Source organism: Anopheles arabiensis, chromosome 3, assembly GCF_016920715.1.
Source record: "Anopheles arabiensis isolate DONGOLA chromosome 3, AaraD3, whole genome shotgun sequence".
Classification (NCBI taxonomy): Eukaryota; Metazoa; Arthropoda; class Insecta; order Diptera; family Culicidae; genus Anopheles; species Anopheles arabiensis.
Genome location: NC_053518.1, coordinates 51,859,414 through 51,931,502, shown reverse-complemented (window position 1 = coordinate 51,931,502; position 72,089 = coordinate 51,859,414). Strand labels below are relative to the sequence as shown.

At 42.2% G+C, this 72,089-nt stretch overlaps 1 protein-coding gene and 1 pseudogene across 1 annotated transcript; one reads left to right on the top strand and one right to left on the bottom strand.

Moving 5' to 3' along the window:
- Positions 1-3,940: 3,940 nt before the first annotated feature.
- Positions 3,941-4,823, top strand: LOC120901046 (annotated as a pseudogene).
- A 31,743-nt stretch (positions 4,824-36,566) lies between these two features.
- LOC120901969 (putative uncharacterized protein DDB_G0277255) lies at positions 36,567-71,066 on the bottom strand. The gene is given in 5 exon segments (XM_040310364.1): positions 36,567-36,991; positions 50,492-53,308; positions 69,806-70,352; positions 70,431-70,499; positions 70,655-71,066. Coding segments are annotated over 5 exon segments (3,621 nt in total). The 5' UTR covers positions 70,761-71,066; the 3' UTR covers positions 36,567-36,909.
- Positions 71,067-72,089: the final 1,023 nt, after the last annotated feature.

Below are 72,089 nucleotides of genomic sequence, written 5' to 3'. Positions count from 1 at the left end.
AATTGTTACTGAGGTGTGGGATAGCGAATCGATGCCTTGTGATTGGAATCTCGGCATCATCTACCCCATATACAAGAAGGGAGATAGGTTGGACTGCAACAACTACAGGGGTATTACGGTGTTGAATACCGCCTATAAAATATTCTCCCTGATCCTTCAGGATCGCCTTGTCCCGCACGTCGAAGAGATAGTAGGAAACTATCAAAGAGGATTCCGAAACGGAAAATCAACCACTGATCAGATCTTCACCATGCGGCAGATCTTGGAGAAGATGGCTGAATACAAAAACGACACATACCATCTCTTCATAGACTTCAAAGCCGCATACGATAGCATAGCTTGGGTAAAACTGTACGACGCTATGAGCTCTTTTGGAATCCCGGCCAAACTGATAAGGCTAGTTAGAATGACTATGACCAACGTCACATGCCAGGTTAGGGTGGATGGAAAACACTCAGGACCTTTTGCTACCACCAAGGGTCTGCGCCAGGGGGACGGGCTTGCCTGTCTCCTATTCAACTTGGCGCTAGAGAGAGCCATCCGTGACTCGAGGGTGGAGACTACGGGAACCATCTTCTATAAGTCAACCCAGATCCTGGCATACGCTGATGATATAGACATCATTGGTCTGCGGCTCTCCTATGTAGCAGAAGCCTACCAAGGGATCGAGCAGGCGGCAGAGAACCTCGGATTGCAGATAAACGAGGCAAAGACCAAACTGATGGTGGCAACATCAGCGGGCCCGCCAACAAATAATCAGAATCTACGTAGGCGTGACGTGCAGATAGGTGAACGCACTTTTGAAGTCGTCCCACAATTCACCTATCTGGGATCAAAGGTCAGCAACGACAATAGCATGGAAGCTGAGTTGCGCGCAAGGATGCTGGCTGCCAACCGGTCATTCTACAGCCTGAAAAAGCAGTTCACCTCAAAGAACCTGTCGCGACGGACGAAGCTGGGACTATATAGTACCTATATAGTACCAGTGCTCACATACGCCTCTGAGACATGGACACTGTCCAAATCTGACGAAACCCTCTTAGCCGCGTTCGAGAGGAAGATGCTCAGAAGGATACTTGGCCCCGTATGTGTGGAAGGACAATGGAGGAGCCGCTATAATGACGAGCTATACGAGATGTACGGCGACCTCACTGTCGTACAGCGTATAAAGCTCGCCAGGCTCCGGTGGGCTGGCCATGTTATACGCATGGAAACGGACGACCCAGCCCGTAAAGTCTTTTTAGGCCGTCCACAAGGACAGAGGAGGCGTGGTAGGCCCAAATTGAGGTGGCAACGGACTGGCAGACGAAGGCGCAAGACCGTGAGCGGTTTCGGACACTCCTGAGGCAGGCCAAGACCGCAAAGCGGTTGTAGCGCCGGATAAGTAAGTAATTAAGTATAAACAAAATTGGTCCAAGAACACTTCCTTGCGGAACTCCAAGGGTATTTTCTATAGGCTCTGATATAGTTTCCAAAAACTGTTCTCTGAGTTCTGTCTTTTAAATAATTTTCGAACCAATTGAGCTCTTTCCCCACAATACCAAAACGCCTTAAGGTCTGCAGCAATAACGGTCTTGATATAGTCTCAAATGCTCGTTTTAGATCCAAGAAAACGGCAACTATCGATTCCTTTCGATCCATCAACACCTTCCACCTCGCCAGTACAAGATTTAAAGCAGTTTCACAAGAGTGTCCCTGTCGATATCCTGATTGTTCACTAATCAATAGGTCATTTCGAGTTAGAAACTGGACCAATTGCTCCTTAACCACCAATTCCAGCACCTTTTACATGCAACAGATTGATATTGATAGGTATTACCAATGATTCCTTCCAAGTCTCCGGAAAAATACCCTCCTCCAGCGACTGATTGATCACTATAAGAAGAGACTCTCCTACCACATAGAAGCAATCCTGAATAGTATTACAGTTAACATTCCCTATGCCCGCTGTTTTGGACAGGCTGAAACAAATAGTTTTTAATTTCTCTTTTGTGATTTTCTGAAATTTGAATTGGTTTCCTGGAGCATCATTACAAAACAAAGAATCAGGCGCTCTGGCATCAGCAATGTTTTGATTTATATCTAAAACACTGTTTACAAAAAACAAATTGAATTTCTGGCATATTATTGAATCTTCCGATTCTACCAACCCATCAAATTTTACAACAGAAACGCGTGATTCCTCTGGCCTTAGTAAACTTTTAAGCACTTTCCACAACTCCTTGCTATTTCCTTTATGCTTAGATATCTCCCCACTAAAGTAATTTCTACGAGTAGTTTTGAGATTCCTGCTGTATGTATTCCTTAGTCTAGTGTATTCAGTCCAATCGTAACCTGAGTTTGATCTAATAAAATGTTGGTGTGCTTCGTCTCTTTTCCGTTTCGCACGGCTAAGTTCCAAAGTATACCACCTACTAGTCTCTCTTGGCAAGATTGTCTTCTCTTCAACCAAGGTGCCCATAGCTTTTTTCAATGTGTTCCATAACAAGTCTGCAGCTTCGTTGAAGCTCGGTGCTTCTTGCCTTAATCCTTGTGACACATGATTGCAAAGAGCAAATTTCGAGTACCTATTCCAGCATTTAAATTTTCGTTGAATCGTTTAACCACGTTTCACGTTTATATTCAAAACAAGTGTTTCATGATCCGATATTTTTAATAACGGATCAGTAGTGACCTTGATTGAGTCTGTGTTACTGTAAACCTGATCGATCAATGTTCTGCTCTGCCTAGCAATTCGTGTGAATTCGTTAACTTTTTGTTTCATGTTTACTGAATCCATTAAGCTTTTCAACTTCGCAGATTTTTCAACATTTAACCAGTCAATATTGAAATCACCGACGATAATGTTAAGTTTGCTAAAATTCAAGAACTTATCTAACCATTCTTCCAAAATGTCTACAAACCTTGAGTCACTTGCACTTGGCGAATGATACAATATCAAGTAATTGCCTGCTGTCATTCCCTTAGAAACTGCAACACCAAGAAACCAATTACCCTCCAATGATTCATTAAAAATCACCTTTAGGACAATTTCGCTCCTAGCATAAACAGCTACACCTCCTGTATGACGTGAGTGGGACAAACACGACACAACCCTATAACCATTAATATGAAACTGCTGAAATGCTTCTTCCTCAATCACATGAGTTTCAGAGATTAAGACCAGCAACGGTTGAACTTTCTCTACTGTCTCACGAAACATGGCGTAGTTGGACGAAAGACCGGCTACATTGAAATATAAAATCTCTCTGAACCGTCCTAACTCCTCCCCTACCTGCTATTGAGAAAGTTGCATACGCCTTTCTATCTGTTTTTTAAACATCGGACAATTATAATCATTGGCCGCATGTCTTACATCTAGTTTAAGGTTTCTAACAGATTTTGCTAACACGCAATTCACACATTTCAAAGAAGATTAAGTACATTCAGACGTTTTGTGTTCATCACCACATTTTGAACAAGCTTGCTTATTGTTGCACTCGGTGCTCTTGTGATTAAATTGACCACAACCATAACACCTCATAACATGCACGGACTTCGAAATTTTACACCTATCAAATCCCACATTTATTTTTCCTAATTTTGCCAGACATAGGTCAGATTCATAATCAATTTCCAAGACCGCATTATATTTTTGGTACTTGTAAATTTTATTTTCAAACATTCCTATGACCTTGACCTGTTTCCAGGGTATTCCCTCATTTTGAGATTTTAAAAGATCTACTAAATGTGAGTCAGTGTATTTTTCGCTCATCCCAATTATCTTTACACGTGACAAAATCTCGCAAAGTTCATAAAAATGACCTAAAAATTAGATAACAACAACAAACAAATAACCATTAATAGACAGTTTAATAACAAAATTAAAGAGTTAGCTTTTAACACAGTCAAGACTATAGAGCAATCAAATTCATTAGAAACCCATTCAATTGTTATATATATGCACTTAGAAAAAATTATAGAATCTGTTCAAGAAATTATAGATAGTATAGTTTGGACAAAAGCGAATATTGTTAATGAAAAGATTTTGTCAGATTTGGAAATGAATTTGCTAGAAAAAAAAACTTACAATCTGAAAACATACCCTTCACAACGAAAGCTGAAGCTCTCACGTTCATCGAAACCTCAATCGCCACCAATAATCGCGAAATAGTTTTGCTACTAAAAACCCCTAAACTCGACCCCAGAATCTTCCGTAAAGTTAAAATCTATCCTGTGTTGTACCATCAAGGGCGAACCACACATCATACGTCATTAACGGAAACATTAGCTACATGGTAAACAGTCTCAATCAACACGTATGTTCCATGAGTGAAGTCAATCAGGATCGATCAGAATGTGTACCAAGGTTAATTGGAGGACAACAAGCTTCATGCAATTTTACAAAACAGCCACGTACATTTGAAGCGTTTCGAGTAGGCGACCAAGCCGTGTTGATCAACTCAATCCAAAATTTCTCGCTTTTCAACAATTGCGGAACCAGCAATAGAACGTTAAAGGGATCATTCGTCGTCAGAACGAACTCATGCGACGTATGGATAAATGATAAACAATTCTCATCGAAGGTGGTAGAAATGATAGGCGAGCTCTCGTTATATCAGTTGGACGCAATAGTCGTCAATAAGCAGCACGAAGTTATCAATATGTCTATCGAACACCTTCTAGACCTACACCTTAAAACAAGGAAAGAACTCGAGCACATTCGTTTAGAGAACCAATCGCTATCCATCACCTGGCCATCCATAAGCCTATTGGGAGGAACGTTTTGCTACACGGAATTTTGCTGGTATGTAGAAGAAAAGCAAAAGCTAGAGTTGATTTGACGATCGCACCTGCAAAACCTGCCTACTAAACGTTTCCACGCCGTAGCTATGTTCCGGGGACGTCAACAACAAAAGGAAGGGCGAGTTAGCACATCGGCATCAAACTGCTGATGCGGCGGGTTGAATAACTTGGGTATCGATATGCTGATCGATATATGCATATCGATACCGTTAGCCGACCGGTCACATTAAACGTTGGTAACAAATAATGGAAAATAAAGTCAGTTGGTTTCTAGCACTCGAAAGGTCCACTTCTTTCTAGCATCGAAGAAAGAAAAATAACTCGCGCAACATAAGCAATTCAAGCGTTACTGCGGCAAAGTGGACAAACAGAGAACGCATAGCAACTTATTGCTAAAAGCGCAGTGTAGGCAAATATCGACGAACGCACTCGTTCTTTGGCTAGAACAGTTGAAACTTTCCAGAACCTTTGTAAAAACACTAAAAACGCAGCATAGGCACACATTGACAGACACCTCACTCCAATACAATGTATGAATTGTACCTCATATCAATAACCTTTAATTAGGACAAAACACATTCCAAAACCAAATGTACGAGACCCATTGAGTATAAATAAAATCAATTCCGACCGTGGCAAGTCAGATTCGTTCGGACTGCCAAGATAGGACGTTACGCTTCCTAATACTTCGCATTCCAACTTATTTCAAGAGTTTAGTTATGTCCCCCTACCCAAGGTAAGGCTTCTAAACTCCAACGTTTCCAGTAAGGGAAACCTCCTAAAGGTTTCTATGATCGCCTGGACGATCAAGTGTTGAAAAGTCCACTTCGAATAAAGTGTTATTCTACCTCGGTTCATGTCAGTAAAAACTGACCTACCGCGACGGTATTTGAGGTACAGCTGTACGCTCATCACATGGCGACCGTAACTATCGCCAAACCCATTACACTGAATTTGTCGCCTTCGCTGACCCTTGTCCTGTGCCATGTACCATGTGCGCCCATCAACTCCAGCCACCGAGAACGTTGGATCCGTGCAAAAATATTTTGAAACAACGCGGTACAATTATTCCGTGCCGGAGTATCCGAACCCGCTTACGGTCTCTCGCCCTCGCCAGTCCATTATCCTGGCCTTAATGACTGAAGCCTCCAAGTCATCTGGCCACCTTAATTTAAACTTTCTTCGCCCTCTCCGCAATAGCGGAGGCCCCGTGGATATAAAGTTCATATACGATGTTCATCATCACTCTGATGGTGCCTGTGCATGTGCTTGTGCTTCGATCGTGCTCCGTTTGTTTTGTCTGTTTATCATTGCTTCTACGTTGTGCTCAGACAAAGTATTTTGCACTTCAGTTGGTGAATGGACCGTGGTGCTCTACGACCATTGGCGACATCTCATAACAGTCGGTGTCCTGTGTATTTTGTGTTTGCATCCGTTCTAAAGTTCGCCGCTGCTTGCCGATTTTGTTGCTGCTTATCGTCGGATCGAGTGAGCCTGTATTAGTGTGTTATCAACTATGTCGGAAGTGTGTCCATCCTGCTCTGCTCCTGTAAACGATATCGATGTATATAAGTGTGATGGTTACTGTAAGTCTTCATACCATCTTACGTGCCTGGATATTAGTGAAGCTGTGCCGTGGGAAAGGTGTCTTCTTGGAAGAGTTGTCAATTACACTGATGGATCTAAAATCGGAACTGCTAAGTGAATTTGATTGTCGTGTTTCTGCCGCTTTGGATACCATTCGCAAGGATGTATTATCCATGTTCGATACTCACACATCTATGAAAACGCAAAACACGTATGCAACCAACACTACTCTGAATATTCCGAGCATTGAAAATATCACCACTACCACCACTAAGCTCGCGCCCAGGCGATGTCGACTGGGCTTCCCGTAACGCACCCCAACGCAACGCGCCTAAACGTAGGCTTATAGGCTTTACGCCACCTGATGCGAACCCTGCTGCTGTTTTAAACACTGGTATAGCCCCCGTTACACCTTCGTCTCGTGTTGTGTTGACCGTTCCATGGAACGTCCCAAACGGCCAGATTCTGGCTATATATTACACGTATCGCCCCTTCGGTTACTGACGAGGAAATGCGTGAAATGGTAACTACTCAACTGGACACTGATGACGTCATCATCTATAAGCTGTTACCAAATGGCAGAGAGGCAAGCACATTGACTTTCATCTCATTTAAAGTCGGGATGTCGCTTGACCTTAAGAGCAAGGCTCTGTCCGCATCTACATGGCACAAAGGAATCATCTATCGCGAATTCATCGACCAACGCACCACTACAGCCCCAAATTTTTGGCGACCAGCACCTCGAGACCCACCTTCAACGACCCAAGAGCCTGCACCTCTCCTTCCTTTGAACACAACAACACACCATCCGTTGACACAAACAATAGCACCATCTACAATAGCACAATCACACAATACGCAAACAATAGCACCAGAACAAATGTAATCACCAGAGCAAATGTAAGCACCACAGCAGATTCAGCTTCCCTTTCGACAACCAAAACCGATCTGTTTTTCTATTACCAAAACGTCCGAGGTTTCCGCACAAAATTAAACGATCTCCGTCTCACTGTATCTACCTCTGATTTCGATGTATGGGTGCTCACCGAGACATGGTTAGACGACTCAATACCATCATCGCTCATCACCGACGATCGTGTTCGGTACTCACTCACACTAACGCTTCGCTCGAATCGCTTTGGGTATACATCAGACTCAGCCACCGTTCATTGCATATCGGGGTTATATATATTCCTCCGGACCGAAGCTCACCATCAACAGTATTTGACGCTATGCATGACGATATTAGCGCGATTTGCGAAAGAATGCGCGCTACCGACTTACTAATATTATTTGGTGATTTCAACACGCCATCACTCGCATGGGAATTCCCCCACCCTTCATCGAGACACCTATATCCTCGCCGTTCATCGTCGAGTAATGTCGCTCTCATAGATGGTATGGTGTTCAATGGGCTTCATCAACTATCCGATGTAAAAAACGGATTGGGTCGTCAACTTGATTTAGTTTTCGCCAACGCTGCAACTACCGATATTGTTTCCTGAATAAGCCCTTCCGTTGCACCTTTACTCCCATTGGATCGACACCACCCGGCACTTGAATTATCCATTCCTGTCTCTGCAAGTTCAACCATCACGCCGCCGTAACACCATTCCCATCGAACCACACCGGCATGCAGATTCAACTTTAAAATAATGAACCACGCCCACTTCATCGAGACATTATCAAATGTCGATTGGTCTTTCATCGAGGATGCGGGCAGCATCGACGATGCAGCTCCTGTGTTCAATACTGTTATTACACATTCCCTTTATGTTGTCCTCGTCTCAAACCCCCACCTTACCCCCTGTGGTCGAATAGGACGCTCAGATCGCTGAGAGCCGAGGCACGTCGTTCCCGCCGAATTTTTCACAATAACCGCAATCATTACACCTTACGTATCCATAATTACGCTACAAATGCATACCGCTCCTATAATCGATGGTGTTACTCATCATTTGTAGCACGGCTGCAAGTCCAATTTAGATCGAACCGGCGGTCTTTCTGGCGTTTCTGTAAATCGCGTCAGAAACAGAATGGCATCCCTTCCAACCTACCCCTTAATAATGAGTCCGCTTCTTCTCCCGAAGACTCGAGTAAACTTTTTGCCAAACATTTTTCTAGTGTTTTTGTGGACCCCAGCAGCAGTCCAGTTAATGTTTCTGATTGTCTTGTTCATACACCGTCGAATGTGATTTCGTGTAATAATGTCTCAATTTATGTTGATTCTGTGTTGGTTGCCCTATCCAAACTCAAACTCGGGAGTCTCGGGAAGCGAAGGCGGTCCTTGTCTCTGGGATGGCCAGCATCGCCCGAGGGCGGAGGGTTCTTGCAGGCACGTACAGCTGTATCGACGAGAGAAAAACCGGACAATCGATGCTACCATTTTTTTTTTTTTTTTTATTAAAACAATACAATAGAAGGTTCTTATCTACTAATTATCCTATCAAAGCTTTAAGTTCATGTTTATCCGATACCTCAAATATCTGTTTGTTTTCTATAAGTTCTATATAATTTACAAATAGACTCATAGCCTTTGCACGTTTTGTTGAATTCATATTTTTTAATTCCGGTCTTAACATTTCAACAAATGTAGGGAGCCTTATATTATAAAATACTACTATTTCTGAAAACATCCTCCAGTATTGTTCAATTTTTTTGCATGTTTTAAATTTGTGTTCATAATTGTCTTTGTTTCCACAAAAAGTACAATATGGGTCAGTTATTTCTTTATATTTTTGTTTGAATTTCAGTTCTTCGCAAATTATTTTTTCATTTACTAATAGATAATATGTACTTCTTTGATTAGAATTAAGCTTATTGCAGTTCAAATTTCGCCATACTTTTCTCCATTCCACTGATTGGCTGTTTTTTAGTTGTATAGGGGGAAGTGGAAGAAAGTCTAAAATAGTCGTATGAATTTGTCTAGCTGTGGGTTTTTGAATTATTGCATCTGTTAAATAAGCACATTCTTTTGTTATTACTTCCAAACATGGATAGAATTTGGGCACTGATTGAATGTTTGGAGGGTTTTCTATTTTTAGCAAGAATTTAGAGGTAAAAGGCATATTAGTTTTTTCTTTAAGATGTCTATTGATCAGTAATGATGGTAGCTTTATGCTTGGTAGGAGCAGATTTAGACCTCCTTTAGCTTTGGATAGCCCAAGTTGATTCATGCTGACCCTCAGTCCACCTTTAGGCCACATGAACTCACCCAGTAAGGATGTGAGCGTTGCTGTTTGTTTTTTGTTTGCTGATATTATTGATCCTATGTACCAAAGTTTAGCTGTTAGGAATGTGTTTGATAATATGGCTCTCTGTTGCAAGTTGATATCTCTATGTTTGTGATGTCTGATTAGTTGTGCAAATGTTTGTGTGGTTCTATCCCAATTTAACTTGATTGTTAATCTTAGCGAGTTGGTGAAAATTATTCCCAAAATTTTTAAGCGATACTCTGTGCTAATCCAAGGAACTTTTAATTTATTGCGCTCTGTGATATAACCAATATCCAGACCTTTTGTTTTTTCGGTGCTTAATTTAGCTCCTGATACTGATTGATATTCCATAAATATTTTCCTGATGTCATTAATTGTCTCTTGTTTAGTTGTTATGATAGAAATATCATCAGCATATGCGTTTATGATGTCGTCACATCCGTTACACACTGATTCTAATTTTTCCAGTAAGGGGTGTAAGTATAACACAAACAAATGCATCGCAAGTGGATCTCCTTGCCTCACTGACTTTTTGATCGGGATTTTTTTTGATAGGCTTCCGTTAATATAGAGTCTAGAATATGTGCATGCATTTATTTTCTTAATGAATGTAATCAAGCTTGGGTTAAATCCTATTGCTTGCATTGTTTTATACAAAAAGCTGTGATTTACTCTATCAAATGCCTTGGAAAGATCAAAGGCGATGAGTTTCCCAATTTTCTTTTTGTTGTTAATTTCTAGAATTTTATCTTTAATCGATAAGAGGGCTTGAAAAATATTATTGTCCTTATTACTACTTTTTTGAGAGTTTGTAAGTATGTTGTGTTCATCTATAACTTTTGTGATCCTTGTTTTCATTATTCTATTAAGTATTTTAAAGTCGGTGTTCAATAATGTTATAGGTCGAGAAGCTTCTATATCCTTCTTCTGTAGATTGTTTTTCCGAACAAGGACTACAATACCTTCCGTGAATTTATCCGGAATATTTTTACATAGAGCTTCATTGATTATCAAATTTAGTTCTTTATGTATTACATCAAAAAAAGTTATGTAAAATTCAGTTGTCAGTCCATCTATCCCAGGACTACGATTTTTTGATGATCTTAGTATTGTGTTGTAAATGTCCTTTGTAGTTATTTCTTTTGTTATAGTTCGGTTAATTTCACAGTTATCAGGTATCTTTGATAAACAAGAATATTGAGACTCTTGGATTGGATCTTCCATCGAGAGTAAATTTTCAAAGTGCATAACTATATAATCATGTACTTGCTTTGGCGTTTCTAGTAAAGTTCCATGATCATCGACTATATTATTGATTAATGTACGTTTTCTCCTTCGTTCATTCAAGTGAATTGTTGACAAACTTTCACCATAGATATAATAATTGCTTGGTTTTATGTATTGTTCTGTGATTTTTCTTTGCAAAGATATCATTTTTGCTTTTATTCTATTGATATTGCTACGTTCTTGTGGACTATCTAGATATTTTATATAGGATTGATCTAAATCTTTTTCTAGTTGGTTGTATGTTGCGTTAAATTCTTTGAAAAATAAGCTCCTTTTCCATAAAAAATATTTTTTGATTTTGGGTTTAGCGAATGTAACCCACCAATCTATCCATGTTGGGAAGTTTTTTTGTGCCTTGTCCAAAACATCCACTTTTCCTTGAATTCATTTTTTGTAGCATCATTAACAATATTTTTCTTGAAAGTCCATAACTTGTGTGAAGATAAAGGATAATTTTTGCTTTTAATTCTAATTCTAATTGCATATGCCTTGTGATCACTAAATGAGACACTGTGCATTTCTGCAGAGGCAAGTTCGGTTTTTAAATTACTAGATACATAAATTCGGTCTATACGGGATGCAGAGTTATGCGAAAAATACGTAAATTCCACGTTATTTTTTAAAAGGTTCCATGTATCATAAAGTTGCAGATGTTGTATAGCGTTTTTAAGTGCAGCACTATTATTCGAAACCCCTGTTGCGTCTTTTTCGTTAATTACACAATTGAAATCCCCTGCAATTATCAATTGCTCATGCGGCACTCGCAGATGATATGCTAAGGTGTGCCTAAAGAAGTGCTCTCTACTCTGTCTGTTTTGCGATCCAGAAGGCGCGTATACATTTACAATTTTAAGGTTGTTATTAATGCATACTGAGATAATCCTCCCGTCTACGCTCTTCTCTATGTGTGAGTGTTTCAAACAGAATCCGTTCCGTATGGCTATTGCTGTCCCTCTTTTTTTATAATCTACATTTGTATACGTTGTGAAGCCATTGATTTCAAGTTGATGATCAAAAACTTCTTGCATACATACAACATCTGCATCTAATTTTCTTATAGTCGAATGAAGACAGTCCAATTTAGTATTGCTTGATAAATTGTTTAAGTTTATCGATATAATACGAAGGCTTATATTTATATTATTCATAATGTTTGATTTTTCGTACCTTTTTATGTCTCTGATTGTTTGTGATTATACTTAATACGTCCTCTTTTCGATTCCTTGTTAAACACGTCCGTTATAATCTTATCGGCTACTCTCTTATACAAGACGCTCTTGTTGATCGAAACCGTGAGCGCGATCGTAATCCATGTGGAGAGGAGGATAAATGTCGTTTAGGTGAGAGATTTTCGTCGCTGGATATCAGCAATTCGCTCTCAGAGAGAGTTCTATTTTGCCCAGCTTTTACTCTCTTAACTGGCTTTTGTTCACTCTCTTTAGGTGGTGCACTGTTCGCCGAGGTCGACGGTATTGGTTCAGGCAGTTTTTTGTTGCTTGTTTTTTTCTCTTGCATGTGTGGATTTGTATCCTCAGCAGCTGCCACTTGCGCGTAAGTGGTAGTTAACCGCTCGCCGATGTCGTTTTTTTGGCTTACTAGCCGACGGTTTAGATTACACGTTATTCCGTAGTGTACGTGCTGCCCACAATATCGACATGTGGGTTTCTGACCTCTGTGTGTAGCCAGAGTTGTTTCTCCTCGTATTTCTACGTACGATGGGATTGGTTTTGCTGCCACTATTCTGACAAATCGGTACCCATTCGGGAGACCGGCAAACGGACTTTCTTGATTCCAACATCCTTCAAAGATGTGGATTACTTTCCCGTATTTTTGAAAGTGAAACTTTATTTCTTCATCCGCAATACGGGGAGAGAGATCGTGCAGTTTAACCAACACAGAGCCATCATCCATAGTGATGGGAATAAATACTTCAGTGCCTTGACATTGCAGGGCATGCTTGCCGTCGTGCTCTTCCACGATCTTCAGAGCTAAGCTCTGGTCTTTCACGTCAATAAAAGCGCATGTAGACGTTGTTCTTAGGTGAATTCGTGTCACCTGTTCATGTGCTAGGCACAGCTTGGTTGTGAGGAAATCCATTACTTCCTTTAATGTTGGTCTCACAGCCATCTTCGAGAAGTCCACTCTAAGCGAGGCTCCTCCTGACGCCATGATAGGGATAATTGTGCACTTTCACTCTCTCGAAATACGTGTGTTCTCTCGGAGCTCTAGAACCGAACTGGCCACCGATTTAAAAGCCGCCTTCGATAGGATATCTCACGTCATATTACTAGCAAAACTCGACACACTTAGCCTCCCAGATCCCCTAGTTGCTTGGCTGAGATCATACCTAATGGGCCGCACTTATTCCGTTAGGATGGGGCCCCATTTATCTAGATCCCTCCGCGCACAATAGGGTACAATAGGAATATAACATAAATAGTCACACGCTTTACAATAACACAATAATAACAACAATAACAATTACAAGGACGCTAAAGATTCTGGCGAGAGGCGCGAAGTAAATTAATGCTACTCAACACATTTGTCATCGTCATGCCGGGCTCATACGCATCAGATTCCGCATTCAGAGCAAGACATATACGCAAAAACGGGTCTCGGGAGGCGAAGGCGGTCCTTGTCTCTGGGATGGCCAGCATCGCCCGAGGGCGGAGGGTTCTTGCAGGCACGTACAGCTGTATCGACGAGAGCAAAACCGGACAATCGATGCTACCATTGAGAAGCCCAACGATAAAAGCCAGCCTAGCATTTCGTATTCGGTCGTCGAGTTGGGGTAACCCGAGCAACAAACACCTTGTTTTGTAGTCGTTGTTGCTGCCCCACGAACGGAGCGCGAAACGGGTAGCCCTACGCTGGATGGACTCCAAGCGCGCAACCCCCCGAGCAGAGGAGGGCCACCACACAACGCTGCCATACTCCAGCACTGATCGAATAAGAGCAAAATAAAGAGTTTTGGTGCAGATTGGGTCAGAGAGCTCACGAGTCATGTTAACGACTAAACCTAACAATTGACTGCATCTTGTCACACCGTGATCAAGGTGTTGCTCAAACGTGAGTTTCGCGTCGACGAAAACACCCAAGTCCTTGACACAATCGACTCTCTGCAAAGTTTGCCCGTTTAGCGTGTAGTCGAAATGCACTGGAGAGCGCGAACGGCTGATGGTGATGGTAACACACTTATCAACACAAATGGTTAAGGAGTTTCGCGTGCACCAGTTATCGAGTTCTTCTAGTGAAGCCTGGAGTATGCGATGGTCGTCTAGTCCCTGGATTTGCCGAAAGATTTTGGTGTCGTCCGCATAGAGCAGGTGATTATCCGCAGGAAGGATCGTGGAGACATCATTTATATAAAGGACAAATAGTAAAGGTCCCAGGTTGCTGCCTTGAGGGACGCCAGAAGAAGCGCGGAGGGATCTAGATAAATGGGGCCCCATCCTAACGGAATAAGTGCGGCCCATTAGGTATGATCTCAGCCAAGCAACTAGGGGATCTGGGAGGCTAAGTGTGTCGAGTTTTGCTAGTAATATGACGTGAGATATCCTATCGAAGGCGGCTTTTAAATCGGTGTAAATGACATCTACTTGAAGGCGAGCATCAATGGATTTATGGCAGCTACTGACGAATTGCATAAGGTTTGTGGTTGTTGATCTATTAGGGACAAATCCGTGCTGATTCGGGCTGATTTAATTGCGGGCAGAAGCCAGTAACGGTTCATAAACAAGCAGCCCAAGCACTTTTGCAATGGCCCCTAGCGATGTAATGCCGCGATAGTTAGAAGCCTCATTCTTGCAGCCTTTCTTATGGATTGGTGTTAACCACGAGACCTTCCAGGAGACAGGAAAGGTGCATGAACGTAGCGATTCCTCGAAGATTTTTACTAGTAACGGAGCAATCGACGCAGTGCACTTTTTCAGGATCACTGCCGGGATGCCATCAGGGCCGGCGGTGTAGGACATCTTTAGGCGGTCTATGGCGCGGGTAACTGACGAGATATTAATGACCGGAAGCATGGGACGAAGTGTATCTGCAACACACCCGCAGATGAAGGGCCTCGGGGTGCAGCATGAAGGGCAAGTAGTGCAGCATGAAGGGCCTCGGGGTGCATGTTTTCAGAAACAGAAGTGTCCTCAAAACGTGTAGGAAACAATTCGCACATATCTGGGAGTGTGCGAGCTCGGTTCCTATTGTAGCAGATCAAACCTGGGAAGCCGGAAGATTTGCGCTTATTGTTTGCGTAGGTCCAGAAGCGTTGAGGATGCACGCGCAGCTTTTTCTCTATATTACGTAGGTACCTGCGGTGGCAGATTCTGTTATAACGTCGATAAAGTGCGTGGACGCTATTGTAGTAAACCCGCAATACGGGACACCTTCGATCACGCGAGTTACGATATGCAGCACGTTTCGCTCTTTTCAATGTACGTAGTGTGCGGTCACCCTTTTGCGGCTTTTTGACGGGGACGCATTCGTTAAGTGCCGTTCGCATAAACTGAGAGAAATCATCGACAGCATGGTCAAGAGTTAAAAAGTTCAAGCAGTCAAAAGATTCGTCATATAGTGAGATCAATCTCTCGAGCTTAGGCAAATTAATACGACTAAAATCGAGCCGCCTTTCCGCAACATTAGATGGTAGTTGGGCAGTAGGAGTATCAATGTTGAGATTTAACTCCAATGGTGGATGGTGGTGATCGACCGGCAGTAGGGGGGTATCAGAGGTCCGTATGGACGGTGAGGCTGAAGCAGCTGGCCAATTTGCATAAATCAGATCAAGAGTTCTGTTCAGATAGTTGTTGTTGTTGTTGAGTTAATATAAAGCGTTCAGGTGCAATCCGTCAATTAATTGGCCATATCGTGCTGATTGAGTATGAGGCTCGAAAAAACTAAAAGCCGTATCTTGTTCGACAGGTGCAGGTGACCAAGAGAGAGTAGGCTGATTAAAGTCACCGATGAGTAAAAATCTATCATCCGGACATAAGGAGGCGCAAATTTCATTGACCCATTTTAGCAATTCATTTATTTTCGTCTCGTCTGTGCTGTGATTTAGTGGAAGATAGACTGCAGCAATATACAAACGATGGTTGCTTAGCTGAATGCAGATGCATGTTACCTCGAGTGTCTGGGACAGCACATGATTCGCGTACGACGAGAGGGAAACACTGCATGCAATTAGAACACCACCTCCGCGAGAGTGAGAGCTATTGGTGGTATCTCGGTCGCAACGGTAAATACGATACTCATCACCAAACAAGAGAGCGGTGCGATTAGAGGGATCAAGCCAGGTTTCAGTGAGTACCAATACATCGTATTCAGTCTCCATTACCGATAAACGGAACTCATCGGCTTTAAAGCGCAGACCACGCACATTTCGATAAAACACCCAAGGAAACATTTTGGACCTAGCTTGAACAAAAACTGGGCTGTCTTGCTCTATCTTCTATACCGCACCTGCTTGCACTCATTCGCGAGCGTTAAAATATACTCTCCCGATTTCATGTTCTCGCGAATTGCCTGCTGCTGCAAGAATGTATGAGTGAATGTGTAGCGTTTTTCTCTGTGCTTCCTCTTCTCCCCCCTCGTTCGTACTCCCTTCTTCCATCGATCCGATGCGCGATTCCTGATTCGACCGCGCAATAACATTTGTAAGGTTCCGCCGCAATGAGATACTGTACGGAAATATACAGAGCATTTCCATTAAGCATCCGTGGTTCACACGGAACGCCGATGAACCTAACACCACCGGTCAATTTCAAATTCTCGATATTGGCGGTGACTGGTGAATGCATGTCCCTCCCCTCCCTCATCAACTTTAATTCACTTTCTTCTCATCTCCTTCCCTTTCCCCTTCTCCTAGAACTCATACAAATGGAATTCTAGAGAGAAGTGGAGAAGAGGGGAGGGGGAATCAGCTTTTTCGCTCTCTCTCAAAAAATAAGTCCAAAATTTTCTGCCTTTGGGTACCAGTTTGGGTACTGAGATAGGGCCCCATCACAGGTCCATAGTTTTACCCATTCATCGCGTTTTGGACGTTTGGGCACGGTTATACGCGTCGCTTGATCGCTGGGTGCTTGATGTAATGAAATGTTAGTAGCTGGTATGTTGGAAATGACGGAGCTTATCGTATATGGTGAGTGTATGATGAGTGTCTGTGTTGTCGAAGGGTTTGCTCGGACCGTGTGAGTACCATATGAGTGTGCTGTTGTGGTGCGGTTACTTCGGAAAAAATTGAGCCATTGTAGTTTGACGCGTTTTTGCTCGTGATGCGGACGGAGGAGTAGGTGAAGTGAGAGTGCGATTCATATCGGTTGGTGAGTGTTCAGCTTGTGTCTGCGAAGGTTCACGGATAAGTGCAGGTGAGTAAGGATTGTTGTGTTGGATGCGAGACAGTTGTGGTAACGGTGAGAGCTGAGTGCAGGGCTGTGGCGCTACCGGAGAATGTGTTCGTATGATGTGTGCGTGATTGAAGAGATCGCGGCGGGAGCAAGATGAACTCACGCACACCGAGCCCGGCCGGCCAAGAGGCTGCGTTAAGCTACGAAGGACAGCGGGGATCCTGACCTTGAATGTTATCGCACTCAGGGAGTTAGGAACCGTTCCAGCTTTTAATAGGCGTAAATAGGCTATTACGTCTGGGGTGTCCAGCTGCGAACTCACCATCGAGATAACTTGTTCAGTGGTGACGTATGCAGCCAGTCTTGATAGGTGCAGCCACAAGTAATCAGTTTTTGGTATTTGTGACACAGTTGGTATTGGAGCTGAGGTAGTATTGGTGCCTGTTATTATAGGTGGTAGTGAAGGTCGATCGATCCGGTGAGTGTTGTTGGTATTTTTGATATTTGAGGTTGCTGCACTGTCAACAAACATGGTATCCGAGGATGCAACTACTTCGCGGAATAATCTCCGTCTTTTTCCGTTAGGAAATGCATCCGGGGGAAATTGGTTGCAGTGCTGGAAGGATGCTGAGTGGGACGCGGCGAATCCGGCAAAGCCATCCCGAATCTCTTGCACTACCGGTGGGACTAAGCTGGACTTCATCGCTTCAACGGCAGCTGTGAGGGCGGCTTGAAAGCCAACTTGCATACCCGTACCCTTAAACACTTTGCTTCGCGGATTACCAATCGCAAGTTTTGACGTTTGACGTTTAATTGTTCGGCCGCATTTCCGTCGCGCTCCGTGATTTTTCAATAATTCTCTTGTGTTTTCTGCGTCGCATCGCATTGTTGCCTTTTCTACGGACTATTAAACTGTTTAACATCATCGCTTCGTCTTGGCGAATTGTTTAGTCCTGCATCACAACTGTGGTTTCCTGCTGTTTTTTCCTGCTCGGCTTAGCAGTGTTGTGCTGTGATTACGCGTGATTTCGCGATGGCGGCTATTTGCTTCTCGTGTGCTGAACCGCTAGAGGCCACCGGCTGCATCATCAGTTGTGCATATTGTGACGCTACGTTCCACCGCGGCTGTTGCAAATTGCCCCCCGAGCTGATTGACGCAGTATTGTCCAATGTCAACCTGCACTGGAGCTGCATTGGCTGCACTAACATGCTTAAAAATCCGCGCTGCCGTTCCGTAAAAGAAATAGGCGCCCAGGTCGGTTTCCAAGCCGTCCTCAACTCAGCTGTAGCAGCTATTGGCAAGCTCGTTGAGCCTATTGTCGCCGAAGTTCGCAGTGGTTTTACCCTCCTTCAAACTGCATCCACGCCTCACAATCGGAACTCTGATCCTCGACCAGCTACTGGTAGAAAGCGGAGGCGTATAATCGAGGATTCGGCATCTCCTGGTGTAAACAAAATTGTAAACAGTCGCGGCAACACCCTTTGTGCCGCGTCATCGCCAAACGCATACACCAACACCACGATTGCCGTCCAGCCGGCACCTACACAACCGCATGAACTGGTGGGAACCGATCCGTTATCATCACCGCTTCAAGCTGCACCTCGTGAGCCATTCACAGATAGGATCTGGATCCGCCTATCCCGCTTATCAACGGCCGTCACTGTGGAACAAGTGGTCGCTTCTGTAAAGCGTCGCTTAGCCACCGATGACGTTATAGCGTATTGCCTGCTGAGAAGAGGGGTTAGTGTGGACAGCATGAATTGGCTTTCATTCAAAGTGAGGGTCCCGGCTATCCTTCGAGATGCGGCACTCACACCATCCACCTGGCCCGTCGGTATCGGTGTACGTGAGTTTTTTCAATCCCGTCAACACGACCACCAAACCTCATCTCCTATAGCCACCCGAAACCGCTTTACTACACGCACACCAGCTACTAGTACTGAACACCGCTACACCACACGCACACCAACAACGACTCACCGTTTAGCCGCACGCACATCTACTCCACCTGATCCTGAAACAACATCATCACAACAGTGTCACCCCCCGGTGAATGATACCTTGGAAGCACCCAACTCAACACTTGTTTCTGGACCGCCCCAAAACCACCGTGCTTCATCTCCGCACCTACACCAGTCTACAATCGATCGCTTTTTTCTCAACTAGACGAAGTTCCGCTCATTGCACGCAACAAACACGCCAAGCCTCATGCTCTGACAACGCAGCTCAATTGACTTACCGTTTACCCGCTTTATCCAACCGCCACAATGACAACGCTACCGCTGAGTATTTAAGCTGCTATTATCAAAACGTTAGAGGTTTGCGTACTAAAACAAAAGAATTTCACTTAGCTGTATCGGAGGCTGACTTCGATCTCATCGCACTCACGGAAACTTGGCTTGTTGACAACATTCCATCTGCTCTTCTCTTCAACAACAACTTCTCTGTTTACCGCTGTGATCGCTCTCTCAGCGGCTCTAGCTCTCGCGGTAGTGGTGTTTTGCTAGCCGTTTCTAACGCATACGAGTCGATAGAATTACCTTCCCGTGATCGTTCTCTCGAGTATATTTGTGTGCGCGTCGCCTGTAATAACGCACATCTGTACGTCATGGTAGTATACATTCCACCGCAGCTTAGCTCCGAGATATCGACTCTTCGCTCTCTACATGATTGTATCAGCAGCTTCACTCTCACACTGAAGCCTTCGGATCTGCTGTTTGTTATTGGCGATTTCAATCAGCCTAGCATAAGCTGGTCCACAGCTGATCCTTCGTCCTCGCCAGCATACTCATCAATCACGCACTATGAACCAACTGCGCGCTCACTGGCCAACAACACCTTTGTGGATGGATTTAAATTTAACGGATTAGTGCAACTTAATCACATCAATAATTCGCACGGACGCATGCTTGACCTGCTCTACGCTAACAATGCTGCAGCTAAATTGTGTTCGCCTGTCTTTCCAAGTGTTGTTCCGCTTGTACCTCTTGACTCCTACCATCCGGCGTTAGACTTCAATATACGTATTAACTCGTCGACCCGACGCAATTCGACGACTCGACAAAACTCGACGACAACCGCATTTTATCGTTATAACTTTGCTAAAGCTGACTATGTGAAACTGAACGACATGATATCAATGTTTAACAATAGCTTTCATTGTTCCAATTTTATTTCACTTGACGAAGCAGTATGTTCATTCTCGTCCTTCATGCTGCAAGCCTTTGTTGTATGCGTCCCAGTTCAGCGTCCTAAACCTAACCCCCCCTGGGCGGACCGCACACTCAAACGACTCAAACGTGTAAAAAGAGCTGCTTATCGTCACTACCAAACGCGCCGCTGCCAAAGATCTCGCTCGATCTACTTTGACACGCACTCTTTATACTGCAGCTATAACAGGTTTCGATATCGCAGATATTTGAGTAAAATTCAACGTAACCTCTGCAGGTGGCCTGACTCGTTTTGGCGCTTCTACAACAGCAAAACAAAATCCACGCATACACCGAAATCCATTACGTACAAAGGAGCAACAAGTACCAACACTAATGAAATGTGCAATCTCTTCGCGGATCGCTTCGCAGATTGCTTTTCACCGGCCATGAATGATACCGATACCATTGATGCTGCTCTCGTCAACACTCCGGCTGGAGCAATTAACATGAGCACTCCTTTCATCGACAGTGAGATCGTTTTATCTGCCCTAGCGCAACTAAAGCCTTCCTTCGCTCCTGGACCCGACGGAATTCCTTCTACCGTGCTGAAACGCTGTCAAACGACAGTAGCACCTATCCTTGCAAAATTGTTCAATGCATCGCTAGCCAATGGCTACTTTCCTAAAGCATGGAGGAAATCTTGGATGGTTCCTATTTACAAAAAAGGCGACAGGACAGATGCCATCAACTACCGGGGTATTACATCCTTGTGTGCCATTGCCAAGGTGTTCGAACTAGTGATATACAAAAATCTGCTACATGCATGCCGCAGCTACCTAAGTCCGTATCAACATGGATTCGTGCCAAAAAAGTCGACTACCACGAACCTGGTTGAATTTGTAACCTATTGCACTAGTCAAATTGATGCCGGAGCTCAAGTCGATGCAATTTATACCGATCTAAAAGCAGCATTCGACTCTCTTCCGCACGCAATTCTTCTCGCTAAACTCGATAAGCTAGGAGTTCCCAGCCCGCTCGTACAGTGGCTTAAGTCGTACCTAATTAATCGCACATACATCGTGAAAATTGATAAGCACATGTCCAAAGAAATAGTCAGCAGCTCGGGTGTGCCACAAGGAAGCAACATTGGCCCGCTTCTCTTCATATTGTTTATCAACGATGTTACCCTCGCTTTACCTCCCGACAGTATCAGTCTGTTTGCCGACGACGCAAAAATTTTTGCGCCTATTAACAACACAGGTGATTGTACATTCCTGCAAGACTGCATCGAAATTTTCTGTTCGTGGTGCAAGCGTAATGGACTGACTATCTGCATCGAGAAATGCTACTGTGTGTCTTTTAGTCGATGCAGGAGCCCAGTGACTGGGACCTACTTCATGGACGGCACTGCAGTTAATCGACAGAATCATGCCAAAGACCTGGGCGTTCTGCTTGACTCTAGTTTGAACTTTAAACAGCATATCGATGACGTTGTAGCCAGAGGAAATCAATTACTTGGCGTGGTTATCCGGACAACTAATGAATTCCGCAACCCCATGTGCATCAAAGCTGTGTACAACTGTATCGTTCGTTCGGTTCTGGAATATTCGTGCGTAGTCTGGAGCCCAACTACCGCTTCTTCAATTGCTCGAATTGAGGCGATTCAACGTAAGCTCACGAGATATGCCCTACGCCTACTTCCCTGGCAGGATCGCAATAATCTTCCTCAATACGCTGCGCGGTGCCGTCTTCTAGGCCTTGAACCTCTTTCGGTTAGAAGACGCAATGCACAGTGTTCTTTCATCGCTGGATTGCTAAATGGCTCTATCGACTCATCGCCATTGTTGCATCGAGTCGATATCTATGCACCATCCCGAACACTTAGGTCTAGAGAAACTCTACGGCTCGCTCAACCCCGTTCCAGTGCTGGTCGGTCAGACCCTATGTTCCGCATGTCGGCTGTCTTCAACACTGTCTCGGATTGCTTCGACTTCGACATCTCAACTCAGTGCTTCAAGGAACGTCTCCGGCTTTTGCCGTGGCCGCAGTGAATTGCGATGCAAATCTTGTTTTTGCTATGTATTTTTTTTTATTGAACTGTTACATCTTAATTAGGCCATACGGCCCGTTGAAGATTAATAAATAATAATAATAATTAGTACACGCAATGCAACTCCAGTGCAGCGAAATCATCCTTTTCACTTCGTCGATCACTGATATGGGCACTTTCGTGCACGCCAGATGGTAAGTATCCTCACAATACAGGCACGTAATTGAGTCTTCAACCGGGCCCAGTGCATCAGAACATGCATGACACACGTCCTCCATTTTAGATGCAAGCTGCGGATGAACGTCGAAGGAGCCACGAATAGAAGCCGAAAATATCGTGAACACAGTAGTTATCGTCAGGAAAGCAATACTAGGATCGCGGGAACTGCACTTATGGACTCAGCAAAACTAGAATCAGTTAGAACGAAAACCGATTACAAGGGTAAAATCGTGGATAAATTCGGAGCGTTAGCAGTAAACACACTAAGTTGGCAGCTGTCAGACTTGGACTTGGACAGCAAGTCATATTTCATTGCCTGCCTCCTTTCCAATGACTTGGATGTTCCCGCCCTCCTATCCTCGATTCCTATCTATGCCCCCTCACGTCGTCTTCGTGACCGACCCCCGCTTCTTATTCCTTCCCGCCAAACTCGTCATGGCCAGAATGACCCTTTCTTGCACGCTCTTTCTGCGTTCAACGATTCGTATCACCTATTTGACTTCAACGTCCCAGTTTCCCAATTCCGCTCCCGTCTTCGTGACTCCTTATCCCATATGGTTCCTTAGATTATAAGAAAACATTTGTAAAACCCTAGAGACCAACAAATTATTAAATAAATAATAATAATAATAATGTGTACAGTAGTCTCATCTTGGGCCTCCATGAACGATAGAGGTTCCATGGACGAAGGGACTCAAAGTCTGCATACAAACGGCGCTCACTGGCCTGCCCACGCCCGAATGCAGAGCCGAACGCATACGATTCTATCTTTACCATTAACATGAGAGTGACCCCAACCTACCATACCCTATCAAAGTTGCCTTTGGATTTTTATCTGAAAAACTAACTTTGGCGAGGAGCGGAAATCGTCACACGCACACATATGAAGACTATGTGCGATGAAAAAAATTCTCGCAATGTTTCTTTCTCTTTTTTTATCCCCACTTTTTTGAGGTTAGATATTTATTCCCGTCATTGACGTCATATGACGTCATTTTCATTTTGATATGACGTCATTCATCATTTTCTCAAAGCACGCTTCATGTTTCTGAGGTTACCTGAAGAAATGGAAAGTATATTGAAATTTATTAGTCTCTATACAGGTGTCCCCCGAGATACGACTGTATTTGGGACCGAAAAAATGTCCCAAAGCAAGGCGTAAGTCGAAATAGTCGTATGTCGAATACATGTGATTATAAAGTTTATAACTGAAATTGAAGAGTCGGAATCTAAGAAATCGTGTATTTTATTTAAAATAATGTACGATAATGTATGTCTTTTCACCAAAAGCGATATAGAAATTCAAGACCGGAGAGTAGTGGAATCTATGTAAATGTGTTTGTAACGGCTATAACCACAGCAATTCAAAAAATATACGAATTCCGTCTCAATGACAACTTTAAACTGTCAAAATCAAAATCGTCGTCCCGCTGTGCAAAGCGACGGAAGGCGTTATGGCGTTCTGAGAATTTTATCATGCCTTCCTTTTCTCTCCAACGGCAAATTTGTCGAGCAGCTCGTCGAGCTGCCCGTCCCTGACTCCGCCTCATACCCCTCGCCTGAGCGCGCTGCCGAAGGTTTGGATGTGTTGGTGCGTCACACGGCCAATCGCTGTCAGCCGTCGTCCGTGCTTTTTCCCTCCATAGCGCTATCTCTTTCTCGCGTGTGGTCAATGCTCGTGAGCTGTTGTGGCGCCAAAAATGCCGTTAACAAACATTGCGGCGATGAAGTTGCATTTTCACAAATCAAACCAAAAAATCGCAATGAGTTCAAACACTGCAATATAAAAATGACTAAGGAATCGCTAGTTTACGCTGGAGGGTTTGCTGTGCAAAGCGCTGAGCCCTAATTCGCATTGACACGATCAGCCCGGCGCTGATTTTCATCAACTTTCCGTTCCACCAGCACCTAGAACGCAGGCTGGAAAGTTCACTGGCAGTCCCTGGGGCCTGCCATCGATCTGAACGTGTAAAGCATTAAACATAACTTTTTTTTGCTTTTGCTTTTGCTAAGCTTTTGCTTTCGTATGTTGTAGATTACACAGATATGCTGTGCCGTCTGTGCAAGGGTATGAGCGTGCGTGTGTGTGCACAACTGTCGCCAAATGTGTTTTTTTTCCGGAATGTTATGATCCGTCGGTCAAAGAAAGGAAGGTGTTGATGAAAGGCGGAAACGCGAATTGAGGCCCCTGTCAACTGGTACTGAGACACAGCTCTTGGAAGATTGAACAGTATACTTAAATTGCCGTCGGATGGGGGGGGGGAGGTTGGCCATGGGACCCCTACGATCATTGGTCACAGGCCCTAAAATTGTAGTCGCCATGGGGGGAGGGGAGGTGCAAATGGTTCTCCAGCCACGGAGCCCTTGTCGCTAATAATCTGTCCACTTGTAGACATACGGCATACTACAGCCTAGAGATCTTCGGCGACCGCTTAGTCCGCCTACCGTTAGGTCCACCGCTGGTTCATGACGGTGTTTTTTTTATCGTGGAGGTGCATCCTTCCCCCTGCCTGCAGCGTATGCATCGAGCAGGAGACAGTGTGGCAGTATGCAAGTTGCACGCTGGATAGGAGCGGGCCCGCGACACCGCCATCATTCCGCACATCTGTATGCCCGTCGTGGGTTCTAACCGCGTATGAACCGTTCGCCGTAGCAAGAACTGACTATCCGGCTACGTGGTACTCAAGTCCTGAAAAGGCCGGCATGACCGCGTAGGCCATTACGCCAATAATAATAATAATACTAATAAAAAGAACTTAGCGTAGCAGTCCACACTCGGGGAAGGTTTATTTTGTATTTTGGTGCTGCCGGGCTACCGCTGTGGCGCGACAAATGCACGGAATGCACTCGACCAAAACATGAACCTACCGATCCGAACCCATTCCAAGGCATTGCCGGTCAATCGGCGTCATGATAACTACTCCAAACCAACAAGCCACCAGATTCTGGACGGACAGGTTCAGCACCATACGCGCACCGTAATAAACAAATCCAGAATCCTCTTTTGTATGAATTCAATTCAATATGTTGTTTCCACTTGCGTCAGCTAGCTGATTTAGAAATAAATGTGCAATATATCACACGCACGTTTGCTTAGATCGTGTGTCTTTTTAATACCCCCAACAGCAGAGCCGATCGCAAAGATGCCAATGCCAATGGTTGTGTTGTCTCCCAGGTAGCGAGATCGAAAATGCATGGACTTTGTAGCCGCAGCGGATGAAAATGTACGCATCAGAATCAAAAAGTTTAAGGGTTTCCAAACGCACGCACACACACAAACACGCGCGTGCAAACTCACACACACACACACACACACACACGCACACACACACACACACGCGCGCGCGCAAGCAATAAGGCACCTACAAACGCGCGCACGCGAGAACGCACCTACGAAAGCGCGCATGCAAGCACGCACCCCCCACCAAACCCCCTCCCCTTCCGCTATCATCAGCTATCATATAGTGCAGGGGCCTCCAAACTTTTCAGCTCGCGGGCCACATTGCTTCAAAAATAACTATATTGAGGGCCATTTGACGCTACCTTTAAATGATTAATGAACGCTTAAATCTCGTTTTTACAACAAAATACTAACGATACTAATACAGTTTCGTGTTACTAAAGCTTGATTTTTGTCTAAGAAAAGTAAAAAATACATTTTTATTTGAATAAGTCATAATAACGTAATATTTATATTAACTCTGGCAAAGTCATCGTGGGCCGCATTATAAGCTCTTGAGGGCCGCATGCGGCCCGCGGGCCGTAGTTTGGAGACCCCTGATATAGCGCATCATCATCCAAAGCGCCGGGCGGGGTGGGGGATCGCGGCATAATAGAGTGAATGGTCACTTTCCCCGCGCTGTGTGTGTGCGTGTGTGTATCGAGACCCGAAAACTCGAGACAGATTTTGGCACATTAAAAAAAAATTATTGCCACTATACACTGTGCTACATGATGCTTAGAAGGTCGTTGAAGCATCTAACATGTTCAAATTTAAAAAAAATATTAGATTAGTGTTAGACGTTCTCCTATGCTTGTTTTAAATAGGCTTCTTCACCCTCAACTGGCAGGGGCATCGAATGGTCTCATCAGCAGCGGCACGAAATAAAATAAACCATCAATACACCGATAACACTTTGAATCCCAATCCAGCTTCTCCCACAGCGTCTCAAGGTCACACACAAATTAATAAATGCTAACACCCACCAATAACAACACACAACAGCAATGCACATATACGATTCAACGCATACACCACAACACCCAATCAGCTGGCGGCGGAAGGCACGAGCAGAAGCACAAGTAAGACAAGGCAGGGCGAGGGAGGGAGAAGAAGCGGACGAAAAAATGGGCGCCAATATTTTTAAATTTTTTGACCGTTTTTTGCTCCGCTGCCATAAATAGTTCGTCCATTTCGCCAACAGATGGCGCTAAACTTGCTCGACCCAGCGCAGGAATCGCTGAAGTCCAGCGCGGGGAACGGGCCAAAATCTGCGCTGGCCAGCGCAGATTTTGGTACATTTTCTGCGCTGGCCAGCGAAGATTTTGGTACATTTTCTGCGCTGGAAACTGCTCGAATTTGCGCAGCGGGGTACGATTCGCACGTCGTAACTCGAGGGGGTCGTAACCAGAGTGGCCAGATTATTTTTGCGGTTTTCGGTAGGCGCATCAAAATTTAATCGGTAGTTTTCGGTAGGAGTTTAACATTTTTTCGGTAGTTTTCGGTAGGCTTTGAAGTGTTGAGCGGGCGGGGGGGGGGGGGGGGGGGTGTCGGAGATGGAAGCTAATCTGTCCCATGAAGAGCAGCACGAGAAAATAACATCTTTTATTTATTTAAAGGAGATAGTTTAGATTTAGTTCATAGCGGTCACGTGAGGCCTTTCTGAAGTGTCGATCTGAAAATTGTACTAGGGAATTTAATCCAACAAATCGTTGGGACGCTCTAGCAGCAATTGAACGCGACATCGCACATGAAAAATATATGGGATTTTACATGTTCGATGTGATAACCCACAAATCGAACATGCGAAGTCCTATACATTTTTCATGTTCGATGTCGTGTTCTATTGCTGCTAGAGCGCCGGGTTACATTATCTGTCAAATTGCATATAAAATTTTATCAGCGCGTTCGACTTCATGAAGTGCAGACAAGGGCCTTAGTTGTCTCTGTTGATCTTGTGGTTCTAGTTGCTAGTGATTTCCATATAGAGTTTTATACATTAAGTGATTTGGGAAATGGTTATATGACTTTTTGGTTAGTATTACGAAAAAATCTGTGATTTTCGGTAGGATAAATGAAAAATCGGTAGTTTTAGGGGGCTCATCTGTGAATCGGTAGGCATATCAAAAATCGGTAGGAATACAGATAAATCGGTATTTCTGGTCACTCTGGTCGTAACTCGGGGAACGCCTCCCGCTGCGCAAATTCGAGCAGTTTCCAGCGCAGAAAATGTACCAAAATCTGCGCTGGCCAGCGCAGATTTTGGCCCGTTCCCCGCGCTGGACTTCAGCGATTCCTGCGCTGGGTCGAGCAAGTTTAGCGCCATCTGTTGGCGAAATGGACGAACTATTTATGGCAGCGGAGCAAAAAAACGGTCAAAAAATTTAAAAATATTGGCGCCCATTTTTTCGTCCGCTTCTTCTCCCTCCCTCGCCCTGCCTTGTCTTACTTGTGCTTCTGCTCGTGCCTTCCGCCGCCAGCTGATTGGGTGTTGTGGTGTATGCGTTGAATCGTATATGTGCATTGCTGTTGTGTGTTGTTATTGGTGGGTTGTTACCCGCTGCGCAAAGCGACGGAAGGCGTTATGCCGTTCTGAGAATTTTATCATGCCCTCTTTTTCTCTCCAACGCCAAATTTGTCGAGCAGCTCGTCGAGCTGCCCGTCCCTGGCTCCGCCTCATTCCCCTCGCCTGAGCGCGCTGCCAAAGGTTTGAATGTGTTGGTGTGTCAGACGGCCAATCGCTGTCAGCCATCGTCCGTGCTCTTTCCCTTCCTAGCGCTATCTCATTCTCGCGTGTTGTCAATGCTCATGAGTTGCTGTGGCGCTTAAAAAACCGTTTATACACATTGCGGCGATGAAGTTGCATTTTCACATATCAAACCAAAAAAAAGCGCAATGAGTTCAATTGCTGCAATGTAAAAATGACTACGGAATCGCTAGCTCACGCTGGAGGGTTTGCTGTGTAACGCGCAGAACCTTAATTCGCATTTACACGTTCAGCCCGGCGCTGATTTTCATCAACTTTTCTTTCCGCCGGCATCAAGAACGCAAGCTGATTATGATAGCGGCATCCTGGAAAGTTCACTGGCAGTCCCTGGGGCCTGCCATCGAACTAAACATGTTAAGCATTAAGCATAAATTTGTTATCCTAAACTTCTGTTGGGGGTGTTGGGGGTGGGGGGGGGGGCAAATGGTTCTCCAGCCATGGTGCCCCAACGACCATCTTTCCGGGGGCCCTTGTCGCTAATACTCTGTCCACTTGTAGACATACGGCATACTACAGACTAGCGATCTTCGGCGACCGCCTAGTCCGGCTACGGTTAGATCCGCCGCTGGTTCTTGACGGTGTTTTTTTTACTGTAGAGTGCATCCTTCCCCCTGCCTTCAGCGTATGCATCGGGCAGGAGACAGTGTGGCAGTATGCAAGTTGCACACTGGATAGGAGCGGGCCCGCGGCACCGCCATCATTCCGCACATCTGCATGCCCGTCGTGGGTTCTAATCGCGTATGAACCGTCCGCCGTAGCAAGGGACTAGTCACCGGCTCAGGCTACGTGGTACTCAAGTCCTAAAACGGCCGGCATGATCGCGTTGGCTAGTACGCCATTAATAATTATTATTATTATTATTTATTATTATTATTATTTATTAATCTTCAACGGGCCGTATGGCCTAATTAAGATGTAACAGTTCAATAAAAAAAAAATACATAGCAAAAACAAGATTTGCATCGCAATTCACTGCGGCCACGGCAAAAGCCGGAGACGTTCCTTGAAGCACTGAGTTGAGATGTCGAAGTCGAAGCAATCCGAGACAGTGTTGAAGACAGCCGACATGCGGAACATAGGGTCTGACCGACCAGCACTGGAACGGGGTTGAGCGAGCCGTAGAGTTTCTCTAGACCTAAGTGTTCGGGATGGTGCATAGATATCGACTCGATGCAACAATGGCGATGAGTCGATAGAGCCATTTAGCAATCCAGCGATGAAAGAACACTGTGCATTGCGTCTTCTAACCGAAAGAGGTTCAAGGCCTAGAAGACGGCACCGCGCAGCATACGGAGGAAGATTATTGCGATCCTGCCAGGGAAGTAGGCGTAGGGCATATCTCGTGAGCTTACGTTGAATCGCCTCAATTCGAGCAATTGAAGAAGCGGTAGTTGGGCTCCAGACTACGCACGAATATTCCAGAACCGAACGAACGATACAGTTGTACACAGCTTTGATGCACATGGGGTTGCGGAATTCATTAGTTGTCCGGATAACCACGCCAAGTAATTGATTTCCTCTGGCTACAACGTCATCGATATGCTGTTTAAAGTTCAAACTAGAGTCAAGCAGAACGCCCAGGTCTTTGGCATGATTCTGTCGATTAACTGCAGTGCCATCCATGAAGTAGGTCCCAGTCACTGGGCTCCTGCATCGACTAAAAGACACACAGTAGCATTTCTCGATGCAGATAGTCAGTCCATTACGCTTGCACCACGAACAGAAAATTTCGATGCAGTCTTGCAGGAATGTACAATCACCTGTGTTGTTAATAGGCGCAAAAATTTTTGCGTCGTCGGCAAACAGACTGATACTGTCGGGAGGTAAAGCGAGGGTAACATCGTTGATAAACAATATGAAGAGAAGCGGGCCAATGTTGCTTCCTTGTGGCACACCCGAGCTGCTGACTATTTCTTTGGACATGTGCTTATCAATTTTCACGATGTATGTGCGATTAATTAGGTACGACTTAAGCCACTGTACGAGCGGGCTGGGAACTCCTAGCTTATCGAGTTTAGCGAGAAGAATTGCGTGCGGAAGAGAGTCGAATGCTGCTTTTAGATCGGTATAAATTGCATCGACTTGAGCTCCGGCATCAATTTGACTAGTGCAATAGGTTACAAATTCAACCAGGTTCGTGGTAGTCGACTTTTTGGCACGAATCCATGTTGATACGGACTTAGGTAGCTGCGGCATGCATGTAGCAGATTTTTGTATATCACTAGTTCGAACACCTTGGCAATGGCACACAAGGATGTAATACCCCGGTAGTTGATGGCATCTGTCCTGTCGCCCTTTTTGTAAATAGGAACCATCCAAGATTTCCTCCATGCTTTAGGAAAGTAGCCATTGGCTAGCGATGCATTGAACAATTTTGCAAGGATAGGTGCTACTGTCGTTTGACAGCGTTTCAGCACGGTAGAAGGAATTCCGTCGGGTCCAGGAGCGAAGGAAGGCTTTAGTTGCGCTAGGGCAGATAAAACGATCTCACTGTCGATGAAAGGAGTGCTCATGTTAATTGCTCCAGCCGGAGTGTTGACGAGAGCAGCATCAATGGTGTCGGTATCATTCATGGCCGGTGAAAAGCAATCTGCGAAGCGATCCGCGAAGAGATTGCACATTTCATTAGTGTTTGCACTTGTTGCTCCTTTGTACGTAATGGATTTCGGTGTATGCGTGGATTTTGTTTTGCTGTTGTAGAAGCGCCAAAACGAGTCAGGCCACCTGCAGAGGTTACGTTGAATTTTACTCAAATATCTGCGATATCGAAACCTGTTATAGCTGCAGTATAAAGAGTGCGTGTCAAAGTAGATCGAGCGAGATCTTTGGCAGCGGCGCGTTTGGTAGTGACGATAAGCAGCTCTTTTTACACGTTTGAGTCGTTTGAGTGTGCGGTCCGCCCAGGGGGGGTTAGGTTTAGGACGCTGAACTGGGACGCATACAACAAAGGCTTGCAGCATGAAGGACGAGAATGAACATACTGCTTCGTCAAGTGAAATAAAATTGGAACAATGAAAGCTATTGTTAAACATTGATATCATGTCGTTCAGTTTCACATAGTCAGCTTTAGCAAAGTTATAACGATAAAATGCGGTTGTCGTCGAGTTTTGTCGAGTCGTCGAATTGCGTCGGGTCGACGAGTTAATACGTATATTGAAGTCTAACGCCGGATGGTAGGAGTCAAGAGGTACAAGCGGAACAACACTTGGAAAGACAGGCGAACACAATTTAGCTGCAGCATTGTTAGCGTAGAGCAGGTCAAGCATGCGTCCGTGCGAATTATTGATGTGATTAAGTTGCACTAATCCGTTAAATTTAAATCCATCCACAAAGGTGTTGTTGGCCAGTGAGCGCGCAGTTGGTTCATAGTGCGTGATTGATGAGTATGCTGGCGAGGACGAAGGATCAGCTGTGGACCAGCTTATGCTAGGCTGATTGAAATCGCCAATAACAAACAGCAGATCCGAAGGCTTCAGTGTGAGAGTGAAGCTGCTGATACAATCATGTAGAGAGCGAAGAGTCGATATCTCGGAGCTAAGCTGCGGTGGAATGTATACTACCATGACGTACAGATGTGCGTTATTACAGGCGACGCGCACACAAATATACTCGAGAGAACGATCACGGGAAGGTAATTCTATCGACTCGTATGCGTTAGAAACGGCTAGCAAAACACCACCACCGCGAGAGCTAGAGCCGCTGAGAGAGCGATCACAGCGGTAAACAGAGAAGTTGTTGTTGAAGAGAAGAGCAGATGGAATGTTGTCAACAAGCCAAGTTTCCGTGAGTGCGATGAGATCGAAGTCAGCCTCCGATACAGCTAAGTGAAATTCTTTTGTTTTAGTACGCAAACCTCTAACGTTTTGATAATAGCAGCTTAAATACTCAGCGGTAGCGTTGTCATTGTGGCGGTTGGATAAAGCGGGTAAACGGTAAGTCAATTGAGCTGCGTTGTCAGAGCATGAGGCTTGGCGTGTTTGTTGCGTGCAATGAGCGGAACTTCGTCTAGTTGAGAAAAAAGCGATCGATTGTAGACTGGTGTAGGTGCGGAGATGAAGCACGGTGGTTTTGGGGCGGTCCAGAAACAAGTGTTGAGTTGGGTGCTTCCAAGGTATCATTCACCGGGGGGTGACACTGTTGTGATGATGTTGTTTCAGGATCAGGTGGAGTAGATGTGCGTGCGGCTAAACGGTGAGTCGTTGTTGGTGTGCGTGTGGTGTAGCGGTGTTCAGTACTAGTAGCTGGTGTGCGTGTAGTAAAGCGGTTTCGGGTGGCTATAGGAGATGAGGTTTGGTGGTCGTGTTGACGGGATTGAAAAAACTCACGTACACCGATACCGACGGGCCAGGTGGATGGTGTGAGTGCCGCATCTCGAAGGATAGCCGGGACCCTCACTTTGAATGAAAGCCAATTCATGCTGTCCACACTAACCCCTCTTCTCAGCAGGCAATACGCTATAACGTCATCGGTGGCTAAGCGACGCTTTACAGAAGCGACCACTTGTTCCACAGTGACGGCCGTTGATAAGCGGGATAGGCGGATCCAGATCCTATCTGTGAATGGCTCACGAGGTGCAGCTTGAAGCGGTGATGATAACGGATCGGTTCCCACCAGTTCATGCGGTTGTGTAGGTGCCGGCTGGACGGCAATCGTGGTGTTGGTGTATGCGTTTGGCGATGACGCGGCACAAAGGGTGTTGCCGCGACTGTTTACAATTTTGTTTACACCAGGAGATGCCGAATCCTCGATTATACGCCTCCGCTTTCTACCAGTAGCTGGTCGAGGATCAGAGTTCCGATTGTGAGGCGTGGATGCAGTTTGAAGGAGGGTAAAACCACTGCGAACTTCGGCGACAATAGGCTCAACGAGCTTGCCAATAGCTGCTACAGCTGAGTTGAGGGCGGCTTGGAAACCGACCTGGGCGCCTATTTCTTTTACGGAACGGCAGCGCGGATTTTTAAGCATGTTAGTGCAGCCAATGCAGCTCCAGTGCAGGTTGACATTGGACAATACTGCGTCAATCAACTCGGGGGGCAATTTGCAACAGCCGCGGTGGAACGTAGCGTCACAATATGCACAACTGATGATGCAGCCGGTGGCCTCTAGCGGTTCAGCACACGAGAAGCAAATAGCCGCCATCGCGAAATCACGCGTAATCACAGCACAACACTGCTAAGCCGAGCAGGAAAAAACAGCAGGAAACCACAGTTGTGATGCAACTAAACAATTCGCCAAGACGAAGCGATGATGTTAAACAGTTTAATAGTCCGTAGAAAAGGCAACAATGCGATGCGACGCAGAAAACACAAGAGAATTATTGAAAAATCACGGAGCGCGACGGAAATGCGGCCGAACAATTAAACGTCAAACGTCAAATTCTCGTAATAATAATAACAATAAAAAGAACTTAGCGTAGCAGTCCACACCCGGGTAAGAGTTTGTCTTGACTTTGTTGTAGCCGGGCTATCGCTGTGACGAGACAAATACACGGAATGCACTCGACCAAAACATGAACCTACCGATCCGAACCCATTCCAAGGCATTGCCGGTCAATCGTCGTCATGATAACTACTCCAAAGCCATCAGATTCTGGACGGACAGGTTCAGCACCATACGCGCACCGTAATAAACAAATCCAGAATCCTCTTTTGTATGAATTCAATTCAATATGTTGTTTCCACTTGCGTCAGCTAGCTGATTTAGAAATAAATGTGCAATATATCACACGCACGTTTGCTTAGATCGTGTGTCTTTTTAATACCCCCAACAGCAGAGCCGATCGCAAAGCTGCCAATGCCAATAGTTGTGTTGTCTCCCAGGTAGCGAGATCGAAAATGCATGGACTTTGTAGCCGCAGCGGATGAAAATGTACGCATCAGAATCAAAAAGTTTAAGGGTTTCCAAACGCACGCACACACACAAACACGCGCGTGCAAACTCACACACACACACACACACACACACACACACACGCACACACACACACACACGCGCGCGCGCAAGCAATAAGGCACCTACAAACGCGCGCACGCGAGAACGCACCTACGAAAGCGCGCATGCAAGCACGCACCCCCCACCAAACCCCCTCCCCTTCCGCTATCATCAGCTATCATATAGTGCAGGGGCCTCCAAACTTTTCAGCTCGCGGGCCACATTGCTTCAAAAATAACTATATTGAGGGCCATTTGACGCTACCTTTAAATGATTAATGAACGCTTAAATCTCGTTTTTACAACAAAATACTAACGATACTAATACAGTTTCGTGTTACTAAAGCTTGATTTTTGTCTAAGAAAAGTAAAAAATACATTTTTATTTGAATAAGTCATAATAACGTAATATTTATATTAACTCTGGCAAAGTCATCGTGGGCCGCATTATAAGCTCTTGAGGGCCGCATGCGGCCCGCGGGCCGTAGTTTGGAGACCCCTGATATAGCGCATCATCATCCAAAGCGCCGGGCGGGGTGGGGGATCGCGGCATAATAGAGTGAATGGTCACTTTCCCCGCGCTGTGTGTGTGCGTGTGTGTATCGAGACCCGAAAACTCGAGATAGATTTTGGCACATTAAAAAAAAATTATTGCCACTATACACTGTGCTACATGATGCTTAGAAGGTCGTTGAAGCATCTAACATGTTCAAATTAAAAAAAATATTATATTAGTGTTAGACGTTCTCCTATGCTTGTTTTAAATAGGCTTCTTCACCCTCAATTGGCAGGGGCATCGAATGGTCTCATCAGCAGCGGCACGAAATAAAATAAACCATCAATACACCGATAACACTTTGAATCCCAATCCAGCTTCTCCCACAGCGTCTCAAGGTCACACACAAATTAATAAATGCTAACACCCACCAATAACAACACACAACAGCAATGCACATATACGATTCAACGCATACACCGCAACAACCAATCAGCTGGCGGCGGAAGGCACGGGCAGAAGCACAAGTAAGACAAGGCAGGGCGAGGGAGGGAGAAGAAGCGGACGAAAAATGGGCGCCAATATTTTTAAATTTTTTGACCGTTTTTTTTTGCTCCGCTGCCATAAATAGTTCGTCCATTTCGCCAACAGATGGCGCTAAACTTGCTCGACCCAGCGCAGGAATCGCTGAAGTCCAGCGCGGGGATCGGGCCAAAATCTGCGCTGGCCAGCGCAGATTTTGGTACATTTTCTGCGCTGGAAACTGCTCGAATTTGCGCAGCGGGTAGCTTTGAGGCTAGAATAATCTAGACTGAAAATTAAAGGCTAGTTTTGTGTGTGACTTTGTATGGAGTGTTTACATGATTTCAGCCTCCAACTGTCAAACTCCATACAAAAAACTGACTAGAATCGTAAAGGGCCCCAATATTTAAAAAAAAAACCAAAAAAGCACAAAAAAAGATTAAATAAAATAATAACCACAAAAACAAAACCCCTATTTTCTTATACACAAGTACAAAAATGTTTTCACCATAAATATTATAAAAAAGAACTTAAATATTTAAAAAAAAAACTGAATTACAAAACAAAAACTCCACAGAACAATTAAAATGAATGCATCAATAAACGAACAAACAAATAAAATTTGTACATAAACCAAACCGAAACAAGGAAAAAATACAAATATAATTAACGGAAAAATCTAAAGGCACAAGAAATCAACCATAACCTGTAAACCAAAGAACAGAACACAGAAAAGGAGAATGGACCCTGAATCCCCCTCCTATAAACAGTTGGTTAAAACTCTGATTATGGCTCCGTATGACGGAAAACATAGGAGAATATATCCCATCAAACCTACTAAGAAGAAGAAGAAGAAGAAAGTTTGTCGGGCCAGCTAGTTTATGTATAGATTTATACATAGATGTAATGAAACATTTTTATTATTTCATGTTTGTGATATTATACACTGAAAGAGTGTTGTATATGACACAGAACAATCAAAAACAGTATATTTCAGATTTTCCGCAATTCCATTTATTTTCCGTTTTCATAAGTTAGAATTTTGACAAAAATAGATATACATCAACACGGTAGATTACAGTGAACTCTTACAAACATTGTTTGGATTTTATTGGAGCCCACTTCAATGCTTAAAATTAATACTGCTCTTATTCTTTTTGAATTTATGATTTAATGTGCTAAATTTTTCAACATATTTTTATCGATCATAAATACCATCTTTGCTCTAAGTTTTTGTGTTTATTTCAGTTTTTCTTAATAAAGATGCAGTTCATTTGCATCGTATTTAGTCGGATATTCTATCTTCCTTTAGACATAATCGTGTCTGTATATACTTACTCGCATGCTTCTTCATCATCCGACGACGAATTAGCCGGTATAGTGGAGAACCAGGCAACTCGATCCTTGTTGACGACCCTGAAGAATAGGAATATAAATTAGGATCAATTGTTTTCCTTTTATTAATAATTGGCTCGTGGTGTTTAATTGCCTAGTATTTTCAGTGAATCAACTGTAAAATACATGTTTTACATCTCATGCATCTCAGATCCTTAGCACGTTGGAGCGAACGACGACATTCGCCGCGACACCCTTTTTCCCTCATCGTGGTAAGCGAGATTTTCATCCTACTTGGGTTTGGGGAATATGTTTATAAAAGGGGGTTCATGGGGAAAATGAACGGTGCTACAAGACAACGTTCGTTCCCATTTCTGAGGAAAGAAATCCGCGAGGTTTTGAGCTGTGGATTTCTAGCGGATTGGTTTGTAGATGAAAATAAGTATATTGCCAAACGGGGGCGGTCCCGTGGTACAGTCATCGATTTGAACGACTCAATAACCCAAGCGCCACAGATTAAGCTCAAACGACTGAAAACTTGAATATCCATAGAAAAAAAATGAAAGCTCCACAGCTTCATTGGTTTGATCAATAGATGGCGTATTACAACTCATCATTATATTGCTATCCTTTTCTTGCAAAGTTTCATCTAATCATGACCTATAAAGCCTTCTAACTTTCCGAGCAAAAATCTATATATCTGGTCGTGTGGTCAGATACGTGGGTATCAACACCAACGACCAATACTCAATTCTCACTTGCTTCAGTGCTGGTGGTTTCCATTGGAGTTTAGTATTTAAACAATCGTATCGCCGTTCTAGTTCTAGCGATGCATAACTTCAATGCGAAACCATACAACAGTACAGAGGAAATGAGAAAGCTTTCCTCCAAGCAAGGAAGCTCAACTGGTTGGGTATCCCAAAAACAGATGGCGCCACCAGCTTTTTTGCTATTTTTAGAATGCATGGGTCGTTTGCCGTCTGCTAAACGAAGTCTTTCTATATTCCGTTTAGGTAGAGTGCTTGAGTCGTTTAGAAGCCGTTTAGTGGTCGTTTAGTGGATTTGTGGCACTTGGGATCATACCCGTCATGGCTTCAAGCCTAGAATGGACCGTCCCTCCGTAGCAAGGATTAACCTTACGGTTTATCATGTTTAGCCAAGTTTAGTATTTTAGCAGAGAACAGCTAAACTGTGGATCAGAAAACGCATTATTCTATCTTATAATAATAATAAGTAAAACGAATTTTATGTAACTACCCGCTAAACATTTCGAGGTTTTTCCTTGATCAAATTACTTTCAAGTATTGGTGAATTTCATCGCTCTCGTATTGATGGCATTGTTTCCTTTGTGTTTCCTCAACACGAGTACACATTAATTTTTTGTGGATTAACCTAGAAAACTATCAAATTTTAAATATTTAGCAACCTATAATTTGCGCCCGCTGCGCAAAATCGAGCAGTACTCTGCGCAGGAAATGGGGCAAAATCTGTCGGTCTCCTGCGCTGGGGTACATAGTTTTGGCGCCCTCTGTTGGCGAAATGAACGAACTTTTTAAGGCAGTGGAGCAAAAAAACGGTAAAAAAATCTAAAAATATTGACGCCCGCTGGGCAAAGCGACAAAAGAACTCATTACCTTTCTATTTTTGCAGGGGGTTTTTATACATTTTTCCCTGTAGAAAATTTAAAGGCATATAATTATCTAAAATACAAATCGGCAAAGCCAATAGAAAATTAGTAAAACCAATGAGGAGAGTATGCATATGGACCCATTGTAAAAATGCACAATGTAATAACATTTTCATGTACAAACCAAACAATAAAGCTACTACTACTACTACTACTACTACTCATTACCTTTCGAGCATTTTCGCAGGCCTTCTCCCTCCCCCCTTCGACAAATTTTACAAGCAGCTTGTCGAGCTACCCTTCCCCTATTCTTCTTCCTACCTTTCGCCTGAGCGCGCTGACACAAATTTAGATGTATTGGCACGCCAGATGGCAAATCGCTGTCAGCTGTCGTAACGGCATTCTATCACTTTTTCCTTCTTAGAACGATCTCTTTCTCGCGAGTGGTTAAGGGCGGTGGTAACGCTTTTTCGCATGCGATTTTATCGGACGGCCTGTCAAATTTTTATATGGGATTTGACAGATAACGTTGGACGACGAAATCGCACGTCCGACGTTATCTGTCAAATCCCAATAAATCTCGTCCGATAAAATCGCATCCGATCAGCGTTGCCACCGCCCTAATGCTCGCGAGCGGTTGTGGTGCTTAAAAAAGCCGTTTAAAAACATTGCGGCGATGAAGTTGAATCCAACCAAAAAAGCACAATGAGTTCAAACGCTACAATGTAATAAGGACCACGGAATCGCTATCTCACGCTGGAGGGTTTGTTGTGCAACGCGCAGAACCCTAATTCGCATTAACACGTTCAGCCCGTCGCTGATTTTCATCAACTTTCCGTTCTGCCGGCATCTAGCAAGCAGGCAGCTGATTGTGAAACCGGCATACTGGAAAGTTCACTGGTAGGTCCTGAGGCCAGCCATCAGGCTGAACGCGTTTATCATTAAGCATAACGTTGTTACACTAACCCCCAGGACAATCGCATGGCAATCGGATTGAACGCGCAACATTTTCCATACAATCCGTAGTGTTGCGTTCTTCCCATCTTCCCTGTTGCTGTTCTGGACTCAGACAAAATTTGTGTTTCTACACTTATGTTCAAAAAAGTAGTAGCTCTTAGGATCTAGTAGCTAAGAGTAGTAGCTCTTAGCAAACAAATATCAAAATGTTATGTTATGCTGCTAATGATATTGCACTAAATTTAATTGCACTACATTAAGTTTTTACATATCTTTCGTAAAAGTTCGTCAGAGTATGAAAATGTCGATACAATTTGTCATGAATAACTTAAATTTTAAGATTTTCGCGCATAAAATTATGACGCGCGCTGTGTGTGCGGCGGCGTAATTCGCTACTCGTATAGCCGTCTCGCTTCTTCTTGTATGTGCTTTACCGTTGCTCACCGCTTCAAGAACATTGCTGCTCACACACACGTCAGTCTGTGGCAAACAATTGGAGGGGGAGGATGTGTCGGTTTGCTCCAGAAATCGTGTGTGATTTTGTTGCTGGATTTGGTTCCATCGCTGTTTGTTTTGGTGAAATTGAAAAGGTAAGAATCATCAACCGATGTAAAAGTGTGAGAGTAAGATGATGCTGATGGTGACTGATGCTTTTCTTTGTTTTTTTTTCGGCTTTTATCCACTGATGGCGTCGAGCATCGCCGAGGATGTGATCGAATGCGGAATATCCTAAACGAGGAGCTTCATTCCGGATTTTGTTTGCAATAAGGCAAGTTATGATAACACACAAAGCATACGAAAAAAGAGTGAGTAATCTTATTCTTAACTTTCATTTCTTCAACAGCGCTGAACTAATCCTCCAGCTTACAACGAACGGTCAACGGATGAGGAAGGAGAGGAGGGACGGCAAAGGTACACGCACAAACGTGCACACATCAGCCTTGTCGGAGAACGAGAACACGGGAGGGGGAGACCGGCAACGTATAGAACCTTTAAGCTCCCTCGTGCGTTCGTGCGTGCGTGCGCGCGCGCGTCTATGTGTGTGTATGTGTGTGCATGCCTGCGTTCGTGGCTGTGTGTGTTTTTGCCTCTTCGCATAACGAGATCCTACGGGATCACCTTGCGAAAAACACCAAGAGAGGGGGAGGGGTAGGTGTATGTGTGTGTGTATGTGTGCTTGCATGCGTGCGTGGCTGTGTATGTGTGTATGTATGTGTGCTTGCATGCGTGCGTGGCTGTGTGCGTGTTTTTTGCTGTTTCGCGATCTCCTACGGAATCACCTTGCGAAAACACGAGGGGGGGGGGGAGAGTGGGGTGTGTGTGTGCTTGCCTGCGTGCTTTGTGTGTGTGTTTTTGCGTTCACGTTCTACGGGATCACTTTGCGAAAAACACCAAGGGGAGAAGGAGGTGTGTGTGTGTAGGGGAAGGTAGGTAAAGACGGACACGTTAAGGGAAATGGTAAAAATCTAGGGATATATAATAACGACCATGAAAATGTGCATATTTTATCTTACACTCATGTTTTATCAGCACATGTGTTGAAACTGTTAATTTTCTATCGATTTTTATATGGTTTTTGTTTTTGTCATGAAATAAAAACATGATTTTTTTCGTGCAGTTTTGAAATGTACGGGTAAGACAGACGGGAAAGATGATACGGGAAAGATGAACACTATGAAGGGTAAGATGGACACTTGTAGAAATCGTTGGAAAGTGGAGGGTTTTACAGTATTTTAATAAAATTCTATCGCTTTCCACGTCCTGGTACGTTTATAAACCAATTCTTGGCCTATTGCAACGGCGATTCATTCAGCCATTAATTTAGGAATTGTAAACGGCGCTTGTAATATATCGTAGAGTGCAGCATCTAAAGCATTATTGACATATCGCGCGGCTATCGTTGCTCCAGCTTACAGAACAACAGTCTAGAACTTCCTTTTAGGAAATTACTCCGCAAAATGTCCACGATCTCAGTATTTATCATAATAATAGTTTAATCCTTGTTAATAGTTTAATCCATTTTCCACCATGGTAAAATTCAACATTTGATTTTTGTAATTCCATAGAATTTCTCATCTATTCCTGAACAATGTCGTACCAATGCCTCTTCTTTTTATTGTTTAAAGTTGTCCAAGTTGTGACAAGATATTGGATTTCGTGAAGCGCCTCATCAGCGTCGAGCGAGTAATAGCATAACGAATGGCTACTATTTTGACCGGTGTTTCATTTCTCGCTTATTTCAATACTTTCTGTAGTTGCTGGTTGATTTATAGATTCGAAATATCCTTATTTAAGGTATTTGATGAAATTTATTCATAACCAATTGATAGAAGAAGTAAAATAAATCAATAAATTCAGTGTCCATCTTTCCCTACAACAAAGTGTCCGTCTTTCCCGCTTTGGTGTCAGGATGTTTAAACCACCAGAAAACAATATTTTGTATTGCTTTCATTCTCGTTCTTTCGCCAGTTTTTTGCTTTACCATCATGACAAATCGTTCATGTAATAAAACTTCCGAAAATATAAACAATGCAAGTTACAGAGCTTAAGATCTGCAGTAATCAAATTAGATCCACAAGGGTGCGCACGATTTGTTCGCGAATCTAACCAATTTTGCATATATTATGCCAAAAATGTTCTCAATGTGTTGTTTTACTTTCAGTTTTGATGCTGCATTGTTGAATTATTCGAAAATTACCTTTTTCATGCATTTATGAGAAGTCTCCATCTACCTTCCCCTATGTGTTTCTTTGCCGATTCGCACTCTCTCGCGGATCTAGTTGTGTGCGTTAGTTTTTTTTTAGTTTCTTCGAAAAATCTTCGAAAAATACCTGGGGGAGGATGTGTGTATGAAAGAATGTACTTCAGAAAAAAAAGTGAAAAATAAAAAAAACGAATATAAAATATGTTAAACGAAGTTTTAAGTGTGTATGAACTCATTGCAATCCGAAAGGAAGCGAAGGGGGCTCTTAAAATGTAGTACACATGTATGCAACATGTATCGTGTCGCCGCGACGGTGTATCTCGCTCAATCCGTTAAGCCTGAAAAGTGCTTCTATCGGATCGTCTAATCGGGCGCCATTTAATCAATCCGTTAGCGAAAAGTCGCATGGATTTTGGTACGGGGGAAGCTTTTGCTTTCGTATGGTGTAGATTACACAGATATATTGAGCCGTCTGCGCATGGGTGTTAGTGTGCGTGTGTGTGCAACACTTTCGCCAAATGTGTTTTCTTCCGGAATGTTATGATCCATCGGTCAAAGAAAGGAAGGTTTTAATGACAGTGGCGGAATAATGGTTCTCCAGCCACAGGGCCCCAACGACCATCTTTCCGGGGGCCCTTGTCGCTAATATTCTGTCCACTTGTAGACATACGGTATACTACAGACTAGCGATCTTCGGGGCCTCTAAATCGGCGGGGCCCCAGGCGACCGTCTAGTCCGCCTACCGTTAGATTCGCCGCTGGTATCAGGGAAACCACCGCGTCGCAACAACTAAACACAGACATCGTCAAAACATGGTCCTATACATCACTACCAAGCCTAATGGAAAGTGGCGTCTACGACTATGAAAATTTGAAGAAGATGAAGGAAATGGTGTACGAACAAGGGGACAGAAAAATAGAGCCTTCAGTATTATACAGAATGATAGTAAGCCAACATCCAAATCTTCAAGGGTTTAAATTCAAATCGCTCATACAGTATCGGACATTAAGATAGAACCCTGGTGTTTTCAACGCACCGTGCACTTGTTTTGCCACGTTACTTGTGTTTGTGTGTGTGTGTGTATGTGTGTGTGTGTGTGTGTGTGAGTGTGTGTGTGTGTGTGTGTGTGTGTGTATGTGTGTGTGTGTGTGTGTGTGTGTGTGCATGTGTGTGTGTGTGTGTGTGTACTAGTAGAAAGAGAGTGTGCTTTTTAATGTGTATTTGCAAGTGCGCGGGTTTGTGTCTGAAAAACGTAGCTTGCCATGATGTCATATTGCGTTGAAAGTATTCTGATAATGTGTGTTATCATGTGAATTATCGTGCGTTTACACTTGGATAAAAGCTAAAGTTTGCATCGACAGCAGCGCTTGTTCCTCGGACGAAAACGCAGGTGTGCTGTTTCATGAATGTGAATGCGACACCGGTGCGAAATGGACACGCGCTCAATAGCAATGAACTCGGCATTCCCTCACAGGTGTTTCTTCAGTCCACGCCATTGAAAGGCCTTCGTGCATCTCTGCGTTGAACGTTGTGTGCGCATGGAAAACTTGGTGCGTGCATTGAGCTGGTGCGCAGTTGTTTTTTTCAATGGGCGTTTTGTTTCATGAGCGCGGCAGTATCCTGTTCTCGATTTTGAAGGGAAGACGCTTACTCGCGTACTCGTTGATAGTTTTTATCCATGCGATGTTTTCGCTGCTGGACAACGATGTAATTCATCACGTATAGAAGTAGAACGCAGGCAGAGCACGGGATCAGCCGTGTCCAAGTTTTTAACCAGCCCGTTCTTGACGGTCCAAGCAAGCAATGTTAGTAACAATGGGTCGAGGTAAAAATTGTACCGATTATCAGCGCCATATGATAAAGCGAATGGCGGCTGCTGACATTAAGCGCAAAACGATCGAGTTCGAAATGGAACGATCGCGCACTTTTGCGGCAAACGCCCAAACGGCACACACACACACACACACACACACACACACACACACACACACACACACACACACACACACACACACACACACACACACACACACACACACACACACACACACACACACACACACACACACACACACACACACACACACACACACACACACACACACACACACAAACACACACACACACACACACACACACACACACACACACACACACACACACACACACACACACACACACACACACACACACACACACACACACACACACACACACACACACACACACACACACACACACACACACACACACGGGTGCATGGTGCGTTGAAAACACCAGGGTTCTATCTTTCTGTCCGATACTGTATCTGTAAAGGTCGTAAAAGAAGTATTCAACATATATTGGAAAATTTTCATAGATAGGTCTATGTGGCTTGGAAATGTCACCTCAACAGCGCTGGGTATTTACATAATAGGGAGAGCGCTAAAATGCGTTATGGACTCCATAATACACAGCAGACAATTCGAAATATATGGCTATGGCTGGCAGCTGCTAACAGCCTTCTGGGATTCATTAACCAACTTTCTATCAAACCGCAGCCACAGTAGGCAACAATCAATGAAGAAGGACAAAATAACTTAACCAGCGATCGTCAACAACACAACCAAGTTGCAACGGAGAATAAATCAATTTATGGTTGGCAAACCGCTTATCAAAACCAAATAGAACGTAGAAGCAATCAGACTGCATCCCGAGAAGAACTAACGCCCGAAGAACCAAACGCCGCAAATATCACGCAAACATCACACGTCACCGCGCAAAACATAGCACCAGCCCAACGAAGCCTCTTTGAACTCATGAAATTAAACTCTATGTAAGCGATAGAGCAGATTAGAATACACATTACGCGATTAACATTAATGTCTCCACGATATACTACCTTCTTCTTCTTCTTCTTTGGCTCAACAACCGATGTCGGTCAAGGCCTGCCTGTACCCACTTGTGGGCTTGGCTTTCAGTGACTAATTGATTCCCCCCCCATAACAGGATTGTCAATCCTACGTATGGCGGCGCGGTCTATTTGGGGATTGAACCCATATGACGGGCATGTTGTTAAGTCGAACGAGTTGACGACTGTACTACTAGACCACACTACGATATACTACCAGTCGCGTGAATTTGGTGAAACTAGTAGTTTTACGAGGGGCGGAATGTTAAGAACGCGAAAATTTAAATTTCATTCATTCATCTCATCATTCATTTTCAACGAACGTTTTTTAAAAATCTTTAACCGCCAACGGCGATATTCAAATTCAAATTAAAATGATTTTCTTTAATGAGCAATTCTTGAATGACATTTTCTACATATCTTTAACTGTCGCGAACGCGACACACGTAATTTTATGAATTTCATTCAAATCAATTTCTCTTCAGATTCAGTTCTGATTTCTTACAAATGCTGAAGAAGCTGAACAAACTTTGCAACAGGATAACACAGAATAATCAACAGTTCAGACTAACAAAACATCATACTTAGGAATCATGATCGCTATTATCGCAACTCGGTGCAATAAAACAACAGCCTAGATACGAGAGCGGTCCATGTAACCAATTCACGGTGAATAACATAAATAACCCACGTCCGCATATGGTTAACATTAGATAGGGTAAAGCAATAAAACCAGCCTAATCGAGCCAAAAAGAAATCGCGGTAAAAAACTCCATGTGAAACGAAGGATAAGACGGGCGGACATTTTCATCCTCAGTCCTAGAGAACGAGACAAGCGATCTAGGCAAAAGATAAGAGAAAAGTGTACCCCGTAAAATCGGGTTAACCTAGAATGTAAAATAGATTATAAGGATTTTTTGGATTGTTAATAAACACTTGCTATTTAGATCTCAAACTGAAAAGATCACGTGTGTCAGTGACGGAAATTCTTTTTTCCTCGTCTTTTAAAAGACGGTACTGCCAACGCGTTGGTAAGGGACTTGATCATTCGTCAGATCGAGCCGAAAAAGGTTTAGTAAACGCCTTGATGTTTTACAGATACAGATCCTGATTCTAGCGTGTTCCTGAAATCCATCCAAAAATTTTATTCGTGTTTCCAAATAACCTTTTTAGGAGCAGCCGAAATACATGTTTAAATACCACACCTAAGGTTTTATAAATTTATTTCATGGGTGGTGACAATAACAATCGTCTAGATACGCGTTGCAGTTTCACTAACCTCTGTTCGATCAGTGCCAGACGAATTGTCTATGAATTGGACGTCCTTTTGATTGAGCATAATATTTTATTTTATTTCTTTGAATCAAATATGCACGTATTGACAAGTGATAATTAGGTTATTTTCTTTCGTGCTGATAAAACCATCCGGAGAACATGTGCGTAGATTCAATCAACCTGTCATGAATGACGTTGCTGAAATCGTTGACGGTGACGGTGACCGCCGTCTACGCGATAGATCGTTATCCAAAGTTCATTTCAGATACACTTTACTCTTATGATGCTCTCCAATGTTCGCTCATCTTATGGAAAGGGCAAGATGGATGCTGTGTTCATATTAAACAACGAGATCCTATTACAGGTAATGTCTTAATAAAACAGCTACATATTTTTTTGCTGCAAACTTATGTTAATTTTTAATACGTTTTGTTATAGGAAACGAAACAAACAAAAAAGTTAGCTCTATGAATATTTATTCCTTTGATGCGTTTGGTGGTTTGATTGTGGCAACGAGGATAACTTAATTCTTCGATGTAGTGTACTATTCCAACAATTTATTGTTGACATGTATGCAAAGGTAGAGAACGAACGACTACGTCACAATCGAAAGAAATTACGAGCAGAAGTATATATCCATCGGCGAGACGCTATCATGAGCGATGTAAACTTTGCCGATATTGGTAATAACGTTATTCTACCATCATCGTACACGGGTAGTTCACGTCATATGCAAGAATATATACATGATGCAATGACATTCGTATGAAAATACGAAAGTGATTCATCACTTTCACATGTAATCTAAAGTGGAAAGAAATTACATGCTATTGCCCGGATTGCAACACACCGCCATGATATAACAGCACGAGCGTTCAAGCAAAAATTGAAAATTTTAATGAGCCTGATAACAAAAATGGATGTATTCGGACCTACATGTTGCTGGATTTATTTAGTTGCTTATATTTCAATTTGGTTAGTCGACAAAATACGTGGATATAAGGATATTGATAGCTTGATATCGGTAGAAATTACAGATCCGTCAAGAGATCAGCTTCTCTTTGTTATTTCTTTTTTTTTCTTCTCTTTGTTATGATTCATAACCTACGTAGGCGTGACGAAGCTGGGACTATATAGTAGTATTGGGTCATACGATTCATTTCACGACCCGACCCGGAGTCGGGTGCAAGCCAGTCGGAATCGATTCCGACCCGTGGGTGCAGCGGGTGCGCTAGGTCGGAGTCGGAATCAAAACCGACCCGCGGGTGCAATGAGTTCGGGTCGACCCGAAAGATCAGTAGGTGCAAGAAAGCATAAGCGACTCCGACCCGTTGGTGCAGCGAGTTCGGGTCGGGTCGGGTCAAGATAGGTTCAATCCGACCCGACCCGACCCGAACTCGCCGCACCAACGGGTCGGAGTCGCTTATGCTTTCTCGCACCTACTGATCTATCGGGTCGACCCGAACTCGCTGCACCCTTGGGTCAAACTGAACCTACCGTGACCCGACCCGACCCGAACTCGCTGCACCAACGGGTCGGAGTCGCTTATGCTTTCTCGCACCTACTGATCTTTCGGGTCGACCCGAACTCATTGCACCCGCGGGTCGGATTTGATTCCGACTCCGACCTAGCGCACTCGCTGCACCCACGGGTCGGAATCGATTCCGACTGGCTTGCACCCGACTCCGGGTCGGGTCGTGAAATGAATCGTATGACCCAATACTACTATATAGTCCCAGCTTCGTCACGCCTACGTAGGTTATGAATCATAACAAAGAGAAGAAAAAAAAAGAAATAACAAAGAGAAGCTGATCTCTTGACGGATCTGTAATTTCTACCGATATCAAGCTATCAATATCCTTATATCCACGTATTTTGTCGACTAACCAAATTGAAATATAAGCAACTAAATAAATCCAGCAACATGTAGGTCCGAATACATCCATTTTTGTTATCAGGCTCATTAAAATTTTCAATTTTTGCTTGAACGCTCGTGCTGTTATATCATGGCGGTGTGTTGCAATCCGGGCAATAGCATGTAATTTCTTTCCACTTTAGATTACATGTGAAAGTGATGAATAAACATCCGTATTTTCATACGAATTTCATTGCATCATGTATATATTCTTGCATATGACGTGAACTACCCGTGTACGATGATGGTAGAATAACGTTATTACCAATATCGGCAAAGTTTACATCGCTCATGATAGCGTCTCGCCGATGGATATATACTTCTGCTCGTAATTTCTTTCGATTGTGACGTAAATATTGTAGTCGTTCGTTCTCTACCTTTGCATACATGTCAACAATAAATTGTTGGAATAGTACACTACATCGAAGAATTAAGTTATCCTCGTTGCCACAATCAAACCACCAAACGCATCAAAGGAATAAATATTCATAGAGCTAACTTTTTTGTTTGTTTCGTTTCCTATAACAAAACGTATTAAAAATTAACATAAGTTTGCAGCAAAAAAATATGTAGCTGTTTTATTAAGACATTACCTGTAATAGGATCTCGTTGTTTAATATGAACACAGCATCCATCTTGCCCTTTCCATAAGATGAGCGAACATTGGAGAGCATCATAAGAGTAAAGTGTATCTGAAATGAACTTTGGATAACGATCTATCGCGTAGACGGCGGTCACCGTCACCGTCAACGATTTCAGCAACGTCATTCATGACAGGTTGATTGAATCTACGCACATGTTCTCCGGATGGTTTTATCAGCACGAAAGAAAATAACCTAATTATCACTTGTCAATACGTGCATATTTGATTCAAAGAAATAAAATAAAATATTATGCTCAATCAAAAGGACGTCCAATTCATAGACAATTCGTCTGGCACTGATCGAACAGAGGTTAGTGAAACTGCAACGCGTATCTAGACGATTGTTATTGTCACCACCCATGAAATAAATTTATAAAACCTTAGGTGTGGTATTTAAACATGTATTTCGGCTGCTCCTAAAAAGGTTATTTGGAAACACGAATAAAATTTTTGGATGGATTTCAGGAACACGCTAGAATCAGGATCTGTATCTGTAAAACATCAAGGCGTTTACTAAACCTTTTTTGGCTCGATCAGACGAATGATCAAGTCCCTTACCAACGCGTTGGCAGTACCGTCTTTTAAAAGACGAGGAAAAAAGAATTTCCGTCACTGACACACGTGATCTTTTCAGTTTGAGATCTAAATAGCAAGTGTTTATTAACAATCCAAAAAATCCTTATAATCTATTTTACATTCTAGGTTAACCCGATTTTACGGGGTACACTTTTCTCTTATCTTTTGCCTAGATCGCTTGTCTCGTTCTCTAGGACTGAGGATGAAAATGTCCGCCCGTCTTATCCTTCGTTTCACATGGAGTTTTTTACCGCGATTTCTTTTTGGCTCGATTAGGCTTTGGCACCCTCGTGTCAAACTGAACCTACCGTGACCCGACCCGACCCGAACCCGCCGCACCAACGGGTCGGAGTCGCTTATGCTTTCTCGCACCTACCGGAGTCGTTGCACCCACTGAACCTACTTGTATCTTTCGGGTCGACCCGAACGACTCCGGGTCATTTACGGATGGCTTCGACCCGATAGGTTCGGGTCGACCCGCCCATCACTACTATATAGCACCTATATAGTACCGGTACTCACATACGCCTCTGAGACATGGACACTGTCCAAATGTGACGAAATCCTCTTAGCTGCGTTCGAGAGAAAGATGCTCAGACGGATACTTGGCCCCGTATGTGTGGAAGGACAATGGAGTAGCCGCTATAATGACGAGCTATACGAGATGTACGGCGACCTCACTGTCGTACAGCGTATCAAGCTCGCCAGGCTTCGGTGGACTGACCATGTTGTATGCATGGAAACGAACGACCTAGCTCGTAAAGAATTTTTAGGCCGTCCAGAAGGACAGAGAATTTAGGCGTCTGCCATTATGGACGGGATAATGAACTGACAGAAAAAGTCGCGAGATCGTGGGTGATTTCGGACAGTCCAGAGGCAGGCCAAGACCGCAAAGCGGTTATAGAACCGGATAAGTAAGTAAGTAAGTATTGTAAAATTTTAGAAATCTGCAAATTTTTATAAATAACTATGCTTACTTAAAATTCGCACTTACGGTACATTTCTTTTGCTAGTGTTAGTTGGCAGGGTTGAAGATACACGATAGTAGTTTTGCTGCTCCTCATCTGCAGAGTCCGGCATTTTCCTCTGCAATGTCATCGTTTCTTGCATGGGAACACACGTTTTGCTACCATCTTCTAAATCCAGATAATAGCGCATATTATTAGCGGAAGATTTGCAATTTTCACATTCACTCAAATAGTCCTCGTCAACACTGTTATCGTTGGGAAGCACGTGTTCCCGGGGGTTGGCACAGTTTGTGATTGTTGTCATCAGTACTGGCAATGGTAGAAAGATGGGTGGTTTCATACTATTACTGTTGGTCCCTCCATCCCCATTAATGGCTCCATCAGCGTTTGTAGATATTACTGTGTTTTCAATCGAACTTTGGCTAGTAATTTGCAAAACACTGTTGTTGCTACTCTCTGCTACTGCTGTTGAAAAATTAACGGAGCCACAGTTGTTTACAGAACTATTATTAGAGTTTATATTGGAATAGGACGTTGTCGTTTGTGATATCATGGGTATGTTTATAACAGAGGGTATATGATTGACCGCCTCCGTAACGAGACTTGTCTTGCGCCCATTATTATTCGAGGTGTTCTTCGGCAACGTATTACAATCGAAAGCTGCTTTTTCATGTAACAATCCTTTCCCGATACCGACAATTCGGTTTGATTTCGATCCTCTACCGAAACTATGCGAGAGTATATTGTCGTTGCGTTGTTTCCGTTCGTAGTTACGGACAGCAGTAAACGAATGTCTAGGTAATGTATTTGAAAATCCACTTAACAAACTATTACCATTACTGCAATTCTTCAGCTCTGTTTCTACGTCATGGGTCACATGAATAAGAGACTTTTGAAGTTCTCGTAACTTATGTTCCCTGCTGACTTTACCAGTATTCATATTTTCTGAAGTTGCAATTGTTTTCAGCTGTAAAATGGAGCTGCTGTTGCCTAGATTTGCGTTAGCTAGTTTTTTGTTATTAAAAGCATTGTTGGAATGATGCTGTTGATGTTGTTGTTTCTTAGCTTTTGGAGGAAGAATAGGATGGCTGTGCAAATTGGTGCTAGTGTCATTATTCATTTTTGTATTTAACGGTATTTGTTTCAATCCAGAGTGTGGGTAATCATCGCTATCGAAACCAGTAGAAGTTGTCAAACGTGTCGATATTATCTCATTTGATGGCAGTTGCGTGGGACCCTTATATTCCGAAGAAACAATATGTGAAGACTTATCTGATTGAGATAAGTATGAATGATGATTATTGTTTTGCTGCTTGGATTTGGCCATGTTTTCACCCGAAGGTATAGCTGTTTTACGATACTGTTTTTCGTGATATCGCTGGGTTGTTAGACTTGTTTCATGTTCTTTCTTAAGCGGAGTTTTGTCACCAACAAAACTTTCCTTCATCACACCTCCCGCATTGTTGTTATTTCGTTTAATACACGTGTTATTGTTTGAGACAATAAGAGGATCACTGGCCATGGATACTTGTTTGTTACATGCATCGCCTCTAAAATGTATACTACGATAAGTACCATCGGCTGAACCTAATGATGATCGCAAAGACATTCCAGGTGCAATTGATTGGTAACCCGGTAAAGCTTTATGTTGTACTGGACATTGGCAGACTTTTCGATTTACTGGAACATTGTTTGTAGTGCCTGTTGCCAGTAGTACATTGTGTCCATTTGTTATGCTTCCTACTTGTGTAGACATTAGCTGGGAGATTTGTTTATCTTTTGTATCTTCTGGCATACGATGCACCTGTTGCACTGAAGTGTATGAATCTGAGGATGCAGAAGATTTTTTTTCAGCTGTTGAAATATTAGCTGAAGCTGTAACGTTGCTATTAGCCTTGATGGGATTTATAATCGGATCAACTACCGAAAAATGACGTGGAATTGTGCGATGATATTTTTTACCAATTAGTCGATTTTTTATCACATCAGATTCTATGGAGCCTCTGAACTTTGTGTCGTTTATCATATCGTCATTGAACATGGCTGGTACTGGGACGGAATGCATAAATGATTGTGAAACTGGCGATTCTGTAGTAGAGGTTAAATGTGGATTTTCGTCACCACAATTATCAGCTACGACCGTGGACTGACAATTACGTTGATAAGTAGAGTCGAAAAGTTTATCAACACCATCTGGTATACGGGTTGACTTATGAAACATGGACATGGAAGAACAATTCTCGTTTTTTATCGCCGTTACATTTACTCCTGTTCTACTAGCCTCTCCACAATTAGTATTAACGATAGGCATTGCAGTTTTCCGATGTGAGAAATTACAGTGATGGGCATTAATGTTCAACGCGCAACTAGCATTCATACATAAATCTGATTCCCCACTGCTAAAGGAAATTGTTTTGTTTCCAGTACAATGATGATTACTAACTACTTTTACGTTTCCATCAATCATGCCATCATCATTGCCTTCTGTTTCACTTTGTTGTAAACGATTTGAAGAATGAAAATTGTAAATTGTCATAGACAAGTCCTCGTTTGTATCATCGTCATGCCTATCTCCTCCACTTGACAATCTAGTTTGTCCATTCCCGTTAGCACGATTGTTAGACAAGCCCGATAAGTATGATGGATCTTCATTGGTAATTGTGGCTACACTCTGAGCACCAACGCTACTATCGGTGCTGCCAATCTCAGCTACGCTAGCACCAGGGCCTGTACCGTTGATGTTTATACTGATTAAATTCGTCGTATTTGCAGTAATGTTAGCAACAGCATCTGCATCTTGCATAACTCCAATCGGAAAATTTCGCCCTGTTGATGTTGCCACACTGAAACGGTAAGAGAAGGAATATATTTTTGTTACATGACCTTAGTTTAGGTGCTAATCATAGAAGATATAATAATGGAATTGGATGTAATCGTTAGGTTTAGGTTAGGTTAAGTAACTTTTTCGATGGTCGAAAAATATAGTATAAAAAATATATAAACGAAAACAAAATATGAATCTGGAGCATCCTTTAAATCAGGTATGTCAAACTGGCGGTTCACGTCGATTGATGCTGCCCGGAGGAATATCGACAATCGATTACTACAAGTTTTCTGGGTGGATTAAGTTTTTCACATAAGAATCATTTTGTCGCAACTTGTTCTATACCAGTGATCTGATTTTTTTTTTCAAGAAACTCATTTGACCCCGAGGGCCAAAATGGTACTGAAAATAGCAGTACGGGCCGCAGCCTAGTTTTTACATGATAATATATGATACAAAAATGAGATCGTTAGCAGATCTTTTCATTTCATTTTGAAATGATAGTAACGTTACAAAAATAAAATCTTTGACGTAAAAAAAGTATAAAAAATAGCGACAGCAAACTATTTTCAATTGGTCATAGGCCAATGAAAAAATACATGAAAAACCCAGATATTTCCAACATTTGCATATTTTAATCGCAAAAATAATGTGCAAAATTGGCCATGACTAACGCGTTAGTTTCAATATAGATCAGTAAATTTTGTAAAATAAAGTTGATATTGACGTCATTTTGATTATCAACATTTTTGAGCTGGAATGAAAATAGCGAATTCTTACTTTTGATACTGTCGTTAGTCCATAAATTACAACAGGTTATTCAGTCCAGTTCAGAATTCCATTTTCACATTTACAAAAAAGCTCTTATTTTTAATTCCTGTTGGCTGAGTGATTTTGTTACTTTGTTAAAGTCTTTTTCTTATAGAAATTGCTTAATTGATCGCCAAGTGTCAACAAAAACAAATGTTCCTAAAGTACAGACATATGAGTGAGACATTCACGATTTTAAATGAGGTTGAAACTAAATCGTGAGTAGTTTATGTTAAGAATTTTTTATCAAATACTTGTTTCTAACAAATTTAATCATCGGAAAGGGTACAACATAATTTACATTGATTTTTTGCCATTTTATTAAAATTTTGCCGAATTGAAAGCTCAGTTTTATTAAAATTACCATGTTTGATTTGTTTGTATGACTACAACAGTTTTTTGCAATTATTATCTTTTTTATGCATACATGCATAGAGAGAGGATAGAAAAAAAACCGACATGGTTTAATAACGATGTATGGTCTGACAAGTTTTATAGAAACCTCCGAAGGTGAAAATCTCTTCATATTTCTGGAATTCGAGATTAACTGACGTGTACTATTGAAGCAGAAATGCTTCTACAAATAAATTTAGGCTCAAGCGACCGGGGACCAAACCAAACATTCGCATGTTTGTGTGTAGTTGATGGCAGTGCAGTGCGTGTTGTCCGTTTTTAATTATTTTTTTCTATGATATTGACCAAGTTAAGCCACAATCTATTTCTTATGTGTGATTTAAGTAGATTTGGAAAGCTAGTAAAGTGTCAATTGTTTTTTGTGTTGGAGCATAGTTAAGAGTGATAATACCGGCGCAAACTTGGCTTATGCATGATTGTGCAGGTTTAGTGGAGTTGTATGAGTACCAAGATGGAGTGCTCTAAGTGCTCAAAGCCTGTATTGCTTACTGGCAATCCTGTTAAGTGTGATGGTGTATGCGGCGGTGGATTCCACAGCCCATGCACACCACTAACCAAGATTTTGGTCCGTTTGATTGAAGACACTCACTTTGTGTGTTTTTTAAGTGTGAGGTATGTTGCACACTCAAACAGGATAATATTTCATATCTGCTAAACGAAAAGGTCGAATCTCTGAAGAAGTGTTTTAATAATACAATTGAGACTGGAATTACAAAACTCCGCGATGACTTTGGCAAAGCGGTTAAAAATGTTAAACAAAAAATGTGTACTTTGATCGAAAGTAGTGTTAGTTCTCGATCAAAGGAATGAATAAACCAATAGCTGTTATATTGAACGAAAGTTTTTTATGTGGAAAGTACACCAACACGCAATGAACAGGAGATTAAGGACAGTTTAGACACCGGCACACAAAACAAATGGGTTTCAGTGCGCAACAAAAGAAAGCGTGTAGACCAAGAATTTGGAAAGCCGATTTTTTTTTTTCAGAGCGTACAGCGGCAAGATACTCCTATAAAAAAGGCTAGCGTGATTGTTTCCAACCAAAATCAAAGTTGTGAGAAAACAAGGGATTATTTGAAATTAAATTTAAATTCAAAAGACCATAAGATCATGAGAGTGAAATGAAAAGATATGGAAAAGATGGACAATTATTAGTCTAACGTGAGTCTAATAAACAACTAGAAAAAAAACAATATTACGGTGGTGTTAGGTTCATCGACGTTCCGTGTGAACCACGGATGCTTAATGGAAATGCTCTGTATATTTCCGTACAGTATCTCATTGCGGCGGAACCTTACACATGTTATTGCGCGGTCGAATCAGGAATCGCGCATCGGATCGATGGAAGAAGGGAGTACGAACGAGGGGGGAGAAGAGGAAGCACAGAGAAAAACGCTACACATTCACTCATACATTCTTGCAGCAGCAGGCAATTCGCGAGAACATGAAATCGGGAGAGTATATTTTAACGCTCGCGAATGAGTGCAAGCAGGTGCGGTATAGAAGATAGAGCAAGACAGCCCAGTTTTTGTTCAAGCTAGGTCCAAAATGTTTCCTTGGGAGCTAATTATTATTATTATTATTTATTTATTTACGTTATCGGGCAGTAAGCCTAAATAACCGATACAAATTCTTAATTAGTAAACAACTTAAACATAATTAACACTAGCCCTTTGCAACTGTCGAAGGTGAGAAACAGGGATATGAAAATCTGCAGATGATTCAAGTCTATTGTAGCTGACACACATTTTAATTAAAGGGTCGTTAGCGCCAAATAAAGAAGATCGAAATGGGATCCTGATTAAAGACCTGCTTCTAAGATCCCTAGTAGGTGCAGAAAAACTGATCAGATTTAAAATTTCAGGTGCATCAATAAGCCCATTTAATAATTTATGCATGAAAATACATTGAGCATTCTTTCTCCTGTGTTCTAAAGTTTCGAGACCAAATAACTGACACCTGACATGGTACGGGGGGCGTGGCATTTGGTTTGACCAAGGAAGACGATAAAACATAGCGCGTGTCGCCTTTTTCTGAACTTTTTCTATCATGTCTATATAGGTCACTTGGTTTGGACACCAAACAACGCAAGCAAATTCTAGTATAGGACGGACTAGGGCACAGTATAACGATGTAAGACAGAAAGGATCTTTAAAGTCGGAAGAAGCACGTAGAATAAAACCTAACATATTTAATGCTTTTGAGACGATTGTGTTAAAATGGCACGATAATATAAGTTTACTGTCTAACATTATTCCTAAATCACGAGCTACAGATGACCGCGGCACACTGTCTTGACTTATTTTGTAATTAAAAGTTATTGGAATCCTTTTCTTAGAGAAAGTAATGCAGTTACATTTTTGTACATTCACAAACATTTCGTTATCATGGCACCACGTCAAAAAACGGTTTATGGAATCTTGAAGTATTTCGCAGCGATTTGAATTTTCAACAGCAAGGAACATCTTAAGATCGTCTGCATATAGTAAAACATTGACGTTGGGAACAGCATACACAATATCGTTAATAAATATAATAAATAATAATGGCCCTAATATGCTTCCTTGTGGAACACCAGAAAAGTTACAGAAAGGGTCAGAAAAAGTTTTTCCAATTTTTACATTAATGCAACGGTTCATTAGGTAGCTTTCTAACCATGCTAAAAAATTTGAGTGTACACCATATTTTAATAATTTAGCAAGCAATAAGTAGTGGTTGACCTTGTCAAATGCAGCGCAGAAGTCGGTATAAATGACATCAACCTGGAGGCCCTTGTCAATATTGGAGTAGCAAAATTGAAGCAAATGAAGCAGGTTAGTTCCAATCGAACGTTTAGGCATGAAGCTGTGTTGCATAACAGATATAACAGGCAGGAAAGGGTAGGACATGTGGCGGAACATAACTTTTTCAAACAGCTTACTACAAGCACATAACATAGAGATTCCGCGATAATTACATATATCAGATTTGTCACCTTTTTTAAAGACAGGAAACATGTAAGAAGATTTCCATATTTGCGGGAAGCATTTCGACTGTAAGGATTTGTTGAAAAGTTGAGTCAGAATAGGCAAAAGAGCAGCCTTACAGTGAATAAGAATTGCACTGGGAATGTTGTCCGGCCCAGAGGCATACGAAAGCTTCAGTTGCGATATGGCAGCATCGACTTCATCTTCACTGATAGTAGATGTGGATAAGTCAACTGCGTCGTTGATTGCGGAAAGTGCTGAAGATAGGTTGAGGTTCGAAGAATTGCAGGTGTACACGGAAGCGAAATGTTCTGCAAAACCTTTGCAGAGGTCATCTTCACCCGAAATGATGTTTTCCTTGAAGTTCATTACAGCTGGAAGACGGTCGCAGGATTTCTTATTTCGTATGAATTTCCAGAATGCTAGTGGATCCTTTTTGAATCTGAATTCGATCTTTCTAACGTAGTCAGCATACGCAAAACGGTTTAACTGTTTGTAAATCCGAGCAAAGTTTGCTTGGTTGGTGCTGTTTCGAAGACTGCGCAGTTTTTGTTGGGCAATAGATCTCCGGCGTTTGGCGACGCGTAGTGAATTATTAGCCCACGGTGGATTCGATGGAGGATTAAAGCAGGGAACAAACTGTTCGAATAATCCATTTAGATGATTTGTGAAGCTTAATACGCTATCGTTGATATCGTGGTTAGACTTTAAAAATTCCCAATTGGTTTGAGTTAGCGCTATTGTTAATTCATCAAATTTCGTACGTCTAAAGTTCAAATCTCTCCGTTCTGGGGACTCAGAAGACGACAAATTCTGTTGCGGAACCATGAAGCTGGTAAATAGAGCAGGGTGATGTGGATCAGGTTCAACTATGGATTCTAAACTCAGTTCTAATGGGCTCAATCGTCCAACGGTCTGGTCATCCGCAAAATTAAATCAAGTATAGTATTGTTACAGTTGGTGATTGAATTAACTTGCTGAAGGCCGGCCGAATTAATTTCATCGAGGAGAATTCGGCAGGTAGGATGTATTCGGGAGTTGCTGAAGTCAAGCGAAGGAAAATCGTTCCGAGTAATCCATTTAAGATAGGGTTGATTGAAATCTCACATCGCGAGCTAATGTCAAATTCTCGATATTGGCGGTGACTGGTGAATGTGTCCCTCCCCTCTCCTCATCAACTTTAAGTCACTTACATCATCTCCTTCCCTTTCCCCTTCTCCTAGAACTCATTCAAATGGAATTCTAGAGAGAAGTGGAGAAGACGGGGGAAATCAGCTTTTTCGCTCTCTCTCAAAAAATAAGTCCAAAATTTTCTGCCTTTGGGTACCAGTTTGGGTACTGAGATAGGGCCCCATCTCAGGTCCATAGTTTTACCCATTCATCGCGTTTTGGACGTTTGGGCAGTTCAACCCGTGCAGTGAGAATGTATGTGTTAATGTGTAGCAAAATTTGTCTCTGTATCTCATTCCTTCACCCCCAAAAAACCACATTCACTCTCCGTGCACTCTTACAATTTTGGCGCGCACGCTACATACAACACAATAAAAAAGGTCGTTTTCACCTCGCGTAGTGATCAAAGTCGCGATGGTTTAATCGGAACACCGACACTCCAAACCAGAGATTTGGTGTGAAAGAAAAAGTTTTTCTGACCAAATCGACAACACACACGCGACGACACACATCGTCACATCGATCGCCGTCGATGGAAGTGTGATGATCTAAAAATAGATCTGTGGGGCGAGTGAGAGGGGGGGGGCAGAACATAGAAGGTAAGCGTGAGTGAGTCGTCGCGTGTGTGTGTGGTGACACTCGAGAACTCATTTTTCTTGCTCTTTCCTGGAACCCACATGTTCTACATTTTTCTGATTTTAAGCAACCAAAGTAGAACGGGAAGTAGTAGGCTACTTCATATTCTATTTTCCTTACTACCTTCGAGCGTTTTGACTCGCTTGGGTTGAGGCCCCCTGTAAATGTAAAATGGTGTTAGGGGGGTGGCGGCAGCGGCACCAAACTGGGCCCTACGATCATTGGTCACAGGCTCAAAAATTTTTGCTCACGGGGGGGGGGGGGGGGGGAGCAATTGATTAGCCAGCCTCAGGGCCCCAACGTCCATCCTTCCGGGGGCCCTTGTCGCTACTACTCTGTCCATTCGGCATACTGTAGAATGGCGATCTACGGGCCCCCTTAATCGGCGGGCCTCAGGCAACCGCCTAGTCCGCCTACCGTTAGATCCGCCACTGATAGTGAGTGAAGGTGAAAACGTGATTGTGATGTATACTTATATAATTTGAAATATAAGCCAGCATCGCGAATAAATGAACACATTTTAACTGTCGTTTAAAGTTCACTTTGGTTTAACCGAGTTCATTTGTTGTTCATTCCTGTCAAAATAAACGATCGTCAAAAGAGTTGATTACTGCTCGAAATGGCTTATAGGCAAACACGGGGGAAAAAAATTGAACAGTATAATTAAACGACTGTTAATTTGCATCGCATACGCTCTTGACATTCGTTTGTTTAACGGCGGCATATGACGAGTCGTTAAAATTAACAAATGAGCTCAATACGAACGCAATGCCAAATTCTAGCAAATTTTCAACGACTCTGGTTATCTTTTAACGACTGTTAATTTTAAACCAATTCTTTCGCGATGCCAGCTATAGTTTCAGAACTGTTCTTGTACGGTTAACGAGAAATCCATCCGAACCATTTTCTGAAATTTTCTCTGGCATCAGAGAAGAAGGAAGATGGACAGCACACCAAAGTGCCAGCTGAGCAACCGGCCAGAAAAAGAGCAAGCCACGATGGAAAAAAATGCTGCTTGTGTACGAAATGGGAGCATGCTGAATGTGCAGAACTGTTCGTGGAGATCAAAGATCCAGCATCGAGGTATGTATGCTCGAAGTGCAAAGTAAAGCAGGAAACCACGGCTGCTGAATTTCGTGACGATCGGCACACAGCCAGAGGATTGCGCAAGAAAGTGTACCTTTCACTCTTCTCTCAGTAGACGTGGAAGAACAGGTTAAGCTAGTTGAAGAAGAGAAACGTTTAAGAGAACGCGAAATAAAAGAGAAGCGAGAGCTGAAACGCCGCGAGAATGCAGAGTTAGCTCGCCAACTAGAGGAAAAGAGAAAGTTAGCCGAGAAAGAAAGTCTTCTTCGGGAGAGAGAGCTTAAAGCCGAAGCGGAGATGAACGCTCTCGAAAACAGCGTACGTCGTGAATCGTTCGAGAAAAAGCGCGAGCTGCTGTTGCAACAATCTCGCGCCAGCAACCTGGGTTCACAGGAGGGCTATAGTGAGAAGGTAGAGTGCTGGCTGAGAAAGAGTTGAGAAATGACTGGAGAAAAGTAAAAGGAGAAAGCTGTCTCTTGCGCCAGCTCGATGCTAACGAACTTACAGCCATTAGTAACATCGAGCGCCAGAAAGAGAACGAACGAAAAGACCAAGGTGGAGGAACGAGTGAAAGAACAATTGGATCTATCCGGGAGGCAGATAGCCTCACGTCACGTACTTGGTAAAGAAGTTTCCTACTTTAGTGGTGACCAGGAAGATTTGCCGCTATTTTTTAGTACCTTCGAAGAAACATCGCAAACAAAGATGCCTCAAAGGAAACGCGCTCGAGCTAGTGAAAGATCAACTTACATTGAAAGAGAATGTGCCCGATATACTCGAAACGCTCAAAATGATCTATGGTAAACCGAGCCTATTTATTCGTTTGCTTCTTAACAAAATCCGCTACATGTCACCGCCGAGACCGGATAGACTGAGAACAGTGATAGAATTTGGTTTATCGGTACAAGCTCTAACTAATCATATGAAGGCAGCTAAACTAAACGCACATCTAAATAACCCAACTCTATTGAAAGATCTTGCAGAAAAATTACCAGGTGATATGAAGTTGAATTGGGCCGCCTATCAAGAAGAAAAGGCAATAGAAGAACTAGAAGGCTTTAGTAATTATGTCTCAGAACTGGCAAAACGTGCATGTGCAGTGTCGAATGACCTACAAGAAATAAGTAGAATAGAAGAAAGAAGAAAAAACATACGGTCGCCTTAAACACACACGTGAATGAATGTTTAAGATGAAACACCGAACGAAAGGTCAACGTCCTCATATCGTCCGCCTTGTGCAACACAAAGGAAACAGTGTGCAGTATGCCAACGTGAAGGGCATCGTGTTTACGAATGCGAGCAGTTCAAAGCCGCCGATGTGGATGAACGTTGGAAATTTATAAATACCAAGTCACTATGCAGGACGTGTCCAAATAACCATGGTAAATGGCCTTGTAAATCCTGGCAAGGTTGCAGGGTAGATGGCTGTCGCCTGAAGCAACACCAGTTACTCCATCCAACAGTAGCAACCGAAGAAGTCGTAAGCGCATGCGCGTCACACACAAATGAGGTAAATGCTATAAGTCCATTATTCAGAATACTACCCGTTACCTTGCATCATTATAACACTCCACTAACAATTTATGCTTTCGTAGATGAGGGTTCGTCATACTCATTAATCGACGAAACGATAGCCCAAAAGTTGAACGTGCATGGCTAAATAAAACCATTGACCCTACAATGGACAGGACAAGTGACAAGGAAAGAGCCCGGCAAGAAATAAAACGTCTGAAATAATACGTCTGCCAATCTCCGGGAGCGATAAAAACATTAAGTCTTCTTCTTCTTCTTTGGCTCAACAACCGTTGTCGGTCAAGGCCTGCCTGTACCACTTGTGGACTTGGATTTCTGTGACTGGGGTCCTTTCCGTTTTAAGTTGGTAGGCTGAAATTTCAGCCTGTCAACTGTTTGCATTGTACAGCAGTTTTCGAGCAGTTTTCTAAGAGGGTTTAATATACAGGTAGACTTATCCCAAGGATTTAGAAGGCTGATTTTTATCGCTTCAGTTTCTGAATGAAGATTTTAAGATTAACAAGCGCAGCTTGTTTGAACAAATGTTTTTACCCATCCTGTCAAAAAGTGATATTCATATTTGGTTAAAAAAACATGCTATGAGACCAGCTAGACTACATACACTTTAATTCTAGATTCCACCACATGTTCTGTTTAATGCACCTTGGGCTAAATGTAAACAACACCGTAATTTCGAGCAGGTACTCGAATCTAATTCTAGCTTTGAGGCTAGAATAATCTAGACTGAAAAGTGCAGGCTATTTTTTTTATGTGGTTTTGTATAAAGTGTTTACATGATTTCAGCCTTCAACTATCAAACTTCATACAAAAAACTAACTAGAATCGTGAAGGGCCCCATTAATTGATTTCCCCCCATAGCAGGATAGTCAGTCCTACGTATGGGGACACGGTCTATTCGGGGCTTGAAACCCATGATGGGCATGTTGTTAAGTCGTACGAGTTGACGACTGTACCACGAGACCGCCCTCAACACATATTTTTTAAATATAAATATGCTCCTTTTATGTTTAAATACAAAGTTTTACCACCGACAAACCGACATGACACTTCGAACAAAATAAGCTTCAAAAGTTATCTCCTTATTTCAAATGAAAATACTTTAAACACTAGCGCCATCTATATTATAATTCGCTTACTATTCTGCATTGATACATACGAGAAACAGCCATACGTTTTGAAATCACAGTTAACTGTTTGAATCTTCTCGCTGATTGTATACAAAAATTTCGTGCATCTCTTAACAACTGTACCACCGATAACCGTTATTGATATTATTGTTATTAATACTACTAATTGCTTTTTTCGAGATTGATAACATAAAACAACCAACATAAAACAGATAAATCATTCGTTATCGGTGTTTGCGATAGAAGTCAAAAAGAGTAAAAAAAAATCAATCGAAAATGTTCATAGATATTGTCAAATACTCAGAGGATTTTATAATGTTTTAACTTTATATTTTTTTTAAATTAATTTTTGCTGGTAGATGGAAATTTCCGGCATGTATTCTTAAAATAAAAAAAAAAACTAATAACAACATAACAAAACACATTAATAACATTTATAGCGGTAAACACATGCCCCGCCTTTCGATTTCTCTTGAAGTTTTTAATGCTTATTTTGGAAGCTTGTTGAGCTTTAGCTTTTTTTAAGAAATCCCTGTATAAACGTTTAGAATATTTTATCAATCAATAACATGAAACATGACTGACATAAACCATCGTCAAAAAGATCATAATTGATATAGCGCTTGAGCCTTGTTTTAACACCCTCTTTGTTTTTGCTCAAAAATTTGGAAAATTTTTGATTGAAAGCTACAAAGCAAAGCTCTCCAATATCGAACAGTGTCTTGTTGGGTAAATGCAAGAAATTTGAGGTCGCTAGTTGCTTCAGCTTGATAAATTGGTATGCATCATCCTTTCTGGTTTCGATGTTTCTTTCTTGCACTAAATTGTGGACTTATTTCTTATGAGGCAACCTACGGGCTGCTGCTCCAACTACATATAACAGTCCGTTGAGTTCTCTAGTCGTTATTTCCAGTGGCTTGGATGTATACAATGGAGGAAGAATTATTTTGAGGTATGTGGAGTATTTTTTTCTCAGAAACGTTTGTTTGTTTGTAGTCCTGGTAAGTAACCAAATTAGATGTGTTGTCTGGTTCACAATGTACGCCGTGACATGATTTAAAGCTAGCTTCAATAGCTGCGTATTTGAAAGCTATGCCAAATCGCAGTGCGTCAGGGGAATCATTGCTTCCGCATTTTCGTCGAATATCACAAAAAAAAATTCTTAAAAAATCTTGACATAACGGGTTGGTACATAATAATCTGCATGAAAAACATCTTTTGGATGATCCCAGAGGAGCTTGAGGCAGTTTATATCGCTCAAAAATCCTCGAATATAATTTGGCTTTCGTTGTACGGCGGTTAGGTGTTTTGATTCTTCGTTTGACTGTAAAAGACTTATTGCGTTAGAACATGGTTTTGAATTTATGTACAATACCTTTGTACGATCAAAGCAGGTTTTTTTTGAGTAAAACATCTTGTTCAATATTGATTTGGCATCGTTCAGAAAAGCCCAGTGTTGAGAGCCTTCTAACAAAGCTCCTTTCAATGGCTATGGAAATATTTGATAAGAGTTAATTTTTGAATTATGTAGCTGTTACATAATTACTATACCTTAGCTGAACAAATCTTCCTTTTACTATTAAATACATCAAATAGTTTGTCATGCATTTCAATAAACTTGGCACTTTGCAAAGCTCGCGTTGGAAGCTCACTTGTGCGGACATAATATCGAATTCTTGTAGCTACGGATTGACTGATTGTTCTAGTAGCTAGAGAGACATTCATGGGTGAAAATGGAGGAACTTTCATGTGTTTTTCGGTCAATTTCGGTACGAGTCTTGGATTGGAAAAGGAATCAATTTCGTAGAATTCCTCAATATCCAAAAAAATTGCTATATTGTTGTTGAACACATTGTGTTTTTTTAATCATGTTTCGTGTACTTTTAGTTAAATGGGGAGGATCCCACCAAATAAATATTGGAATACCATCAACTAAGAAAAAAGGCTTCTCAATGATAGCTCCTGCTTCTTTGGCCATTTTGATATTTGTGACATATTGATCCATTCTCAAAACCAAAGGATTTAATCCAGCTTCCCTAATTGCACGAACGGTATTCTTAATTATCTTCAAGTGATTGCAGCTTCCTAACGTATTATGGGTGATGAAATATCCTAAGCCTTATGAACAAAAAACAATTTAGGATATTTTAAAATCTGATGCAAGAATATGGTAAAATTTGATTATTTTCAAGACGTAACCGATGGCAATACCAGTCTGGGGTTTCTCAAAAAACCCGAGAATCATTCTTTAAACTAAGAGGGATTCTTAAAAAAACAAACTCATACCTGCTTCAACGGTTTAAACATGCCACGCACCATGACGGTTACGGCTTCTGTTGCCAATATCGAAGACCTATTGTGCTCGTTTCGTTTCTTCAAGCCATCATCCGGAAAGCCATGAAATTTGTCCGCTTTTGCACAGTAGCTCAAGGCAGCTTTAATTTTCATACCGTCTATGGCAAGTACGACATTTTTTTTCAATCTCACTTAAATTACAACACTTCTGTTTCATTGCCTTCAGGATTGTAGTGTTTAAACCAGGTTCGAAGCTTACTTCACTGCTCCATCGTTTGATGGTTCTTTTGGTTGGTAAGCACAACACTTTTGATCTTTGGACCATTTGATACGTACGAGGGCCACTCAAATACAGCGATACTGCAAACTTTTTCATTTGCTTGCTAAACCGCCGCGCTCTCTTTACTTTAATTGAGTTTTGCAAGCTGTCATGCATTACTACATTTTGCTTCAGCCGCTGTAGTAGGTAATCATCAAGCCTTATTCGTTTTCGGCATCGTTTAAGGTCTTGGTTCAATATTCTAATTTTGCGATTACTTTTCTCCATAGAACATAACCGTCTCTTGTTGCTTCTTTCTAGATTCGCAGCTTATTTTTAAGTGTCTTAATGGTGATCAGGAGTTGTTGAATTCTATTTCCGTCAGTTTGACTGCAATTATCCATCATATGTTTTATTCCTCCATCATTTCTATTGTACGTTTCGATGACTACACTAAGCTCCTGTTCAACGTTTGCGATACTTGCACAGTCGTAATCAGAACTCACGACGCGTTCTACGGTAGATTCAGCCCTCACCAGATGGTCTCCTCTAGCATGTCCTGTTTCAAATGCCATCATCATGTCATTTCCCTTATCGATTGTAGTGACAATTTCGTTTGTGCTCGAAGGTCTATAGATTATGCTTTCAGAGGGCATCGATTCACATTCTCCAAATATTTCCATTTCCTTTCACTGGAGATCTCTTAGCACGAATTCGACAGTTGGGATTGCAACCATGTTGAGCCTATTAAAATTGATTTTAGTCTGGTTAACGTGTAGAGTTATTTATTATATTTACCCATTATCAGTTCTTTTTGCATCTGCACCTGGAATAGAGCTCATTTTGACAGAAGTTTTCGCCCTATGAGAAAATGACAGTTACTGCGAGTGGGACACTTTTGTAACACCAGTGTCACCGCGCGGCTACATGCGGTGAAATATACAGCGAAGTGAACTATTTGACCAGCGAAATATATATCATACATACATATATGTATATCAAATTTGGCATCGCGATCGCATTGAGTTCATATGTTAATTTTAACGACTCGTCATATACTGCCGTTAACACAAACGACTGTCAAGAGCGCATGCGATGCAAATTAACAGTCGTTTAATTCCCCAATTTTTTCCCCGTGTTTGCCTGTATGCGATATCGACCAGTCGATAACTGTTTTGACGATCGTTTATTTTAACAGGAATGAACAACTCGGCTAAACCAAAATGAACTTTAAACGACTGTTAAAATGTGTTCATTTATTCGCGATGCCAGCTATTGTTTCAATTTTAGGCAGGAGCCCACAGCATTGATTTGTCAAAAATCAACATTTACCGTGTAACTATTTTCTGCAGTACTTAAAATGAATAATTTTTTTTTTCGTGATTTTAAAATTCTAAACGGGCTATAATAAATTCTACAACCATAGAATTTTTCATTAAAACCCACACTTACATTGGTTTACTGCTCTTCTCTTAATAACGAAACTTGCCAAATTATTGGCTGGCAGCAAATCTGCCGAAAAATTGTGAACTCTGCTCATTTTGTTTGATATTTTGAAAAATATGTAAGGAACTGATGTAAAACTTCGTATGTAAACATAAAAGGAGCATATTTATATTTAAAAAATATGTGTTGAGGACGGTCTCCGGGTACAGTCGTCAACTCGTACGACTTAACAACATGTCCATCATGGGTTCAAGCCCCGAATAGACCGTGTCCCCATACGTAGGACTGACTATCCTGCTATGGGGGGAAATCAATTAATGGGGCCCTTCACGATTCTAGTTAGTTTTTTGTATGAAGTTTGACAGTTGAAGGCTGAAATCATGTAAACACTTTATACAAAACCACATAAAAAAAATAGCCTGCACTTTTCAGTCTAGATTATTCTAGCCTCAAAGCTAGAATTAGATTCGAGTACCTGCTCGAAATTACGGTGTTGTTTACATTTAGCCCAAGGTGCATTAAACAGAACATGTGGTGGAATCTAGAATTAAAGTGTATGTAGTCTAGCTGGTCTCATAGCATGTTTTTTTAACCAAATATGAATATCACTTTTTGACAGGATGGGTAAAAACATTTGTTCAAACAAGCTGCGCTTGTTAATCTTAAAATCTTCATTCAGAAACAGAAACGATAAAAATCAGCCTTCTAAATATATGATCCTTGGGATAAGTCTACCTGTATATTAAACCCTCTTAGAAAACTGCTCGAAAACTGCTGTACAATGCAAACAGTTGACAGGCTGAAATTTCAGCCTACCAACTTAAAACGGAAAGGACCCCAGTCACAGAAATCCAAGTCCACAAGTGGTACAGGCAGGCCTTGACCGACAACGGTTGTTGAGCCAAAGAAGAAGAAGAAGACTTAATGTTTTTATCGCTCCCGGAGATTGGCAGACGTATTATTTCAGACGTTTTATTTCTTGCCGGGCTCTTTCCTTGTCACTTGTCCTGTCCATTGTAGGGTCAATGGTTTTATTTAGCCATGCACGTTCAACTTTTGGGCTATCGTTTCGTCGATTAATGAGTATGACGAACCCTCATCTACGAAAGCATAAATTGTTAGTGGAGTGTTATAATGATGCAAGGTAACGGGTAGTATTCTGAATAATGGACTTATAGCATTTACCTCATTTGTGTGTGACGCGCATGCGCTTACGACTTCTTCGGTTGCTACTGTTGGATGGAGTAACTGGTGTTGCTTCAGGCGACAGCCATCTACCCTGCAACCTTGCCAGGATTTACAAGGCCATTTACCATGGTTATTTGGACACGTCCTGCATAGTGACTTGGTATTTATAAATTTCCAACGTTCATCCACATCGGCGGCTTTGAACTGCTCGCATTCGTAAACACGATGCCCTTCACGTTGGCATACTGCACACTGTTTCCTTTGTGTTGCACAAGGCGGACGATATGAGGACGTTGACCTTTCGTTCGGTGTTTCATCTTAAACATTCATTCACGTGTGTGTTTAAGGCGACCGTATGTTTTTTCTTCTTTCTTCTATTCTACTTATTTCTTGTAGGTCATTCGACACTGCACATGCACGTTTTGCCAGTTCTGAGACATAATTACTAAAGCCTTCTAGTTCTTCTATTGCCTTTTCTTCTTGATAGGCGGCCCAATTCAACTTCATATCACCTGGTAATTTTTCTGCAAACTCTTTCAATAGATTTGGGTTATTTAGATGTGCGTTTAGTTTAGCTGCCTTCATATGATTAGTTAGAGCTTGTACCGATAAACCAAATTCTATCACTGTTCTCAGTCTATCCGGTCTCGGCGGTGACCTTTACCAAGGAAAGAATTCAATAATTAATACATTCAATTGTAAAATCTAATTGTTTTATTTGATGTGAAGCTCACATCACCGTTCATACTTTTTTGACTATTTGACTTATTTTCCACACAAACCTGCACAACCTTCTTCTTTTTGGCGTAATTACCTAGGGGTCGTTCAGTCATGTTCAGGCTTTCGAAATTTAACCAGATATTCCATGCTATGGAGTGACGGTCTGGTTGGAAATCTATTCTGATGCGTAGAAGCCGACAAACCTGTCATATGTTATTAATTGCTTAAAAATGGGTTTTTAACACAAGTTCAAACTTCAAGTTCAAACTCAGTCGGGTTCAAACATTGTTGCTTTCAATTCGTCAATTGGTAAAGTAAATTGCCAATTGGTAACGTTAACTTATTATGATTTAAACAAAGTGAGTTGATATATCAGGTGGGATTATCCAGTGCAATTTGAAGTCTAAAAACGAAAAGAAGAAGAACACCTGGTTTGACAGTTAGATCCATAACAAATTGGGTGCTTTAATGTTTTTACTATGTACTGTTTTGTGAATCTGTCCTAAATTTACACAATTTTACGCGATATTTGAGAACAATCGGAGGTCTGTTGAATGAAAAAAATGGATATATACACAGGCACTCTAATAATTTCCTCACTTTAAGTATGATGCTGTATTTGGTTCGGTTAGTACACTGCACCTTGCTTGCTGACTGAACAGATTGAATAATTTCAGATGAAGGCTGAAGTTTTAGCTTTCATAGTTACATCAAAGAACCAATAGGACACATTTAACGATGTTTTTTTTTTTGGTGTTTATGTGTAGAATTTTCTGTATTATGACAAATAATTTCATCGATCTCAGAAACCAGAAAAGGTTTTATAAAAAGATACATACACATAACTCTTAAACTCTTAATCTTACCTGACGGTACACGAACTTAAGGACTCGGCATGAGCGATAGCTATTGCTTCCTCGTAAGGAGGTGGAGCTTCCCCTCTCGTGTAATATGCTCCTGGAGGTTTCCAAAGCTGGTAGTGCGGAGCTATGGCATGGTCTACATACGAATAATCCATATTCATTGTTCCTCCACCGAGATAGCCAATACTACCTCCCATATAACTCACATTGTTAACCATATTGCGTTGATTAGAATCATCGATAGCTTCGCGACCTTCTTGGGCACGACTTTTACGATGCCTTAAGCGACTAATTATGAAGAAAAGCAAGGTTAAGGAAAATGTAACAATCACTCCAGTAGCTACTAGTCACATGCCGATGTCGTAGGTTTTATCCGTAGTGTTGCCTATTGTATCATCTAAACAGATGAATTCGCAACATGAACTACCGATCTGAAAGGATTTACAATCATGAGGCGGTGAGCAAAGCACAGCTTTGCATGCCTTTGGATGACCATTGTCACATAAACACAATCTACACGTATCCGATCCAGGAGGCACATAGTGTGCATCTATGAACGATGCAGAGAATAAAGAGTTATGGTAATGGCTAAAAGTAAGAATAATCATCATTTCAAAGTATCATTTACCTTGTTCTACTTTCTTGCCATTCATATCACGGCACTCTCCCGGAAGCGACACCACGTTTCCATATGCACCTAAAATTGGTAAAAAAAATCGTGTGGTAAAATTCTGCTCCACAATTATTACAAATACATCAAATTGATAATTGAGCATTTATGAGTAAAATATTATAATTCAATAATATCATGTTTGGCTGCATTTCCAAATTGTTTATACAACTCCAACTTACCAATAGTAGAGGGTATATGAAGTAGCAGTACAATAATATACCAAAGCCAGCGCTCATGTAAATCAAAACTAGATTGTGTATTTCCTTTTGCACTCATTGCCATCATTGTGGAAGTAATTTCTCCAAATAATGTTCTTTTGATAGTTAAAATTTAATTCACTTGATTTATTTTCTTTTATTTTTTTATTTAATTACAATCGCTGCAAAGATAGGTGCGCCAATAGTGAAATTTCCACGTTCTTTGCACAATTTGACACAATTAAACACTTTTAAATTGTATCAGATACTCACTGCATAAAAATCACATCACAATATTGGAATTCTTTTATCCTTCATTCGAAAACATCGAAAATTTTGTGCAAATGTCGGCTCTAATTTAACAAGAACATCAATGATATTACTGTTGCTACTGTAGCCGATAAACTTTAGTTGATGTAAGCAATAACTGCGCAAACGCATCGAAAATTTCTCACTCTCTCTTTCTCTCTCTCACAATCACTGAACAGAAACACACACACGATGAAAAATAACCTTACAATTGGACAAAATCCAAGACATTTTAGTTGAAATTTGTTTATAGAATTGACAAATATTAATGATAAATATTTCATCAAATATGCTGCAAATTTCAAGTCAAATACAGTCTGTTCCCGAGTTACGCGGTTTTTGTGTTCCCGGCGAATCCGCGTTACTCGAATATCCGCGTAAGTCGAATTTCACATTTTTTGAATAAAATACTATTCATTTATCAGATTTTTTGATTTTATTTAGTACTTTTATACACTTTATCATTTATTTGATATAATTTGTGCGAAAACTTCTAATATTTCTGGATTTTAAGCGGATTCAATTTGTTAGCAATAATGCAATTCATACCGAACTTGAAGCAAATTGTACTGATTTGACATTTGATCTGTCAAATTTAGAAAACCGCGTATCTCCGAATCCGCGTAAGTCGAGAACCGCGTAACTCGGGATCAGACTGTATATTACAGGTACAGTTTGTTCCCGAGTTAGGCAGCGGTAATCGCTGATGCGGGCGTGCGTGCGTTTTCTGAAAATATATGGAATTTGACACCCGCAGCGGGTGACAGTTTGCAACGGCATGCGTCAGAATCAAACAATTTTGATTTTTCCGCACGCACGCCCGCAGTAGCGATTACCGCTACCTTACGCCGATTCGAAGATACGCGGTTTTCTAAATTTGACAGATCAAACGTCAAATCTATACAACTTGCTTCAAGAACTGTCCAATGCACTATCAATTGCATTTTTACCAATAAACTTAAATCACTTAAAAGCCAAAATATCAGAATGTTCTGCACGAATCGTATCAAATAAATCATAAAGTGTATAAAAGTACTAAATTGAACCAAAACTACCGAGCAATAAATTGTATTTTGGCCGTAACCCGTGAAATTTGACTTACTTATGG